The 72,089-nt window shown below is 35.6% G+C and overlaps 3 protein-coding genes across 5 annotated transcripts; 2 read left to right on the forward strand and 1 right to left on the reverse strand.

Moving 5' to 3' along the window:
• Positions 1-461: 461 nt before the first annotated feature.
• LOC121428260 lies at positions 462-14,227 on the reverse strand. 3 transcript variants are annotated; one of them, XM_041624855.1, is made up of 5 exons: positions 13,274-14,227; positions 6,407-7,810; positions 5,849-5,947; positions 3,230-3,796; positions 462-1,141 (listed from the first exon to the last, which is right to left on the reverse strand). In XM_041624855.1, exons 2-5 carry the CDS (start codon positions 7,763-7,765, stop codon positions 761-763), a joined length of 2,406 nt encoding a protein of 801 aa, XP_041480789.1. In that variant the 5' UTR covers positions 7,766-7,810; positions 13,274-14,227; the 3' UTR covers positions 462-760. The 3 variants fall into 3 exon arrangements, with proteins under 3 accessions (XP_041480789.1, XP_041480788.1, XP_041480791.1); XM_041624854.1 differs by having other exon boundaries at positions 13,161-14,227; XM_041624857.1 differs by having other exon boundaries at positions 13,041-14,227.
• A 10,346-nt stretch (positions 14,228-24,573) lies between these two features.
• On the forward strand, positions 24,574-33,424 carry LOC121428296 (dnaJ homolog subfamily C member 27-like). The gene is made up of 7 exons (XM_041624858.1): positions 24,574-24,776; positions 28,335-28,417; positions 29,591-29,660; positions 30,277-30,441; positions 31,063-31,185; positions 32,047-32,207; positions 32,772-33,424. The coding sequence occupies exons 1-7, from the start codon at positions 24,705-24,707 to the stop codon at positions 32,899-32,901; spliced, it is 804 nt and encodes a 267-aa protein (XP_041480792.1). The 5' UTR covers positions 24,574-24,704; the 3' UTR covers positions 32,902-33,424.
• A 4,084-nt stretch (positions 33,425-37,508) lies between these two features.
• LOC121406586 lies at positions 37,509-43,403 on the forward strand. The gene is made up of 6 exons (XM_041597598.1): positions 37,509-37,656; positions 38,920-39,003; positions 40,686-40,769; positions 41,329-41,475; positions 42,029-42,082; positions 42,603-43,403. The coding sequence occupies exons 1-6, from the start codon at positions 37,555-37,557 to the stop codon at positions 42,783-42,785; spliced, it is 654 nt and encodes a 217-aa protein (XP_041453532.1). The 5' UTR covers positions 37,509-37,554; the 3' UTR covers positions 42,786-43,403.
• The last annotated feature ends 28,686 nt before the right edge of the window (positions 43,404-72,089 follow it).

Raw genomic sequence — 72,089 nt, forward strand, 5'->3', positions numbered from 1 at the left:
CATAGATGGTTTTCGCCTTTTCATCTTTTCAGAAAAACCTAAGGAGACATGAATGAATTTCAAAACACCAGGTTGGCTTTTTTGTATTATGAAAAGAAAAGTATCATGAGAACTTTAAAATCATTCCTTCTTACATTATGGACAGTCTGAGATATTCAACTACATTTTCTATTATCTCCACAACCCACTTCGGAAATCTATATTTGGGAGTATGTTATGAAGGGGTTCGTCATAGAATTTCACTTGACAAGCTGATATACCATACCAAAATCCTTGTATAATTGGCTGAAAGCTGATAAGTCAGTGAACAACACTAACTATATGCTAAAATGAAAGGCTGCCCAGGTGGGTGTTCATAAAGCTGTTCATATTACATGTAAGTTAAGAGCGACTTTAAGAATGACTGGTGATCCTTTTTTGTGGTAAATGGTATATTGAATTTGCAAAGGGTTAGCGCGTAAGAAAGGTTCACCAGTTCACCAGTCATTCTTAAAGTCGCTCTTAACTTACGAACAGCTTTATGAAACGGCCCCCAGGAGGTACAGAATCACTCTGTAAACAAACTCTAGACAATGAAACATATCTTTCATTTTCAAGATAAATGACAAGTACCTACCTTTTCACAATCACATAAAAGCAATGCTCAGGCACAGACATTCTAAGTTAAAAACATATCCAAGGTTTACCAGGAAATAATTTTAACTATGGTACTCATGAGAAGGGGGGGGGGCTTATGTGTTCTACAAATAGTTAAGAATCATTACCTTCCTCTACACTTGGTAACTTTGATTTCCATATCTACATGTTCAGCAGCATCGTGCCTCTCGATCAGTTTCAGAATTTTCGACAGCTCCTCCAGTGCCTTTAATTTCCCCTCCATCCCATTTTTCAAGAAGAAAACCTCCAAAAGAAACCTTGTTTTCCCTCTCTGATTCTTCTCCAATAAACTCATTTGAGAGGAGTTCACATCCAGGATCTCAGCCAGGAATCTCCAGTCATTTCCCCGGACGTCGGTGTCATCCAGGAGCTCACATATCTTACCAAATCGAGTCGATGAGAGCATATGGGTAGCGGCTTGTCCAGGTTTTAACTCTGGGATCAGTGAACGCAATATATCTTCACCTGTCATGTTGGCATAATCCTACAAAGTTAAAAAGTAAAAAGAGTAGAGAACCATCTAAATGACTGGCCTTTGGTAAAGCACAAAATTTTGCTAAACATAATTTGCATAAATTTATTAAGGGTTTGAGAATGACTACGCTCTTAAAGCTGAGAGAAGCTGATATAAAAATTGCATGTGTACATTACTCACTCAGCCAACAATATGAAAATGCTCAATTCACTTATTATGCAATTTATGTTCAAATAACTTAAATCATTACCAAAATCATATTTTTCACTACACAACATAAAACTTTCTTTTTCTTTATAATCATTTAGTGAATATATTTTTTATGGAAATTACTTTGTCAGCTCTCTATGATAATTAAAGGGAAATCAAACTTGGTAATAACATACGGTAAAAGAGAGGAGAAACAAAATAAACAGAATAGTTAGTATCAAAGAAATCAGAAAATGAATAAGTTAAAAATGATATAAGTAAGACCATGTAAATTTCAAATTGGTTATTTGTTATTATCAAGACAAGTGGTAGTTGATAAGGGCCACTGTTTGAACCCAATACTTGATAATTAATTGATTTAAATAGCATGCACAGGTAGATCATACAAGCTAGGTTTGAAGTAGCCATGTCAAAGGCAAATGAGGAAATATAAATGTGTGCAATTGAACTGTATACATCAATGTATAAGTTACCGTCTACTATCTATTGCTCAATGATATGACTACAGATCCATGTCATTAATGATTAACGGACATCATTGTGAGGATATCTATACTTATCTCGACCTAATCAATTTAAAAAAAAGATGTATGGCATTGTAAATTCATAATACCCAACTATCTTTGGATTGCATAGAAACATTATTCCATAAAAGATGTTTGCAGAATTTGAATACAGGTCTGATGCAATATCACAAAATATGAGTCTTTACACAACTGAACACAGCATTTTAATAGCACTAGTATACAGATGGGGAACTGGGGGCCATGGACCCCCAATAATTTCAAGACCAAGAAAAGTATTTAAAAAAACAGAAAGATAAGGAAAATGGGCAAAATATAATTTCACTTTCTCAATATCATGTCAAATAGATCACAAAGTCAGATTTATGTATTAAAAAGGTAGAAATTTTTGCTCACTTGTTTTGCTCCCTTGCAGTATTTTTTTAGGATTGCTTAATACTCAATATCTGGTCCCCTCATTTTTTTTTCCTCATTACATCACTGCATAATAGCAATTTAGAATAAATGTGTCACTAGACTGACATAATGAATTGAAAAAGTGCAAGATCCCATCTGTGCTAAATGTACAGTATCATTCCACAGATCAATCCTCAAAGACAAAATTTCATTTAAAAAATGAGCCTGTTGCACACTACACCGTCAGACGATAGCACAAGTTGGAATAAAATCATATTTTGCATCTTTATGAATGTTTGAAGAAATCTTATTTTATTTGAAGTTTGGCATAATGCTAGAAATACTAAAATCAGATTCCCACTTTGTTTTTCCCCTTCGGTCTTGGTAAGAAGACATCAGTTAAAAAATAAATCAGCTTCAAGTTGCAGCCAATTATGAGTCACTACCATTTGAAATTGAATTATTTGCTTTTCTTCCGAAGGGACGCTTGAAAATTTGGTAAGAATATACCAGTTCATACGTGTAGTAACCTCAGGGGCAAATTTGGTCAAATGACTTTTCATTTCTTTCATTATGATAGACAAATTTCAAAGCAAGATATATTGTATTCATGCCTTACATAGCACGATGCAGAAATTGCATAGACCAGGGGCCTGTTGCATAAAACTTTTTACCTGAGAAAACTACATGTAGAATAGCACACCAATGAACATTCTAAGAAGGTATTTGTTACATTTCTACTTTGAATGTATTAGCATGCTGTTATTTGGCCAACTGTGATTTTGTTTTCTCTAAATTTGATCACAAAGGATTGTTTAGTGTGCCCCACGCTTTACATACTCATTGAGATAGGTTCTTGCACATGACTCTACTATGATTTAGAATGTCAGAATATCAAATACAGTTCTTTATACACTTCATTCTGAATGAATATCGAATGGGAGCTCAGGTATCTGAGTTTAATTACCTGTGAAGGATGGGAGATTGTACGATGCAGTTGAGATTGGACAACTGGAGATGTTGATGTGACTGAATGTGGAGATCCATCTGACTCAGGAAAATGAGGATGTTGATACTGCACAGGAACGTGTTGATGATAGGTTGATTGTGGTTGGTATGCTGCAGGATATAGATTGGTCAGTGGCTGATGTGGTGGTTGGGGTTGCAGGATCTGAGAGGTGACTTGTGCCACTGCACCACTGCCACCCTGAGATATACTAGCAACCGGTCCAGGATGCTGTAATGGTTGATACTGCCTTTCTGCTGCATTCACTGGTTGCTGGAATGTTGATTGTGGTTGGCAGGGTATGGTGGCAAGAGATTGATGTTGTGGCATGTTGCTATGATCAAACCTATGAGGGACTATAGTGTGCTGGTTGGCAGCTAGTTGTGCCTGACCTCCAGTGGTTGCTGCATTTCCTGGCTGAAGTCCTTGCTTGGCAACCACATCGGATGTTGTGTTAACAGGAATGGGTGGCAAGATTGGTGATTCAACATCAGTAGGCATCAAACATGCTTCTTGTTCTTTTACTCTCTGTTTAAATAAACAAACATCTTTTGATATTAAGTACATAAATGATATTAAAGGGGGAATCAAACCTTTAGTGGGCTTGTGTGGAAATAGAAAAATCAAAGAATAATATCAAAGAAATTTTGAGAAAAATGGGACAAATAGTGAGAATATTGCAATCACTAGCTATGGAGATCCTCCCATTGGCATTGCAGCAAAGGTGTGTGATGTCACATGTGAACAACTTTCCCTTTAATGGACTATAAAACACCCCCCAAATTTTTCTTTTGCTCTTTCCTATGGTGATACAAGCTCTTTACCCATAATGTTTCCTTTGAAAATCTTTATATCATGCCCTCCTATAGAAAGAATAGATGATCTACTGATAGATGTGATAAAAGAGGCAGCTTAGGTGAAATATATACAAAAGTAATGAGAAAGTTGTTTACATGTGACATCACACATCTTTGTCACATTGCCAATAGGGGGATCTACATTACAATAATTATAATGATCTAAACTTCAAATCCTCCTAACTTTCTTATTAACTTTTTTTATTCAATTTTTCTCACACTTTTGTTGATCTGTTTCTTTGATTTTCCCATTTTTGCAAAGCTCTCTTGTTCCAAAGGTTTAATTTTCCTTTACAGTGGCACATAAAAAAGAAGGATAAGAGGGAGGTCAGAAAACAGGCAGAAAAATAGCAGAGCGAATATTAAAGATTAAGAAGTGTCACATTATGCATATTCTAAATACTTCATACATTCATTGAGTGACTACATACATGAAGGAAAATTTTGTTCCAGAAGATACTGCACCAAACTCTTTTTTGGTAAAACATTTTTAAAATGTTTTTATTTTCTATTAATTCCAAAGGCATTTACAGAAAACATTTTTATCAGAAATTAAATTAGCTCTTAATCAAAGTAAATGTATGATTCAAAGTGTAGACGCTATGGTGTTATAAAAAAACACTTTACATCAGCATTGGAATTAGTATCTTATGAAATCAAAATCTTCATATTATTATGACTATTTAATATAGACTACATGTAGGTGCATATTCTCTTGTCACATCCACCGTATTTGTGTTATTACATGTAAGAGAGGGAACTAAGTTTTCAAACTGGGTATTAGGTGTTTATTAATTAGAACTGTGTCAGAACATATTTAAGCATTTTATGAATGTGATCAAGACTAGTGAGCTCAATATCTTTTAAATATTGATGGAGATCTATGCCAAATTTAAAGAATAGCAATGCTTGAGATTGATGAAATGAAACAGCTCCCAGGTAATTATCATTGATATTTGTTTGGCATCACCTGTGCCAGGGAGGTGAAAAACAAACTGAATCACTATGATCCATAGGTCTCTCCTCCCGATATAACTGATTGGGGGAGTGCAGGTGGACCACTACACCGGGGTTTCCCCCAACTCTTATACGAATAGTGCAGTGGGCTCAATAACATGCAAAGTTGATGACTCTCCTCTACACGTGGCCTCCATTTAACATTATATCAGAGTGTTTTCCTATAAACATAGCCTACATCTATGGACAGGGAGGGACACATTAACACACTTTGTAGGCTTCAGTCACCTGCCCGGGGTGAACTTGAATAAATGATAGGGTGTGATATGGCTCAAGAGCTAAATATTTGTATTTTGGATGCAGTCCATTATCTTCAAAAATTTGGGAGCAAGCAAAGTTAGGGAGCCAAAGATCAATAATACAGTGTATCAATATTAATATAAAGATTTTTTTTAATAAACTTTCAACGGGTAGAAAAGGTCAGTGGTGAAATATTACATGTATGAAAGCAGTTTGAAGAAATGGTTAACAATGTGACTTCTAAAACAAATACAAACCACTAAAATAGCAAAATAAGTGGGAGGAGCAAGAACCTAATGTATAAATGCAGGAATCTCAAGCCTAATGTATGAGACTTGGCATGTGAATGAACAATACATTGGAAAGGAATCAGATTACAGAAGGAATACAAGTAGTCCTATCATTTATACTTTCTTCCTCATAGTACCATAATTGTATAATATCTGAATTATGTAATATATTCTACCTGTTGTGCAGCTGTATTTCCTTGAGGTGACTCAGTCCCAGGAACTGGTATTTTTGCAGGAACTGTGTGAAGGGTTGGTGGGGTTGAGGCCATCTGGTACTGTATTACATACAAATCAATTAACTTCTTCAATATTTAATTGATCAAAGCTACTTTTATAAATCAGATAGGAATTGCGAGGTAGAGTTACTTTAAATCACTTACATTCAATTATATTACCTATAGATTAGAAACCAATCAACAAATATTTTCAATCTTATTACAATTGTTTTTATTTTATTTTTTTTTTACAATATTCCTCCCTTTCTGTTAACCCTTTTCACTTAAACATTAAACTTACTGCATGTACGTGTATAGTATCTTATCCATATACATGTATTCCTAAATTTATTTCCATAAGGTGACCTCATATCACTGAAATTCTGAAAATAAGCAATACTTTCTCTCAGTGGTGTTTACCCATGAACTTAGGACTCTATTGGCCCCTACCTTCCCCATGGCCCATATCTTGCATTCCAAAGTTAATACACAATCCTCCATACATACATGTACACATACCTGAAAGGAACTTGTGGTGGGTAAGCTGGCATCTACTGAGATAGCTCTGCTATGGGTTAATGATGTGCATGTAGCTGCTGCAGCTTCCTGCAACTCTCGCTCCAGGCGCTTCTCAACATCAATTGACTTTGTCATGACATTGTCAAAGTAATGATGATCCCATGTGACATGCTGAATAGCATCTAATTCAGGAGGAAGTTCAGCACTATCAAAGAGGATTGGAAGAACACAATCAGTGAACTCTGGGTGTTTATCTCCATACTGGATGGCAATGTTGTAGTGTCGTTCACAGGCCCTGTCCGAGATGAAATGAGAGGATATTAACAGCACAACGTACGAGCAACACTCCATGGCTTTGCGAAAGTTTTTAAGTGATAGGGGACCGATAGGAAGCTCAGCTGTGGAGGTAACCTTCCAGTCTTTACTGGCAGCATATTCTCTGAAAGGGATTGCACATGTGCGTTCATCTTCTTTGGTGTAGATCAGCAGTATGTCATAATGGTCGTTTTTGCGGCTGACCTGGAGGGATTGACTACGAGAGTATTTGGAGGAGGATGTCGGAGAAGACTGGGATGTAGTCATGCTGGGTTCGCTATGAGATGAATGCAAACTGTGGGAACTGTCCAATGATTGTTTGTTAGAATCTTGATAGAATGTTTCTTGACCATTGTCACTTGATCGTATTGGTAACAATGAGGCTTCCAGTTCCTGTTCAGAATGTCCTACTTGCCTCTTTCTCGCTGCTTCTATTCCCTTTTCTCCTGTAGCATCTCCTATTCTTGTTTTTTCACCAGGTAGAACTGCTTTATCTAGTTTATGTCCACTCGTTACAGATAGATTTTGAGTGTCTGTACCTTTGACACTTTCACAATGTCTTTCTTGATTATGATCTTCTTCCCTAGTAACCTTTTCACCAGCTATACGCAAGTCTTGGAGTTTCTTTTGGACCTGTTCTTCTTTGTATCTTTCCTTGCAAATGGCAGCAGTCCCCACATTTCTATCAAAATTATCAGATCGCAAGCTGCCACTCATGCTGACATCAGCATCTCCATGACATTCTAGTCCAAGGTCACCTCTTAAAGATCCAACATCTCTTTCTTGGCACCATCCATCTGCTCTCACATCTTGAGAGAGCAAAGAACCTCTTATGCTCATTTCTCCTTCCTCCGCTTGTTCTTCTGCAACCAAGTTTTCTTTTCCCTGATACTGACACTCCATGTTCTTACCCTCATTAGATTGCAAATTCTGGAAGTGTTTGTCCTGAGAAACCATCTCTAGTGATGGTCTCTTTTCTTCAATACTTGAAATCGTTGAAGCCAAAGTGTTGTGCTGACTAAGGGCAGGGTTATTTTGAGACATCTTCTAACCTCAGGTGAAGCCAGTGCATTGTAGGATCTGGTGTCTCTAAAAGATAATATTGAAAAGTTAATTACACACAGTTATAGCAATGTGATGAATCAGTGATGACTTGATATTTAAACACAATAACATGTACCAACTGACATTACATAACTATCAATTCTACAGCTACATGTAGCCTCATACAATGGCCTAAGGGGAGGAGGGGTGGGGCACTTGACCTAAAAACTGGAAGCTATGTTATCTTGTGAAGGCAAATTGAAAGAAAAAAAATGAGGGCTTTGGAAAACGACAGACTTACATGTAAGTGACTTTTCAGAATACAAAAATTGACCGCTAATTGAGCTTCCAGAATACCGCCCCTGATAATTAAAGGTAAATGCCAGTTGTGGTAATACCAAAATGAGTTCGTACAGAATCCAATTAAATGACCACCAAACCAAAGTGTCTGTTTGTATAAATGAAATATATGTGCCAAAGGATTCTGGAAGAAACTGTGTAATTGCTCAGAGATTAGCAAATAAGCACAGGATTCACGTCAAGCGTCGAGTCGACATTCAAAGCAACAATCATAATGTAGGGACAGCGATTTTCTGCGATCGCGGAAAACGGACGGAATTCACGGAATCAGCTGTTTGAAACAGAAAGTGACTTTTCAAACGGAAAATCACGGAAAACACGTTTTTTCTCAAAATGCACAAAAAAGCAACAGAAATTAATCCCAAATCCTCAACAAAATATTAATATCAACTGAAAAAACACGATCTCACTTTGCAACAACAATCATGACAATCAACACATCGTAACTACACTCGAGCACTCCTAGTACCAATGAGGTCCAAACATCACATGTATGGACCTCATAGGCGACATTACCCAAATTATGGGTTAGACAATTCAGTTCTGATTTCAAACCCAAGACTTTGGTAAATGTACGCCTTAATACAAATTGGAGTTATGCGATATGACTTTCATTTGGTGGGAAGACATTTAATTCTTAAAAAATGAGTTGAAATTAAAATGAATTACTATTAAACTTACATTTCAGGCCCTTTTTGTTGATTTTCGGTGAGCGTTCCACACAGCTGCGACGAGTGATCAACTCCGAAGTGATACGCGAACTAGTCAGCTGATCGGTCAGGTGATCGGTAGATTATCTTTTTGTCAGACGTTCATAATTTATGTAAAGCGTATCACTCTTCAGTATCTTGATTTCAAAGTATCAGTATTGCAGATAAATGTCATTATTGATTGGAATCAGTGGCGGATGGGGGGGGTGAGCATTTCTGCCCGATCCCCCTATTGAGATTTATAGTAAATATTTTGGAATTAAATACGTTGTTCATACTAGTTATGTGACCCCTCCCTTATGATGATCACAACATTATTTGTAATGGGGATATTTCGTTCATATTCTTGTCTCTTCTTTCTCTTTTTAGCCTTTTTTTGCTTGTTAAAACCTTTTTTTCTTTTTTTTTTTTGGGGGGGGGCTCGCCAAATTTTACGTGGGTCAAAATTACCTTCATTTTTTTAGTGACAATCTTTTTTTTCATTTGTCCAGTTCTACGCGAGACAAAATTACCTTCGATCATTATTATAGTTAAACACTTTTTTTTATTTTTTATTTATTTTTTTTGGGGGGGGTTGCCAAATATCACGTGGACAAAAAGACTTTCCCTTTTCTAGTTATTTTTTTTGGGGGGAGGGGGCTTGCCGAATATCACGCGAACGTTTTTCAGCTTTTACTGTTTTATTCGACTTATAATCAAATATTAAATGGGGCTTACCACAGTTTTTTTAAAGTCAATTCATAAAAATATTCCTCCTCGGGATTTGAGCTTTCTTTCATAAAATATCAATCTTTTTCATGATTACCAAAAATACTTAAAATGTCCAATTTTTTTATCGGTGTAGGCCTATAAAGCTTTAGCTCATGCGTTGCGCCTGCCATATTTTAATGTTGATCAACTTTATGCTTTTAATGAATTCCTAAAAACACTAAATTCTCAGATCATCAATTTTGTCGCAATCGAATAATTCGATTGCGTCTCTCTATCAGTTTTGAATATTTATAAAAAAATATCAGCTCGTGCTTTTTGCTCGTAATATTTTGATTAGTAAATTCTTCTCTTATATAATCGAGTCGGATAGATAACTAGAGAGAGAGAGAGTTGGGGGGCCGGGGGGGTCCCTCAGCTACTTGTCCTCGCTTATTCCCAATTTGTTATTATGCTCATGTTGTGAGAGCTTTGTGTTTTCATATTTTTTTCTTTTTCAACCTTTTTATTGTCTCGGAGCTTCCCTCTATTTCTTTACACTATGATGTAGTCCTTTTTACCTCATTGTTTCAATCATTGGCGGCGGAAGCCCCAAATTTTAGAAGGGGACAACCCAAAAAATTTTCACAAGCAAAAAAAAAAAGGCTCTCAACCCAAACATTTTAGGGGGGACGTAGGAAAATAAGTTGACAAGCAAAAAAAAAATGTCATCAACAACAAATTTAGGGGGGGGACCGTCCCCCCTCCTCAAATTTAGGGGGGGATCCCGTCCCCCCCGCTTCCGCCGCCTATGGTTTCAATTTTTTTTTGTTCTCATTTCAATGAAAACATCATTATTAAACTGACGTAGAAGACTTTATTACGAAATTTTGACATTGTTTTGTCTCATTTGTTTGGCTTTCTTTTTTCTTCTTACTTTTTCCCTTTCCTTATTTTCTCTTTTATTTCATTTTATGAGGTATCCGCCAATTTATACAACACCAAGCATATAGAGGCGGATAATCAGTGAGGGAGCATGACGGTGTGCCGCTCTAAAAAAAAGGAGGAATATTGGAAGAAAAAAAAGAAGAAGGGATGGGGAAAAAATAAAGGAAAAAAAAAGAAAGATGATGATGGCAATGATGATGATGAAAATTATCTTGGTGATGATGATGGTTGTGGTGACGGTTGTGGTGATGATGGTGATGATAATGATAGTGGTGATGATGATGATGACGAGATGTAATTTTGTTATTTTGTCTTTGAAAAAATTAAGTAGTGCAAAGTTGAATTCATTTAAAGTTTATTATGAAAATAGCAGAAAAAAATAAAAAATTGGTATGCGTTCGAGGAAAATCCATCCCCACCAATTTTTTTTAAAAGGTAAGATTTTTTTGTGACGGCGTAGGCCTTTGCAAGCAGCTATTATTATGGTAAAAAAGTAAATGAAATGTCAAGAATTACATGATAATGATTTTATGGTACATTTAGTATATCAATAGATAACTTCATACTTGTTATCAAAAAGAAAAAAAGTGGGTCGTTACGGACCATTAAAAATGGGAAATTTGAGCATTTTATATTTAGGATAGAGCAACTGCTCGTTATAGACGTCACAATAAATCAAGCATTCTAAATTCTATCAACTCCATTTTTTGTCAAATAACACCTTCATCGATATTTTGAAATGATTTTTCTCATATTTTCATCATCTTTTTATCAGGGTGAAATTCCCCTTTAATTTACAAAACAGATTCGCAAACAATATCAAGAGTAGTGGGAGGCAAGGGCGGAAATCTAAGGTAGGGGACCAGGGGCTGGAAAACAGGCAAAAAAAACAACAAAAACAAACTAACAAAAAAAAAGAAGGTTTATCACCCCCAAAAGAAGGTCGTCTCGTCCAAAATACATGTTTTACTTCGATTTAAATGATGTAGGCCTATTTCTTTCCATCATATATAAAAGAACAAAAATAGTAGGGGGACATTTGATAATGTGCCCCCTACTATTTTGGGTTAGGGGGAAGTGTCCCCCTGGGATTTGCGCCCATGTGGGTGGGGGGTGTTGCACCTCCTTTCGGAATCATTATGGAACAGTGTGAATAGTCGCTGTGATTTCGATCTCATACCTATAAAAAAAAATAGAACAGAAGAACGCCTTGACCACAGGCCAAAATGCCTAACAATTTTTCTGCGGCATTAGCGACTCTCGTAAGGGGCGCTCCATTTATAAATAAAGTTGCATGTGTAGCTGTCTATGGCGACAGAATTTATCGCAGAATTGCAGCCAGAAGCGTGGGAAATTTCCAGAAAATTCAAGAAAAGAACCGGTGAGTACCGATTTAACAGTACTAATGTAATTAGTAACATTTATTGAATTATAAGAATATTCAATTTTTCGTGAAACAAAGCTTAGTTCTAAGCTAGGGCGGCCCAAATGCGCGTGAGTGGAGTCCCAGTTTCTTAACACGGGTAAGTATTGCGGTGTCGCCTAGAGTGCACTCGAGCCTCTCCATCACTCGATCGTATCCAAATTAGTTTACACTTACGTCCGCATAGAAGGCAGAATCCGGCCGTGTGTTGCTGCCTTCTGCGTTCGGTCATAATATAATGATCACGGTGATTCATCAAATCCAAAATGGCGGATATTCGGAAGTCGTCGACTGCTCAAAACGATGTCCGAAAAGTCCCCAAATCAGCGATAAAATCCCATTTAACAATAAAATAATGCTAATAATATGAAAGGTGAGAATATATTAATGTTGATTATGTTTCCCTAATTTCTTTTTAGCTCAAATCTCTTCGATTAAAATGGATTTTAAAGCGATGTTAGTACATTGGTAGATGCAAATTTTGAGCAGCGCTAGCATTTTGACATCGCTACTTGTTGCGCATTGGTTTTCTACGTAAACGGAATTGTCAATTTTTCTTGTACACAAAGTCTATGGGGAAACGGAATTTCCGTTTCCAGACATGCTGAAATGGAATTTGAGATTTTCTGAAACGGAAAAGGCAATTTTTAGAAACGGAAAATCACTGCCCCTAATAAAGTGTCCCACGTGCGCTTATCTGTGTAGGTGATCTTCAGCATGAACATTTTTCAGCACTGATTTCCCAGATTTCACAAAGTTCAGTTTATGTAACTGTACCAAATCTAGATCCTCGATATGCTGACAATTTAGCCTGGTTTTACAGACTTTCTCATGAAATCAGTGTTTACTGCACTACTGGCATTTCTCTTTACATGGAATATATTGTAATTTAAATTTTTGTTTTGTTTTTCCTTCTTAAATGTGCATTTTGTAATATTTGTGGGGCCAGGCTCAATTAGCACTTGTGCTATTTTCTGGTCCCATTTACCATACATGTAGTATTCTTATACATGTGTAACTGTTACGCAATTTGTTTTATACAGGTCAGCCTGTAAACATGTGAATATTGGTGGTAAATAAATCAATCAAATCTTTAAGACATGGCCTGTTTGAAAGTTGTCTTTGCCCCTTGTCATAATTTACTTACCCATTTGCCAATTTGAAATCTACATTATCTTGGGGATCTCAATATTTATACAGGCATAACCCTCTTCTCTTACTGCCCCATGCCATGCACTCACATTCACAACATCAGTGTCTAGTCTACCTTGTTCATTGAATGAGTGCGTCTTATCACACTGCCGTGTCCTTGGAATACGGTACGATAGATTATGATCCCATGAAGATGAATTAATGGTTGACTCTTGAGTCTATACTCACAACAAAAGCGACCTTGAAAATATTGTGCAGCTTCCTATGGCAAAGTCACTCACGATTTCCACGAAAAAGGAGTAAATATCAGCGGTCAAAACCACGAGAAATTTTCGGGTCATCCAGACATTTCATGATCTTGTACACGCACGAACGTACGGTACGGTACGTACCGGGTACGTACGGCCTCCTTTGATTGACCGCGCCGTCCTGCGCTGGTCCTGCATCCGCCTGCATCACGCAGGCATACAGGCAGTAAAAGATTCCAAACAAGAGCGAAAGGGGGAAATCCGGGATGGCGCAATAAGTCTATTTTTAGAACAAATACCCCTCTAAGAAATGCAAATGCCCGCAAATGCTCGTCTATTTAAAACCAGGGAAGTCCCGATTGCAAAGTCATAATGGGTCATAATACTCTGTCCGCATTCGCCCAACCTGCTGCTGTTGATAATCGCACATCCATAAACATGAGAGATACAAGGCGTTTCTCGAATATAATGTGTATCTCTAGCTCTAGGCATAATAATTTAGCATTCATTCAACTCTATACGCGCCTATATCATTGTGTTTCGGGCAAATTTCCGGGGGCCAGAAACAACTTAACTGGCTTTCTAACCATTTTAATAATGAGCAAAACGTCAAGAAGGTAATAGTAGACGGAGTATTTAATTTTCATTGAAGTAGTGTAGAATGAAAATGATGTACTGTATGGCTTGCACGAAAAAGGCCTATATAGGCATTAAGCAGGAAAGGGTTTGCGTCGTCTATCTCTCCTACTTTATAATTCAGGATTGTTTATTCTAACTGTATATCATAACAATGGTCTTTCGAAGTTCCATAGAGACTGGCCCTTGCCCCGCGGCCCTTACAAACCATTCAAACCATGCATACATTAACAGGGCTAAACATGGAAGAAGTTGGAATCGCTCAATAATGAGGTGGATATGAGATCGGAATGTATACGTCATATTATTTTAAAGGTATCAAATAGATTCACAAATTGGAAGCCATATTTGATTTCCCAATATTATTACTTTGAATTGATTATTACTGCCACTTCACCCTTTATCCATTGTCAAGAAATCCTGTTTTCAGAAATGTACAGAGATCTCTGTCGCAATTAATAGACTGCATGGCTGCATCATTTTTCAAAAGGAAACCCCAATCCCCTTACTTTCGTCCGCATATAAAACTGTCGAGTGAAAAGACTTCTATACTACTATTACCACTACTAAACTTATATTCGACATTTGGGGTGCCAATTTTGATTTATTACCTGGTGGAGGCGCCAAATTGACGTTCGACCTTGGGGAGGCCAAATTGATGTTTGACCTGCATGGGAGTGCCAAACTTCATGTTTCACTTGGGGCGGGGGGGGGGCAAATTCACATGGGGGCGCCAAACTCATGTGTAATTAGATGTCCATCATGTTCATGATTACCAGAAGTGCTTAGAATGTCTAAATTTTAGGTCAGATTATCAAAATTTTCGTCTCGCTCTTCGCACACTCATTGTTAAATTAGGCTGTTCATTAGAAAAAGTGCTTAGAATGTCAAGCTTTGGGTCGGAATATAAAAAATCAAATATTAGAAGAAAAGGAAAACGAAAACAAAGAGCAAATATGTATGAAACAGTCCATATTTTGTTCGATGGAAACTAATTTGCTCACTAGTTAAAAATAAGAATGAAAATAAATGGGATCATTTCATCTTGAATAAGGGTAGGCCTATATATACATGAAATCAGTATAGGCCATCACGGGAAAAAATATATAAACTTCCAAAAACCTGAAAATATCACATAATGCAAATTCAAGGAAAAGTATTGAAGAAGGAAAGATTTTGAATGATCTTTAATATCATATTGGGAGATGCAACGTTCAAAATTTTGAACGAAATTCATATTTGAAAGTATTCATTAGATTTTCATGGAATTAATGTGATTTGAATTCTGCAATAAACGGAAGAAATTGTAAAGTTTGTGGATAATGTTGCCGTGATAACTTGCCTCTGATGTTTCATTAACGGGATAATGTCATCAGTGCACTGAACTTGAAATAACAAAATTATAGTGTATGCCTCTGTGATGTAGCAAAGTTTATGGGGATTTGTCACGACAAAAATCTTGAGTTAGAGAGCCGAAGCAGAGCGACCGCGCGATATATTTTGCAATTTTAGAAAATGGGCAATTCCCGCATTTAAAAATGAACCCGCATTATACCATGGTCACATTTGCTCTACGGCGGCCGTACGGCGAGTCGAAAACAGCCGTTTTATTCATTTTTATTCAAACTACCTATATTTAGCTGGCACAAAAATGTTAAAACGGCTGTTTTTGACTCGCCGTACGGCCGCCGTAGAACAAATGTGACCATGGTACTACCAGTATAGTATTAACAATTTGATGATTAAGAATATCGTATCTGCCTTAAAAAGTGTGAATGTGTGTGGGGGTTGTGATTATACATTCCATCCCCACTTTCCAAAAAGTGGAGTTTTCCCATTCTAGCAAATTAACATGTAGTAATATTGTAGTAGTCTAGTAGTAGTAGTAATAGTAGTAGTAGTAGTAGTAGTAGTAGTAGTAGTAGTAGCAGTAGCAGCAGTACACTCTTAAAAATGCGTGGTCGGATTTTGCGTGGTTTTACGTGGTCAAAATGATTTAACCACGTTTCGTGGTTGTTTGATCGACGAAACAGGTTCTTTGGTCAGAACCACTGCTAGAATTAACCACGATGATTAGTTATACTGACCACGCAGAACGTGGTCAGATGAAAGAGCATAATTTGACCACGTTTCGTGGTCACGGTTTGATCGACGATAATTATACTAGTCACAAAAATTGGGTCATTTTTGTCAGCATCAAGTAGAACTAACCACGATGATTATATTGCGACCACGTATACACGCAGAACATTTCAAATGGAAAATAATCATTCATGCTTAATGGTCATTTTGGGTGACCCCGCACAGTGGCCAAAATGACCACGTATATAGCGCGGTTAAACATTTGACCTAAACTTTGACGTGTCAATTTGTAACCACACTTTGTGGTCATTTTGGATAGAGCGAGGGTTTCGGACTCCGGTGACCCGCGGATTCGATTCCCAAGTGCCGGTGCGCTAGTGCCCTTTGGTAAGGCATTTATCCTCATTACAAGTTTCTTCGGAGAGGACCTTAAGCCCTCGGTCCCCTGGTTGCTTGCTCACAGGCATTCGTGCTCTCTAGCAGTCTGGTAAAAAGCTCGATATAACATTATATAACATAACCCCCACACCGTAAGCCAAAATGACCATATAGTGTGGTTATTTGTCTCACCCAGTCGTGGTCAAATTTTAGCCATGCTTATAAATGGTCATTTTAATTTGGTGACCCCGCACAGTGGGGTTAGACAAAAAGACCACGTAGCGTGGTTCATGTTATGAATATCATATGTTTATGCACATGCGCGTGGTTGCTAAGTGGTTGCTACGGGTTGCTTGGCTACGCGACATGAAATCAAGATGTAAGAACTACGTGCTCGAGTCGTTGTTAAATAAACTTGAAAAAGTGCCGTAGTAGTAATAAACAAAAAAACATCAACCAGTGTAAGTTCAATCGAGTGGAAAATGGGAGGAATGACGATCAAGGAAAGCAGAGAGCACCCACACCTTGGCATAATAAAAAGCAATTGTAATATTGATCACACCAATGACATCATATCAAAGGGATATAACACCTTCTTCTCGCTTACTGGAACAAAGCAAGGAACTCTACGCCTGCTGCCACCAATATGTACTCATCTTTGGAAAATGTTCTGCATACCAAGAATGCTATATGGGATTCAGATTATCCAACTTACCAACTACATGCTGTCCCGTCTGAACAAGGCTCAATCTTTTCTTTTTAAAAGAGTGCTTGGTTTGCCAAGGAGTGCGGCTGACGAAATTGTTTATTTATTGCTAGATATCCTTCCAATGGATAAGCGAATCGACTATGAAATTCTTCTCTTACTTGGGCAATATGCAAGCCTTTCAGACGAGCGCACTGAAAGAAGAATCCTATTGAATGGTATAGCAAACAATACACCATTGGTAAGACGCTGGATAAAAATTCTCAATAGTTATGAGCTTCCAAGTCTCACTAACATCCTTAGAGAGCGCATTCCATATAAAGTATGGAAGAAGCTAGCAATGGGAAAAATTTATAAACAACACTATGCAGCCCTTGAAATTGCAGTTGCTAAAAAATCTTCTCTAAGTCTATGGTCGGGCATGACCCAACGTAATAAAAAGAATTATTACCCAAAGCAAGTCTCCAGCCCTCTCTTGAGGGAAGCTATATCCATCAGAGCTCAATTATCCTGCAGTACATACCCAACGAATAGAAGATTATTCTCTCTGAATCAAAGTACCACAACGTCCTGCAAGTTCTGCCTCTCCGAAGTGGAAAGCGTTGTACATTTTGTTGGAGAATGCCCAGCGTTTAGCACACACAGGAAAACACTTCTACACTTAATAAAAGAAGACGAGGAACTGCAGTATTTTTCTGTGTATTTCAATGATCAAGAACCTCAACAATTTACCGCTTCCGTCCTGTTTCTACCTGACGTCGAATTAGCAGATTCCTCCAGAAACGACCTTAACCTACTTGTCTTAAATTTCTTGCATAAGATTCACCTCTCTCGATCTACCTTACTCTCACGTCAAAATATGTAACGCTACCATTAATGCAGTATCAAACTGCGGATCTCCGATACAGCGGAGGAAGGATACAGAAGAAGAAGAAGAAGATAATGGAGAGTTCAAACATTCATGTGTCCATCTCAGTGATATACAGTGTTCCACCAACGTAATATTACATGGTGGCAGCGAGCAGAACTGAACTCATGTCAGAAATGTGAAATACTGGACATTTCACGGGGTTACCGGAAGCGTTGGACTTGGAGGAATGGACCGTCTGCTGGACTGGAATGCGTGTGTGTATTGTGTAGCTGGACCAAAGAGCTGGACCGAACGTGGGATCGGGCTAGCTAGGCTGTACGGGCATTGGATCGCTGATCGATTTGAGGTCACACGATCGGACTCGGAAGGGAACTCTCACAGTTTTGTTTAGGCTTCTGATGGAAGTAGGACTGTGCCTGTGGTTTGCTGAAGTGAAACCTGGACTAGTGTAGACTGTAGTCTGGACTGAGTTGCCGGATCTTCCGCTGTTTCGACGTCGGATGATTGAGGACCGTGATTCGTGAGCACTTGTACTAGGCCTATTTGTAGTTTGGACTGAGCTGAGGATGAACGTTCGTTATCTCGTCCTGGGGGAGCCGACGCGTAACGTTAGACCTGATTATTGGCTGAAAAAGTGATGGCATGTGTTCGATACCGTGCGTTTGGACGAATTTTGCAGTTAGAATAACAGTCAGTAACTTACCGGACTGGGATCTTGGTTGGGGAGATCTATCGCTTTGGAGCTAGGCCTGGCTAAAGACGAGAGCTGAAGCCTGAACATGTTCTAGTGAGTGCAAACTGGTTCAATATTATTGATATTTGGACGCTTTGCTGTGCTATAGTCTTGTTTTCTTTTCAAGCAATTGTTATTTGGACCAGTCTAAAATTGTTTGTGGATCTAGCCTATATTGATGGAAACTGTAGACTACATTTCTGGACCATTTGTCTTGGACCTGGTCTAGACCTAGATGAGTGGAGTTTTCATCATTTCCTGTGCTGGTTTTGGAATATGTTGAGCTGCTGAGACAGATTGATATCCATTTCGTGATGCCCAAACCCTGGACCTGGTCATGCTGGTTAGACTGATGGTGATGTCGAGGACTAGGACTAGGAGTCAAGCTGTGAATTTTTGGACCTGGTGAGTTGGACTCAGTTGTGGATCACAAAAGGACTCAGTTGTAAATTTCAAATTGCTATGTCTATGATGAGATACAATTGTTGTTTACAATTTGTGTATAATGTATGCTATGTTGAACATGTTTACATTCTATTTCTGGATTGAGAATTAGCTCTTACAGCTGACAGGTCATTGCTGGTTATTTTCTATATTGTAATGTTCACTTTTTAATATTTATAGAAGTCTGTTAGGCCTATACTTATTAGACACAGTAAACCTCGGATGTGTCGAAGTCGGTAAAGTCGAAAACCTCGCAAAAGAAAAGTCCCGATTTTACTTATGTAATTGGATTTGCCGAAGTAAGGAGTTGAGTTTCAGCTGTGTTGATGCATTTTTCTCAGTCCCGAGGACTTCGACGTGTGCGAGGTTTCTTTGTACTCATTTGTTTTGTCAAAGAAATCAATAATTGTAAATTCTTCGCATTTATGTTTGGAAATGAATTGCAATGAAAATAGTGTACCGGTATGTTAGGAAATCACAATAGGGCTATGGCTAGGCAATCGCATAGGAGAAGGTACAACATAAAATTGCAAATTGGAAGTAAAGATGGAATCTATATGACATTGATTTATTTCAAGGGGTAGTACAGCTGTTGTGTGGCCAAGTTTTAGTAATCAAAACCTGCAAAATAACATTACAAACTTAGTATTATGCTGCAAAAGTATGGAAAATTACAAAAGATTATGTTACCAGCATGTTATCATTTAAAAGAACCATTAAAATACAAGAGAGCGCTATACATTTGATTTTTTCTTCAATAATGATTAAATATAGTAATCAAAAACTTTTAAAACCTCTTAGAAAATATTCAAATAGTTCAAGAATTTGTTCTTATTTTTTTAAAAGCCTAATAAATCTTATAGCCCAGATTTATTACGATTGGGGATACATTTATCAATATTTCAGCTATTTATGAACTGTTCTGACAAAATAAATTTTGTTCTGTCATTAAAATTGAATTTTCCTTGAAATTTGCAACTCAGTTTTTTGTTGCCTCGCTAAAGATGTGAGTTGTCCAGAGCCTTATCTACCAAAGTTGAACTACCCCTTTAACGTTGTTTTGGTTAATACATAAATCAAATGTTAATAAAATGTTTTTAATGGAATGTTTTACAAATATTCACAATATATGTTGGAATACTGTTTTTATAATGTATTGTGAGAATCTCGGGGTAGGTCCTAGCCACTCTGGGCTCTTGTTTTTTGTATGCAGTCGTTTCATTCGATTTGATATAGTTTATCAATTTGCTGAAAATGTATTTATATTAATTGATTTATGCATTGAAGCTTTGTTCTATTTTATAATGGGAATATTGGATCGACATAATTTGTTTCTATACTTGTACATGTGATTTGAATTGTGAAGGATATGGGGATGCACGATTGGGTAAAACAGATATCATCATTGATTCCTGCCTTAATCATTGAAATTATTTCATTGTCATCCCAACTTGCCCCATAATAATGCAAGCTTAAGACACCATTTGTTAATTGTTTCGCCATTATTTATAAGAATATATGCAAATTGTTGAATTTCACTTGATTTCGTGTGCATGTATGTCATTTGTTATTCACATTGTCATAAATAACCATGTTTTCGTGGCTATAGCAGGGCTGCGGAATGGCCACGTTACGACCACGTTTCGTGGTTAGGAATAATAACCACGTCCGAAGTGGTTAGGACAGAACCACGTTTGGAGTTATTAAAATGATAACCACGTTACGTGGTCATTTTCGGTAACCACTCGAGGCGTGGTCAATTTGACCACGTGCGTGACGTGTGCATAGTTGACGACGCGTGCGTGGTCATGCGTGGTCACAAAAACGTATAACCACGCTTCGTGGTCATTTTCGGTAACCACTCGAGGCGTGGTCAATTTGACCACGTGCGTGACGTGTGCATAGTTGACGACGCGTGCGTGGTCATGCGCGGTCACAAAAATGTATAACCACGCTTCGTGGTCATTTTCGGTAACCACTCGAGGCGTGGTCAATTTGACCACGTGCGTGACGTGTATGCATAGTTGACGACGCGTGCGTGGTCATGCGTGGTCACGAAAATGTGACCACGCAACGTGGTTACGAAAATGTGACCACGCATCGTGGTTAGGACAGAACCACGTTTGGGGTTAAAGTTATAACCACGCTTCGTGGTCATTTTGGGCAACCACTTGCTGCGTGGTCAATTCAACCACGTGCGTGACGTGTGCATAGTTGACGACGCGTGCGTGGTCAAAAACGACCACGTTTTGGTCGTTTTTTAACCACGCATGTTTAAGAGTGTAGTAGTATTGTAGTAGTAGTAGTAGTAGTAATAGTAGTAGTAGTAGTAGTAGTAGTAGTAGTAGTAGTATAGTACAAGTAGTAGTGTAAGAGCAGTATACTAGGCCATTAAGCGAGAGCAGAAATTTTTACAAGGCTTTCAGGCCTTATCAAAAAGGAACATGTTAGGGACGTTTTGCTGTATTTCAATGATTAAATAATGCGAGCGCAAAGCGCGAGCTGAATTTTTTTGACGTTCTGGCCTAAGAAAATTAACTTTTTATGCACTTTTGTAATGCATGAACGGTAAAGTATATACCAACAGATTGATGCGAGTGCGAAGCGCGAGCGGAAAAAAAAATGAGATTTCAAACCTGAAAGCGGGACATCTCTTCATAATTTGTAAATGATGAACAAAATTTGGGTATAATTTAGTATCTTCCTACATTTATAATGCGAGTGCAAAGCGTGAGCAGAAAATGTTTGATATTTTGATCTGACACTGGTTAATCTGACACTGATTTAACCAATGGCGTACCGTGGGTCATGGCATGGGGGGGCACCAGCAAAAAATTTGAGTCACTAAGTGAGCGCGCGAAGCGCGCCCAGTTGCTGGGTATACTGACCTATTAGAGACATTTTAAGGACAGTGCCATCAAACGGAAATGTCTCTCACTGGTCAAATAATTTTAAATTTTTTTTATATTCAGACCTAAAAAAAGGACATTGTAATCAATCTTTTGTAATCATGATACGTACTTGTCTCGCTAAATAATGCGAGCGCGAAGCGCGAGCTGAATTTTTGTAAATATTGACCCCCAAATAGGAAGATTTTAAGCCTATATTTTAGGAATCCATTAAGATTATACACATCTCACCGTAGTAATCTAATGCGAGTGCCAATAAGCGCTTGCTTATTTTGTTAGGATTGCATCTAAACATGCACATAAAGCACTTGTAATCATGATTAACATACCCATCTCACTAATCAAATCTTGCGAGCGCGAAGCGCGAGCTGAAAATTTAGGAAATTCAGAATTGCAGAGGGGCATTTTAAGGCTTGTTTGTAGGAATCCACGAAGACCATACATATTTTACTAACCAAATGATGCGAGCGCGAAGCTCGAGCTGAAAATTTTTGATATTCAGATTAGAAAAAGGAATATTTTAAGGACTGATTCTAGGAATTCATATTTCACCAATCCACTACTGCGAACGTGAGCACGGACAGGAAATGTTTTATATTAAGACCTTAAAATGGGGCAATCACTATAAATAGTCATGAAAAATAAGCATACTATTGTACTTAAAACAATAATATTAAACTCGAAGTGCGAGGAAATGTATTTGGCAGTTTGGTGTATGTTGACTTGCAAACGGGAGGTTTTAGTATAGCATGATTATATTTCTCGGTAAACAGACAATGCGAGCACTAGGAACAATGAAGACATAGGCCCTGAGCAAATTATGTCTCATAAAGTTATGAAAAAAAAATGTTTCTTATGTAATATAACATAACATAATTATGATATAATATAACATAACATTATAATGAACAATAATGTCTTCTTTCCCACTAACGTTTCTCTTTCTTTCTCCCTCTTTTTCTATTTTCCCCCTTTTTTTGGTCAGCCGATGGGGGGGGCACGTGCCCCCCATGCCCCCCGTAGTTACGCCACTGGATTTAACTACAGAACAAGCTACGTATCTGAATATACATGCGTGCGCGTGTTTCAGATTTCGACCTAGAATCTGGGCATTCTGAACACACTTTTTCATTTTGAAAATCAATAAAGCGAGCACGAAGCGCGAGCTTATTATTTGATATTCCGATCTGAAAAAAGGGTCAATTTAAGCTCTGTCAGTTTCCTACTTTGTTACAAAATTGTGAGATGGATATGAATCACAGTTTAAAAAAATATCTCAGTGGTAGAGCGTTCGCCTCATGAACGGGAGGTCGTGGGTTCGATCCTCGGCCGAGTCATACCAAAGACTTATAAAAATGGGACCTTCTGACTTCTTGCTTGGCGCTCAGAATTTAGATTGGAGAAGAGTAATAATAACATATAATGTTATGCAGGGCCCGCTGGTAGCAGATTCCTAACTGTAGTGGCTACCCTGGGTAAATAAAACGTTATTATTATTATTTATAATTACTTTGAGATTTGAATTAGGACAGGGGCATTTTAAGAAAATTATGTCATGATATAAAATTGATACATAGAGAACGCCTAATTAGTATACATCTCTATTGATATGACTATCTTCCTATTTTTCCTCCTAAGCGCGAGATGAAACTTGTCGATATTCCATTCTGAAAAAAAGGATAATTTGATTATTGAATAAATATCTTATTTATTAATCTAAAAATAGACCTAATGAGAGCGCAAAATATCTGTTAATGTATGGTATAATGTCATGAAAACTGGCATTTAAAGCACTTTTATATAGTTCATAATTTATATTTTCAACAATCAATGCGGGCGCAAATCGTGAGCCGAAATTTTTGATAAATTCTCATGAAATGGGGACAGAATTAGTATTGAGATATACATATCAAAATGCGAGCGTGCAGCGCTAGCTGATACGTTTTGATAATTTGACATGAATCAGGGATATTTGAGAACTTTATATGGAATACAAGAAAACAATAGCTACCTGACAAATCAAAGTTTGCGAGCGCGCAGCGCGAGCAGAAAAAGTTAATATTTAGAAGATAAAATATACATTTTTACACTGAGCATTTATGAAAATCAATTTGTAAATCAATCAAAATCATGAAAGTTCGATTTCCGAGCTGATCAATATGTTGTGTATATTGACTTCAAAATTTGATATTTAAGCTCGATACTGAGCAACATACATATAAATCATCTAAAAGGCATTGTGAGCACGAAACGCGAGCAAAAATTTTATAGGCCTACTATTTATATGGTGATTATCAAAGTTATGTTTATCTTCCTCCTCTTATGTTTCCCCTTCTTTTTTTCTCTTCTCTTTTTCCTTCTCTTTCTTCCTTTTTCCTATTTTACTCTTTTTATCCGCCAAGATGGGGGGGGGGCGGGCCCCTCGCCCCCCCCCCCCTTGGATCCGCCCATATGGAGCGCGAGCTCGACGTCATTGCCAATGGCAATGGGACGCCAATTTTGCCAAAACGGACCGCACCGCTAGTACGTACCGGTACACCGGCGGCCTACAGTATCTCGCGATTTGATGGAGTTTTTCTACGGTACTAGTTATAGGTGTTCCATATTGTTGGGGTTTTTTTACAAAGAAAGAGGACAATTGCTTTCGCTGACATGGAAAAGAAGGGTTCTAAACGCGCCATTAGAGTAAAAATCATCAGCATGGGGAATGCAGAAACGGGAAAGGTTTGTAATTGTAGCAATAACAACAATCATTGTAGTCATTGTGTCCCACCCATAACGATCCGTGTGGTGGGGAATAGGCTGCCACTCTTAACTTTTTTTTACATGTATATGAATGTGTTAATCGAGAATAGGCTCGAATCCTTGATCAGCTAGGCTTGGGATTGACACTCATTGATCATATTTTTTATGATTTTGATATTATTTGATCACGGAGCCTTGAACCCCTCCCATATATGATGGGGTGACCATAAATTGTGCACTATTAGTATTATTTAATCATGAAGTTGATTTTCAATCAAAAATTCTCACACACGGCTCACTCAAAATTAATCAAAATCATGAATACCAAATGGAAAGAAAGATCCTAAATTCAATTTGGGTGACGGAATTATAAATTAGGTCAAGGGTTTTGCTGGTAGTGGTATCGCGATCTAAACATTCCATGGTGATTGATTAGTGTGCGCTTGGCTGTAAAAGTGTCATAAAAAAGTGTGACCATAATTTGCGCACAATCATTTTGCAAGGCTTTAGAAAAGAAATGAAGCAGACAAAGGTAAAATAATTGTATCAGATACAGTAATTATGAAGCGGTTCATCTGACAGATGAACCGCTTCCAGAGCTACCAAGTCTCACGCATTATGCGTGAGACTCGAGCATTTTGGACTCTTGTTCATCCCCTCAAATCTCTGTCTCACGCAACTATCACAGCCTATTCCCATATACATTGTACACAATGTCTGTGATCTCACTCAGATTCACAGAAAATATCACGCATAGATGGTCTTTGAACTTAGCATCTCTGTGCTTCATAATTACGTACATGTACTAGGCCCGTTTCGGGTACACGTGTACATGTGTACACGCACGGTCAAGTCAGTGCACGTGTACTAAATTCCATCACCGTGTACACGGTAGCATCTGCACAAAGCTTGCGTGGGACTGTAAAGTCAGTGAACAAGCTCACAGCCTCACATTAATTCTTAGTTCTAAGGCACTGCACATGTTTTAATCACTAATATGTCAATATATTTCAATTAATCTAGAGTGAGTTTACTTCCAAAATCGCCGATTTAATCCACATGTATTCTGGAGACTCAAGTTTTTGTACCACACGAAATGGGTATGCTCCGGTCAACGCAGGGCCCTAGTTAGCGCCGATGTTCGTTGGATGCGCAATTTGCATACTGTACCGTATATACATGCACAGATCGCTGCAGAAGTGAGTGTAACTGAAGTTATCGATTGATTTTCATTATTTTAATGCCAATTTGAGGAGCGTGTGTTTGTAGGCTTGTAGCACATGTGTATGAGCGTGTAACACGTAACGAGACTCTCGAAAGCGTTCTTCAATCACTTTTAGAGCCAATTTGAGAATCACCAATTGCGACAGCGATCATTGCTCCAGTTACGTGTTATACGCTCATAAACATGCTACAAGCCTCCAAACACACGCTCCTCAAATTGGCAATAAAATAATAAAAAAATCAATAGATAACTTCAGTTACACTTAATTCTGCAGCGATCTGTGCATGCATGTACGGTACAGTATGCAAAATGCGCATCCAACGAACGTCGGCGCTAACAAGGGCCCTGCACTGATTTACTTTTGCATTCTTTATTAATTTAATGCGCTGCTAAGCTGAGTAAACTTTTTAATTGCACCAATTTTTGTGGATTGATACTTCTAACTTCTCAGGTAAGCTTTAAAACCGTGACTTAGGCTACATGTGGGAACATACTGTAACTCACTCTCACTCAGTGTTTACAATGTGTACACGACCGAAAAACACGCCGTGTACACGTGCATCAAAAATGGACTTTCAAACCGGGCCTAACATGTACGTAACTTCGATAAGCAATGTTACAAAATTCCGTTTTGAAGAACGATTTATGAATAAAAATGATTATTTAACAAATAGTGAAATTTAAAACTTTTTATAGATATTATGAATAATTATTACAATAATGATTATTTATGATTAAGTTTTAAAGTTTACATGTGTCTCTTATATGTATGATATAGGAAGGTTTTAAGGCTCCCTGATCAAATGACAATATCAGAATCATAAAAAATATGATCATGGAGTCCTCAAAAGCTAGGACTGACTTTTGGCCTTGCCACAATTTTTTGAGTGTGGCTGCTGAAAACTGAAGTAAATTTTACAAGCAAAAAAAAAGGGGGGGGGTTTCAACACATAATGTTGGTAATTTTCCATACATTTTACACACCTACCAGAATTCCAGTCCAAGGGGTGCTGCCCATACATGTAGCATCCCTGGGAAAATTTTGGGGGGCTTCAGCACCACTGATTCCTAGGGCCATGGACTAAATCTTGAGGACTCCGTGATGATATTTTTAAATAAAAAAATATATATATATTAATCAGAAATGGAAAAATTCCACATTTTCTTACCAGAAGGATCACTTGCTTGCAATTCTCACACTGTCTATCACAATGAAATGACCTTTTACTCCATTATCGATGACTTACGTTTGCAGGTAAATATGGAAAGAATTGGTGCGCAAGTGTAGCTACATGTAATCATGCTAGTACAAGATTCCACGCTGATGTACTGTTATAGGTTTAGACATTCTAGTGTCCATGACAAGTTTAGAGTGCTCATTGGTGTTAATGTAGTTTCACACCAGCCGACCTTGTAAAGCTAGGATACTAATTTCACCTCAGATTTTGTCAGAATTTTAAAAAAAGAATCCCAAAATTATTTGTCTACTATGTCCTTTTGTATTAGGCAGAGCGAAATGAAAATTTAGGCAATTGAAGACAATCAAAGATATACACTGAATACTGGCAATGATAATCATAGGAAATCTGTGTGTAATTCACTCAAAAGTCACTCACACCAATCAAGCAAAGTTATTAAGTTGAATTAATGTTTTCACTAAACTTTAGATTAAATCTACAGTTTTAAGGTCACTTTTTGAGCATACAATATTACAGCCTACAGGCACTGAGGCTGGTAAATGGCTCAGGTCCCCTATTGGCCTTTGATTATGGCAGTAATTTCAAAGGGGTAATCAGAAAGAGAAAATGTTTGATATTTCATTATCACACAGTTGAACACTCCTGCTACATTGACTTGCATAATGCAGGCGGCACTACCCAAGACATATCACTTAATATAGTCTTTTATTAAAAATGTATACTGCATGTACATGTAACTTGCCTGGTTGCATTGTTATTATTATTTATTTGGCATGAACTACATCATGTAGAGAAATCAAATTTTCCAGCTCAAGGAAAGATGTCCATTAGCATTCTGTGTGGTGAATCTGTATGATACATAAAATACATGTTTGTAGTCTTATAAAGCATTACATATACACGTTGTCTTGCTTCAGAGTTTTGTTTAGGTGATCCAATTTAATACGGTAGTCATTTTATATAGTGCGTTTTGCTACTGGTTACAATGCGCTGTGCACACACTATAAATGAGGATATTTCATGCTGAACTGAATTGTTTTAAATAAGTACCCACAAAGTTAATAGTATGCCTTATTAATTATCTACCTGTTTCATGCTTCTTTATGTGACCAGAGTTGCATCATCAAAAGATACTGTGAGAAAAGGTTTGTGAGCAAGTACTTGGCCACTATTGGAATAGATTACGGTGTCACAAAGTGAGTAGACCTTGATTTCTAACAACTGAAAATGTTAACCCTTATTTTCAGTTCAAAGTAACAAAGGTACATGAAAAAAGTATTGATTTGTAGGAAACTCATAATTGCACTGGTCTAATGATAATATCATTTGATGATTGTCCATTTTGTTGTCATAAATTTGTTTTGTGATAAAATGGAAAGTTATAATCATATGCGAGGTGACAGTCGGGTTATTGACCAAGATTTTAGTGAGAAAAAAAGGAGAATATCCACGCCAAATTATTCTGCATGTTGTATCGCATAAAGCTACAGGATGCACAAATGGTGTTGTGTGCAGACTGGTCAGCATAATCTGTGGTCAGGTCATGTGATGTACTTTCTTATTCCAATAAATTAAAATGGTTGATTTGGCAATACATGGAGTTGCTTAACATGGCTAGGATTCACAAAATTTGTTGACAAGCAAAACAAAAAAAGGTTATCAACAAAAAGGTTAGGGGGTAACCGTCCCCCCACCTCAAATTTAGGGGGTACAGGACCCCCGTCCCTCTGCTTCCGCCGCCTATGGTTTCAAGCCTATTCATATGATTCAATAAATCATTTCACTCATTTGTAAAGTTATTTAGCTATATAAACTAGAAATATAACTATCATGTGCCCATTACTTTAACTATATATACTGTATATACTCAATCTACTATCAATTTAATTCTGATGCAATATAATTTGTTTATCAAGGATGGTTGTCATGACAATCCTATTTTGGTTTTTATGACTACCCAATTTCTCTTTTTATTTATCTTGTATCTTGTACTATTTCATATCATACTTATTTGAATCTTATATGTTAAATTTGAATTGTTAATTTGCTCAAATTTTCAAAAGTTCTGAAACAATTACATAGTATTTGCATTTTTATTGGAATTAAATAGATAATGATATTCAGATGAGATCATGAGAGTGAATTTAAATGTAATTTTTGCAATATAAAGTCAACAAATATTAACTTCAAGAGTAAGTACATTGTGTCAATATTAACAATGTAGTACTGAGTTCGGATGACTCTGCAGTGTAGATATGCCATTGAGCCTTGTTGCTGAGCTTTGGCTTGCCTTATCTGAATGAGGCTTTAAGGTTAGACTTTAAATGATTTGTGTAATCTTTCAACTCACTTTAAAATTTTCCACTCAGGGTGACTGTAAAAGAGAGAGATCTGAAAGTGAATATCTTTGACATGGCTGGACATCCTATATTTTACGAGGTATGTTGGTCAGTCAACATCATTCTTTCCAATTTCCATGTCTTCTTCTCTTTGATACAACACAACAGGAACAATGTGGATGTCAATGACATCCAATAGAGAGAGAGATGCACACATACACACAGGCACCAAAAAATATATATATACATGTATATAAAAATCCTACGAAAGGGCAAAGTCTATGAATGGGTTTATTCCGTCATAATACACATATAGATGTAAAGACGAAGGTAGAGGGTGTTAAGGCGCATTACAAGCAACAGAAAAAGAGGAAAAAAAATTGCCTTAAACACAGATGTAGATATATATATATAGAGAGAGAGATACAGAGAACCAAAGAGAGATGGTGGGTAGAGAAGTAAAGAGATCGACTCACTGCTTTAAATATAGAATGGATTTTTTTTTTTTGGGGGGGGGTAAGTAAAGGAAAGATTCAACTCCTGAATAATTCACTATGTGGATATAGATGCTTCAAATAATGATAGTGATTTATTAATGACCCCAAGTCTACAACAATCGTTCATGGGTAATTGAATCTTTTGTATTTTTTATAAGTGGCAAAATAAAATATGTTAATGCATTAGCTCAGATATTTGATGTTTTTTGTCTTTATTAGGTTAGAAATGAGTTTTATAAGGACACACAGGGTGCTCTGCTGGTTTATGATGTTGCTTCCAGGTCAAGTTTTGAAGCTTTAGATTCCTGGCTGGCTGAGATGAAGAGAGAGATGGCTGACTTGACCGAGATGGAAAGGGTTGTCTTCTGTGTCTGTGCAAACAAGGTATTTATTTCTTAACCCTTCTGGCCCCAAAACATTTAACCAACAATTGTGCTCTGAATGATACACGAACACGACCTAACAAAATATCAGAAACAGAAATTCTTTCATTGCAATTTTTTTTTATTTGAGTTAATATTAGTATTAGAAAAAGCTGGATTTATGTATTGCTTTTTGCCAGATACAAAGTGCAACTATTATAACCCAGACTTTAGCGTGAGCTTCTACTGTGTCAGCAGCACTCACAGGCAGGGATGACGCCAGATTATGCCGGCCTTAGCCTCTGCCTGAGTCACATGTACAAAGTCTATGGAGAAGGTTTTCGTAAGCGGTCTCGTAATAGGAATTACCAGCCTTGACTACATCCCTGGCACTGATTTCAGTCAAGGGATTAATCCTATTGGGTACCCATTCACATTAAAATGCTCATACTAAACATGTCTGGGGGTTTTCTAGAGCAAAAAAAAGTTATAGAAAGTCATGAAATTTGTTCATTTTGTAAACAGTGGACCGTATAGAGGATGGTCAAGATGATGACAATGAATGCTGGGATATCTAGATTGTTGGCTTTATATTAAGTCAGCTGGAGGATGAATATTATATTTTTGTTTTCTTTTTTGGCAGACTGATAAGAGTATGCAACGTGTTGTTGATGAGACTGAAGGAAGACTATGGGCAGACAGTAAAGGTTTCCGTTACTTTGAGACATCAGCACTCACAGGGGATGGAGTCTCAGAGATGTTCACTGTAAGTTGTCTCAATATTTACTAGATATGTTGGATTTTTATATTTCTGCATTCTGATATTTTTATCTTAAAAGTTCACAAAAATTTATAGCTATGAAAAGCTCAGTTCATTTTTTTAAAGTTTGCTTTATTTCCTTCATACATACGATACGGTATTTAGATATATAGATAGATTTTTTAAAAGGAATATCAAATTACTAAATCCCCAAAGAGGATTTGGTGCTCTTTATTTGTTGTGATCTTACGTAAGTAGTTGGCTTTGTTTATTTAAAATCAGTTTTTGTTTTTAATTGTTGCTTTTTTATTACTCTACATTTAAAGATGAATTGATTAATTCACTGCTTTTGAGTTCAGATGAAGATATTCAGAGAAACAGTTTATTCTCTGTCTAATTAATATGTGTTACAGGGAAATAGTGACAAGCATTAGTTTATTCTATTACCCTTTACTCAGTATTAATTTTTTCTGCTCTTGAGTAGTATGTCGTACTTGGCATTCACCTGGCAATCGCAAAAATTAAGAAGTAGGCTGAGAAGTTTTATTAAGTTAACTCTATAATTAGATTTACAAGAATCATTGCTGCATCATGATATTGCTGAAGCATGATAATCGATTGCATGCGTTGATCACAATATTTTAGTCTTACCCAAGTGAATGATTGTACAGAAGTCATTATTGTAATTTGTAACAATTTTTTCCTAGAAATCCCCTATTATTTGAGGAATGCAACACTCAGAAGAAAAGCAAAATGGAAAAAAAATTAACTTGATGAAAGTAAATGGGTCAAATAAGGCTTCTGTGTATAACAATAACAGTTGATTAGTGACATTATTAAGAATATGTTTTGTGCTTGCTATACTAGGCTCTTTACCAGGGGCTCCTGACAGCATTTGAGAATGGAGGTCGAGCAGAACGTATCACGACCACTTTAGGTTACACCAAAGAGCAAGTTGAGGCAATACAGAGGCTGAAGACAAGCAAAAATAATTTTGAGAGGCTGGGATTGCCCCATAATGCATCAAAGTAAGAACTATTGACTACTGATTATCAACACATTGTTTAAGCCAAGTCCTCCCCAATGTAAAAATGGTTTGAATAAAAAGAGAAAAATCAAAACGAGCATAAAGCTGAAAATATATTGAAACATAACTGTTTCGACTAATTCAGCAAAAATTTAAAATGTCATTTCTTCTAGATCCAATTTATGGCAAAATTTACATCATTAAACTTGTTTGATTTGACCTTGATTTATTCAAATCAACTTTAATGTAGGGGCAGACTTCCCCTTTAAAGGCTAAGTCCACGCCAACCTTAAGTTAATGAAAATAAAGAGTAAAAGAAAATTGTGTTATTTCAAAGTTTTGCTTGATTTTATAAAATGGAATATATGCTCATCACAGATAACAGGGAGAGAGACAATAACACCAAACCAACTATTCCTTTTACACTGTGTGTGTCGTAATATAAAATTCCAAATTATATATTGATAGTTGAATACTTGTGGTAAGCTTTGGTTGTTAATACTTCATTAATGCCCTGATCAGATTGGTTCTTTTATTAATAAATATATTAATTTATTTCTTTCAGGGATGATGTGAACAGAGCTTACAGGAGATTGGCTATACTGCTTCACCCTGATAAGAATGTAGCACCAGGAAGTGAGGAAGCTTTCAAGATCCTAGTAGCTGCCAGAACAGATCTTCTCAAACACAGATAGTCATTACTTAACCAAAAAAGACTCAGATTACTTATTGCGGTTTCATGAACATGGTGTAAGCTTTACCAGGAAACTTACACGTTGACTTGAGGAAACTATTTATGTGACAACGATGTTTTGTGGATATGTGATGTGCACACTCATATGGAACAGTGACGAGTATTATGAAATAGTGTGGGCCTTTGGATGGCCTTGAAGTCATTTTCAACCTAAAGTTGAAGCTAACAGCTTGAGAAACTTCACCCTTAAACTTTGTCAGTGTCTTGGGCACTGAAGGTTCCAGAACTATTCACAAATCAAAGATCTTTCTGAAGTAAAATCTTGTTGACAGCACATTTATCTACACTTTTTTTAAACTTAATTATTAAGAAAGCTTGTGGAATATGGATCATTTGGAAGTGACTTTAACTGTAAAACAAGCTTGAACATACTGTATAACTTGTGGCACTTCCTTTTGCAGTATTCAAAATTTTCCTGATCAGAACAACTCTTTGAAATCTTAAGAGGAAAATAGAAATGAGAATGAAAACTTAAGAGAAAAATAGAAATGAGAATGAAAATGGGATGAATAATAAAAGATTTAAAGTAATTGATGCACAAATAAAGTACAAATTGAATTAAAGAAACAAATATGTTCTATTTGTTGGCAGAGGGTTGACTTTTTATAAATTCTTGAATTTCAATGTTATGTACTAGTTTTCATGAAGATTATTCATTGGAGGTCAGGATTATAAAAGATATGATACTCTGGACATTTTGACAATTAGGATATTAAGGCTCTCATGTCTTAGAAAAGGTGTGGGGTTGGGGTTGGAGTCCAATCTAATCTTTCTGGTCTCAAGTGATTTTTGTTTTCAGATTTTGTATGCAAGACATAATAATTTTACATTTTGGATTGTACTTTTGTAGGGCTTTGTCTTTTCAACATGCAATTATATTATGTTGGGCCCTGTTCTTTAAAGTATTTGAATACTAGTACTCCATTGTTTTTACAATGAATGGTCTTATCAGCAGAAGAAAAGCTGCCCTGTAGATGAGGTGTTCCTGGGTTTCCTGAAGGCATGGTTTATCATTTGCTCCGACAACAGTTGCTATGTCTACAGGCTTTTTAATCTAAGTACTAAGTTTTAGGATCGCAGGTACATCTGCTTAGGAAAAAGACGTGTCAAGAAAGTTTTGTCCTAGGAAGGATGTTTTATATTTTGTTCATTTTAAGAAATGTGATGCACAATTTTTAAAGTTATAGAATGCCTTGTGTGTATTGAATAGTAAGCAGTGGGGTTTAGTGGATGGGGGTGTACACTCTATTTTTCTTATATGAGCAAAGAAAAGCTAAAGGTTTGATGAATTGAAAAATATTTTTAAATCATTTTGTCCTGATGGTGACATACAGGAAATCAAGAAAGATGGAGAAGGACACCCTCCATCTTGTACTTTTTTCTAAGCATACATGCAGAATGCACAGAACATCATTATGTGTCATTGATCAAAAGCTTTGGGGGAAAAGAACATTCATCATGAAGATGTTGGGCAGTAGCTTGGCACCTCATTAAAAATAATACCGTCAATTCATCCAAATTGAAGTGTCCATATACTGTCAAATAATTATAACTTTAAGAATTTTCAATCAGGATTTATTTAAACCTTTACATGTTTGCTTCAAGAATTCCCATGCCCGCCCCTCTCCCCCTCTCTCTTACACACACACAATATCCCCTTTTCATTCCTGCTGTATTTTGATATAATTTATTTATTTCTATACCTTGAATGTAGGCATTTACATTGTAAAATTGTAAATTTATTTGCCTCTTTTTGACGTGTAATGACATGTTCTGTCTGGAACATTTTTTTATTTGGATGCTGTTCTGCATAAAGTATTCAATCCTGATATGTATTCTTTAATATCCATGAATTCATAGTCATAAAAGATACTTGTTAAATATATTGAAAAATAAAATGTGTGTGACTGTACTATTGAACTTGAAGATATTTCAAAGCATTCCGTCCTAGTTACCAATGCCTTATTGATGTGATAACATCTCCGTCCTGTGAAGCAGCTGAGAAGGAATAAAGGCTATGTTACATTAAACTAGAAACAACTTATTTTCTGTGACCAATCTACTTTCAACCAATCAAATCTATCGAGGTCAGAAGCTTTTAACATTAGTCATTCATAGTATTGATATACATGTAAAGTTTTTTGAGACAAGGCGCATGGTGCTTTGATTTTAATATGCAATGTGTAAATAATACATTTGTGTATATTTTGCAATAGTGTGATGTATGCATTGATCAGTAGAAATGCATCTAGGTTTTTTTTTTCGTGTGTATCAAAGCATGATGTTTTAATTCTTAAAGTGAATTTTATCAACTTCAAGTGATATTTTGTAAAGTTCAATGTTAGAAGCTGGCTGTAAAATATTGAAATTTTACCCGCAAAATTTATTTCCACTTAGAAGTCATTCAAGGCTTGCTGGAGGTTGTATTTCATACTGCATTGAATTCAGGAATGCAACTTAATTAATACATTTATTTTTGTGTTCCTGTGCTGTGAAATTTGGTTCTTTCCCTTTAATAGGAATATTATCATAAGCAGCATAATCAGGAACCTACACGATATGCTATTTAATGTTATTACAACAATGTTTTGTAACAAAGTAGTTGATTGACTATAACAGATGGAAATTAAACTGTTAAAGGAGAAATAGTATATGCTCGATAAGTGAATTAATCTTGTTTAATTGACACTTGAAAACTTGTGGTCATATATGTGTATACCAATATCGTGGGTCAAGTCTCCCTACCCTTGTCAAAAATTGTGTGTTTAAATACATTTTTAACAATAATTGAATTCATATTTATTTATTCCTTTTCTTTGGAATGGTATCATTCCATGTAAGGTATTGATAGTAGTTAGTAAAAAATATATTGATTTTATTTAGAGTACTTATGTATTATTTTAAAACTTCAGTTGCAGAGTATTTTATAGTTAGCATTTTTGTAATTGAATTTTCCACTGTGTAGAATTTGTTGTCTCCTGAATGAAATATGAATTTACAATATTGTTGAATATTCAACAGAATTATTATCATACTACCGTCCGTCCCATACTTTCAGATCAAGCTCAAAAGCATTGTTCATTGTGTCTTTCATCTCAACTAAGTCATACGGTGAACATTCTTTTTCACATGCCTCTGCTACTTTGTGGAATGCACTTCCCAATTCCATGAGATACCAAAGTAACTTAGATAAGTTCAAAGTTTCTCTTTTAAGAGATACTTATTCAACACTTAAAGCATATTTTCCAGTAAACTCAGTGTCCAATATTGAATTGTATGTACATGTCCGTTTCATGTCTCCTAGCTATTTTTCCATAATTTATACTTTTAATATACTTTTAGCGTGTATGGACATGCAATCTGCTATGTGTAATGCGCTATTAACGAACCAAGTATTATTATTATTATTATTTACATGTATTGATATATGTTTATAAATAAATTGAAATAAAGGTACATGTATTTAAACAAATAACTGTAACTTATGTTGTCTTTTAATATCCTTGTGCAACAGGGGATGAAATAATAGTTATGTTTTAGGGGCTATCCTTTTTTTTCCACATTTGGGCGATTGCAGATTTTTTGCTAGTTCTTCCATTTTATGGGCAACTTTTTAGGGGAAATAAGCAATTATGCAGTAAAAGCAAATGTAATTATTCTGCCATAGTTAGAATATTGATTTCGCCGATAGTCTTGAATATTATTTGTGACTGATCTTGGGGCAACTCTTGGTAGAATGGTTGCCCCAAGCATGCATTTTTGGTGAAATTTTAAAGGCAATATGGGCTGCCATGAGGGTGAAATTGACATCATGTATTTTCAAAGCTGTTGTGCAATATTTATGGAGTAATTAATTGAAAGCTATTTTCCATGATGAATTTCCATTTGGTCTACTATCTGTTTGGTCTTTTCCCACATGATCTAATCCTAGTTCATCTACAATTGATTCTAATTGCTATTTAACAAACTCATCATTTAGCATATTTATCAATGTCTAATATCCAGACTATGTCCATTTCATACATTTTGTCTCATATCATTTTAGTCTATGTGATATGATTAATTATTAAATTGTCTTTTAACAAAGTGTTAAAAGGTTAATAGACAAGTGGAAATAAGACCATCTGGGCATCAGACTAAACTAGAATTAGTCTTCAGCTGATATTACTCAAAGTGGGGATGGGGCAACTGCTTTCATTGAAGAGTGGACAGCATCAACCAGAAAAAAATGGAATATGTCTTTCTGGGTTAGGCAGGCGCTGAACAAAAATAGTGTCAAATAAGTTCCCTAAATAACAATTATGTTACACTAAAAAAAACATATGTATGCAATTTGCACCAACTGAGGGACCAACTTTAACAAGACTTGTTAATGGAAAAGGTGTATTTGTGGTGCCCTAGCGGCCTGCCCTTCATTCTTGTTCAGGGTGCATTTTACAAGAAAATTCTTGCAGATGACAACTCTTCAATGGAAGTGACGACTCCCCCCTCCCACCCCTGGCCGGCCCCACACACCGTCACCCACCGCATGCACCATAGACTTGCCATAGATCAAATTGCATTGATTGTAAACCGAATGGGTTGTTAAGCCATAATGTCGATGACTTGGGAAATATTACGTTATGCTAGATTTCTGGCGTTAGAAGATTCAAAAGCTAGCGTGACATCAGTTTCAAGGAATGAACAGAAATGGAAGGTAAAACCTTTAATGTACCGATAGACCGTTAGACGAGATACTTTTGAGACCGCTGTCGTCTCATGTCAGCAGCCATGATCCATGGGCATGGACACATGTGATGCGATGCCGGCCAAGCGCAGCTAGGCTGGCGCCCGCCGCGCTAGCTCGAGCCGCGCCGCCGATCATCAGCGCTGCCATTCCGGCTGGGCGGGGCCTGGCCCTGGGCAAAAAGACAGACAAGAGCGGGGATGAAGCCCCGTGAAGCAAAGTGGAGGTTGTAAATTATGCAAATAAAACAAGATTGAAGATAGAAAAGAACTCAATTGCAATTCCTCTTTGCAATGAGTTGGTTTTGAAACACTTTTTATTTGGAATTAGTGATGGACGGAAGCAGTGCACACTGCAGTTAGTGGTCAGAAAGTGCCGCTGGGCATGTCACGGCGCTCTACCGTAACCCTGATGATTGATAAGTTCACATCTTATGATGATATGATAAGGATGAATAAGTCTACAATGTAAGTCCTGTGCATTGTCGATAAGTAATTGTTACCTTGGAATTGTTACAATCTAGTTGAAATTTATGTTTGCGTTTGTATTTAACAAAGACAAGCCTCCCCTGGCGGACTAGAAGCTTCAGTCTCTGTTTTTGTGCCACTAGATGACGACTACATCTTGCTTTATCCATGGATCGAAGCCATTCTTCTACTAACTCTAAGTAACGGAACTTTTCCAAAGTGATTACTTTTGCATTATTACATTTTTTTCTCAAAATATAAAGGTCTATGAATGATTGAAGTTTTTGAAATCATAAAACAGTATTCAACAATCACATCACCTTCGGTTTGGTGCAATCTCGTATAACAAAATTCAGGATCAAGTAAAATCATCTTTGATTTTAGGGGAAATGTATGAAGCCAATAGGGTATCAGTCCCTCGCAGTGTTTGCAAAATTGTACATTTTGCTACATACAACTAAATGTACATTTTTCATTTCAGAAATCAGAAGAGATCAGTAATTTTTTTTGTACCACAAATAGGAGTCTTGAATAATCCAATTTACGACACAGATTGAAGTATTTGGTGCAGAAGACTACTTTCAAGAGTTAATTCATCTTAATGCTATACTTGAATTAGCTATCACAATTTTTAACCTATTTCATGTTCTTATCAACATTTCAGTGCCAACAAATTAGGTATTTACTTTTCTTGGCCATCCAGATTTTGATGGGAGTCTCCTGCCATGATCCGCTATTACATGTAAATTCTCTGTCTCTTTTACAGTACATAGCTCCAGGTCCAAAAGAAGGCTTAAAATTATGTATCAGCATAGACCATTTGCTTCTCACAAATGATGATGTAATCTTAGTAAGTAGAAACTTTGTTACCGTACACTGTTAGAAAATTTATCCTTAAAATAAAGAAGATGCTGCAGCAGAGTCTTGAGAACACCTGTAATCTTACCAGATTGTGTAATCTTACATTATATCATGTAAAATTACAGGAAATTGGTATTTGGTGTATGGAACCTTACAAATCTCCTTAATAAAACACCCTTTCCCTTTTTAAACCAACCTGTTCTGTTAAATTGTAAAAAAATTCCTGTTTTATGAATTTACAGAATGATTCAGTTATTACTTTCTGCAAAATCTTTTTTTCTGTAAAATCAGGGTTTTTTTTACAGTGTATCTGACAAATATTATTTTACAAAGGTAAACAAGAAAAGGGAAACCATTTTTTTCAATTGATTAATGCCAATTCATCCAATTACCAACTCGTCTGCTATCAATTGGTCTGTCATCAGTTTGTCCACTGTCCTCGGGGTCTAATTCCCATTTCATCCACTCACTATGCCGTCTAATAACCAGTTGGTCATATAACCATGTAGTCTATTTACCATTTTGTCTAATTGGACTAAGTGTTAATTGGGCATAATGAATGAAAATAGCATGTGTATTAGACCAACTGGTTATGAAACGAAGTGGTCAAAGATGAAGTGATAAGACAAAGTGATTATTGGACCAAATGGTTTTAGATGAAATGTTGATGGACAGAATGGCTTTAGACTAAATGAAGGTAGAGCATTTGATGAGTGGACAAGTTGGCAATAGACTAATACCTTGGTCACATTTGCTCTCCGGTGGCCATACGGCGAGTCGAAAACAGCCGTCTTAACATTTTTTGTCCAACCACATATAGGTGTTTGAATTAAAATTGATATAACGGCTGTTTTCGACTCGCCGTACGGCCACGGTAAAGCAAATGTGACCAAGGTATTATTGGCAATATACCTCCAAAATGGAGCAAATGTCTCCCTTGTAATTCTATTCAATTTACTATTAAACATCTATAAACATATACTTGCACATTACACACAGAATAGTTCCCATAAATGCAAATACTTTTAGTGTGTCATAAACCTATTATTAACATCTCATTCTGTAAATATGGAAATATATGTATATATAGTAATTTTTGTTAGGGGTCTAGATCTATATCCTTGAAAATTCTACTCTATAATTGTATCACCTTTCTACTATTATTTCAATACTCTCAAATCTTTGTATTACCTAAATGCTCCACTTTTCCCACCTATTGATTATGCTTAATTTTCCTTGAGCACCTAGTAAGGTGAGTATGTGTGCTATATAAATGCCAACATTATTATTATTATTATCATTACTATTATTATTATTATCATTATTGTACAATTTTCATTCTATTTTCTTTATGATTAAAGAAATATGATCTCAACATATTTTTACATTATAAATACTCATATGTTATGATTTCTACAATACCGGTATATAAATTGCACAATGTGGTATTCAATCTGCCTCAAAGTTGAACATAATACAACAAATCTCATCTTGTTTTAAAGTTTAAAACTTGCTCAGAGAAATTTTCCAGATTACTCACATTAACCTGGAGGATAATAAAGTGTTGAGGTATTTAGTATTATATTTAGACTTTTAAAAGTAGTTTCTGTGGAATTATGATTTTAGTTTTGGGGATTTCATATTACAATAGTTTATTTTGTTTCCATACAGGAGAATTACTTTCTACGTGATATGAGGAGTACAATGCGAGGATTTGTGAGAGGAGATAGTTTATTGTTTGTCATCAAAGTTAAGGTGAGATAATGAGTTTCAGTTCTTAAATTGAATCCTACTGAAAAAAAGTGATAGTAAATCCACTCTGTTTAATCATAAAGAAAGTAGAATATAAAACATATGTATTTTGGATGAATACTATATATATATATTGTTTTATTGTCCAACTTAATGGAAATTCATTTTGTTTACATGCAAACATACAAATTACAAATATACATAATCAAGGAGAGACAAAATTAATACAAAATACTGGCATGCACGTAATACATTCGTTCTTATACATAAGTCGATTAAAAGAGTATAACGAGATCATTGTTAAAATAAGAACAAGTAGGAATATTCAGTGTAATTATCATTATCATCATTTTATTAAATTCTGATGAGTAAAAGTATCAGGTCATTTTATTTTATTAATTTATTTATTACTTGAAGAACAATTCACTCTACATTGACCATTTACCAAGTTGTTGATACTATGGTGCTTTTGGGGAAAATTCTTATTCACAAGTTAATTTCTTCAAAACTTTAAACAAAGTTTAGAATAATTACTCAAATAATCTATCTTTTACTGTAACAGAATGAAGCTAGAAAATTTAGAGTGCGCTTTGCTAAAGGACCTCATCCTACTGCTGTTGCAACCTGTGAAGAATGTGCAGCCAAACTCTCCTACTTTTTTCCTGTAAGACCATTTGAACCAGTGGAAAAACCTAAATCTCCTGTCCAGGTAAGACACAACGATAACAAATAAACAAATGTATAGATTGATAAGTTTATAAGATATTATTGGTAACACTAAAAGTATTAACAGAACAGGCATTAAATCCAAAATTGGTTCATGGAATTATTTTAGCGTTATTGAAGATGCATTACAATTTTTTCTCTTTAAAATATTCAACAGCATATTCACTTGAATTTAAAGATCACTAGAATGGATAATTCTCATATAAATTGCCTTCTGTATTGGAGATTTTTATTGTTGTTATCTTATGGAGGGGGTTTTCATTACTGATATCTATATCTTTAAATATCAATGTACTTTTCTGTTTGATATCTCTGAAAATTACCTTGAATGGAGAACTTCACCCACCATCTGCCTCTTTTCTCTTTCAGTCCATCTATCGGTCTATGTACATATACTGTATTTATCATCCCCTTCTCTCTCTTTTCTCTCTCCCAAGTTCTTGCTAATTTTTTTTTTTCTTTTCACCACTTTTTTTTCTCTTCAGTTCCCCTTTTTTAAGTTCATTTATCTCTTTTGTATTGTTTTGCTTACCTAGATTCTCAAGAAAAATGTGTTGGAAGGTGAAGTACTGGCGCAGGATGTATCTCAGGTTTGTAGCATATCTTGGAATTCAATCTCTTTGGCAATTCTAGTAATCATTACAGATACAAAGAGATTGAATTAATTTTCAGATCACACAAAATTATTATGTTATAGTATGAATAGTAGAATATCTTGAAACAGTGTTCTCCAGTAAATGCCACAATATGGGATACTTTTGGCCCAGCAGCTCAATAGACATTCAATAGGGGAAAATGCTACTAATACACATGAAGCCCATTGAGGTTAAATTCTTGTTTACTATCATCATTATTATTATCATTTATTTTGCTAAAGAAAAGTATAATTAGTACAATACAACACAGGAGTGAATATAGGTTATGCACCCACTGGACTGCCAGGGTCAAATAAAGTTAACTCAGTAACTGTGGTCAATAAAGATTATTTTGCCCTGTCCAGTAGGTATGAACAAAAAAAAATTGGTGAATGATATACAGAAGAATAGCATGCTTAATATAGCTTTCACTTGAAACCTTATTAACACTGTGCTTCACCTTTATTTCATGAAGGTATTGAAAGGTGAAAGGAATGATGTGGAGTTACCAATTGCTTACACTGCATCAGCAGCCAACATGGAACCTGAAGATCTAGATAAACTCATTCGCATATTCATCCTCGAGAGTTCTTTTCCATCCTTAGTTGATGCTGTAGAGAAACAACTGGACTCCATTGCTCGTGATGATGATGAGTAGAAATCTACTAATATAACCAATGACCTCTGACTTTTCTCAAATAAAAAGATATATGATAATAATTATGTAACAATAATGTAACCATTTACCATTTCTGAATCATATTAATATTATGTTAATGACACACATTTGATACCTCTCTTTAATTCATTCATTTTTCAATGTTATATTTTTATGTTGAATCACTTTATGTTTATTAATATAATGCTTACAAAATTTTTATTTGAATTGAATAAATATAATGTAATTGTCTGGCTTTGTAAGTGAATTGAGAGATTCTGGTTTACTGATTGATTGATTTTATTCACTAGGAATAAGACAAGTATAAGACAAACTGTATCAAAATATATTAACAGGATAGCCAATGAAATTAAGACAAAATGGTTTCTTTCCAATGGGGTCCTTGTGCACTTCTTTATTATTTTCATTATTATTATTATTAATAGTATATTAAGTATTATCATCAAGTTGGTAAGCTTCAGATTTATTCCACCATGCATATTCTTCCAATTGAAGAAGCTTCTTGGATATAGAGGTATTATATATCGCATACATTGGTAATTCCGAAGCTTCGTTATTCCAAAGGTTCGTTATTCCGAAGGTTCGTATTTCCGAAGGTTCGTAAGTAAAACGAAATGAGGTTCGTAACTCCAAAGGTTCGTTAGTCCGAAAACAAAGTGAGGTTCGTAATTCCGAAGGTTCATTAATCCTAAAACGAAATGAGGTTCGTAATTCCGAAGGTTCGTTATTCCGAAAACGTAATGATTAACCAACCTTATTTCGTTTTCGGACTAACGAACCTTCGGAACAACGAACCTTATTTCATTTTCGGATTAACGAACCCTCGGAACAACAAACCCTATTTCGTTTTTGGATTAACGAACATTCGGAACATCGAACCTTATTTCGTTTTCGGATTATCAAACCTTCGGAATAACGCCACAAATGTTCGGATTAAAAAACCCTTTTACGTTTTCGGATAAACGAACATCGAGGTATAGGCAATTTACGTGTTTCGGAATTACGAAGTGTAACCTTATATATTACATGCATTTGTACAGGCTATAACTGATTGACCATTATCCCAAACATGATTGTTTCCAATTGTTGTTTTATGCCATAACTTACTAGAATCTGTATGGCTATCAGCATGGAATATGAAGATATTGATAAAGTGCTAATTTTCTTCCCCTTTAGTTCAGATAGTTTAAATTTTAGTTTGTCTTTTAAAAGCTTTGGAAAATAAGCATGGAGTTTTAAAATTGTCAAACCCTCGTTTATAAAACTAAAGGATGGGAACACAATTGACTATATTTGGAATAGAATAGGGAACATGATTTTGAAAAAATGATCCAGAGTCCTTCAAAATTGCAACAGAATGATGTTGGCTTTTAATTGATATTACATAATCTAGTTCCTGTCCTTTCTCTTTTACCTCAGTTTTTTTAATCATTTTTATTCTGTATATTTTGTAAGACTTTGTTCCTGATGTTTTCTTTTGTACACTTATTGATTTGCTAAATTATAGAATAGTAATCATATCTTGTGTCATGATCACACTGACATATAATAATCACCTTTACAGTTTTAGTTATTTTCTATCTCTAATTTCAACTGTTTATCATGCATATTTATATCGATTGGATATATTATTTTCGAGGAAGGGTAGATATTATGTGCTCCAAATGTATTAATTCTGGTTCACTGGGGGAAAAAAATGCTACAAATATTGAATTTTTTTAAAAGAGGAGCACAAAATAGAAAAAAATAGATCGAAGGGGGTGAGAAAGATAGAGACAGACGGGGTAGATAAAAGACATGGGTTCGAGGAATAAAGGTAGTCATTAATGACAAAGACGTTGATATAAATGTCGCCATCTTTTGATTGCTTAGCTTCGAGTTCCGATATGTTAATGTTTCCTCTTTTTTTGGAGGGGGGTCAATACAAAGGGGAAAATTGAGTAGTTTCTAACGAAAGCACTGAACGGAGAAGATATGGACACCCCCCCCAAAAAAAAAATAATAATAATAAAAAATAAATAAAAGGAAGAAAAGAAAGAAACGGAAGGAACAAAATCCTTTTCTGAATTATGTCGGAATGTTTCATATAATCAGGGGTATCGAAGATGTAAAAAAAAAAATGAAATTTCCTAAACGCTATTCCTGCTCCCCTCATTTATTTATTTGTTAATTTATTTATATTGTTCATTACATCACTCACCGTAGGTAGTGAGTCTTCGCTGGGTCGATGCATAAAAAGGGATTAATTTTTTTTTTAAATGCCTCGCTCCCTCTGTCGTGCGGTCCATTGCTAACGCGACGATTGGCCTTTCGTAACTTTTTTTTTCTACGATCCAGTACGGTTGCCACGACTGATCTGATTTGACCTCACGCGATCACTACGATTATGCCACGATTAATCGCACAGTTTTAAGCGATGTGCGAATCATAAAAGTGGGAATTAAGTATTGCCATAACTTTGGCCTGTAGCATTTGGGCGCCGCACACCTTACGACTGGTCCACAATCCATTTTCGGAACAAATCGCACATTGCTCATTTTCTAAAAACATAATACAATTTTATCATTATTATTTGAGGCCCAAATTATCTGAAAGAATACTATAAGTATAACATTTTGGATGATTGCAAGTCTTTGGAGTAAAGGCTAAATGTGAAAGCGCTGTGGTATAGCGGTTCTGACTCTCGCCTTGTAATCAGAGGGTCGTGTATTCGAATCCCACTATGGCCTAGCGTCCTTTGGCAAGGTATCAATCCACAGTTTGCCACTCTCCACCCAGGTGATGAATGGATACCCCATAGGATGCGAAAGCCTATGTAGTATGCCTAGCAATCGAGTCTTGAAACTCTTGTCGGAATGCTCCCCATGGAGTGGAGAACGTGCATACATTGTATGCGGGCACGCAAGGATCCGATGACCGGGGTAATAATATCTGTAAAGCGCTTAGAGACGTTGTTCCGATGTGTTAATAAATGCGGAATATTATTATATAAATTAGTTTCAAATCGTAGCCAATCGTACGATTGTAAGACGTAATTACGACTTGGTATCAAATCGCTTTTATTTCGAAAAGGATGATAGTATAGTCCCAGATTTGAACATAATATTCATACGATGATTGAGAACATTAAACCGTAAGATGTTCCATGTCTCAATATTAGCATTAAATTCTATCGTACGTTTTATTCCAAAATCGGGTCGCAGATCAATCGTAAAGTGTGCGGTGGCCTCTAGTTTCTTTGACACTTGAATAACATGTATTTGCAGGCACGAATCCCCTGCCCCCAACTCACCCCCCCCCCACAAAAAAAAACAGAGAAAAGGAAAAATGAGGGAATTCAAAGATTGATTGTATTTATTCTTTTTCATTCCAAAATTCAACATAAGTTACAATATAAGGTAAAACACAAAAATATAATATACAGAAATGAAAAAAGGGAACCCACACGAAAGCAAAGCTTGTTAGTATGGGTTCCCTGCAATAAATAAAGTATATCTTTGATCAATGAAATTCAAAACGTAAATAAAAAGTTTGTTGGAAAAGAATACTAATGATAAAGAATACTATAAGATAAAAAAAAGGAAAAGAGAATGAAAATAAGAATAAAGGGGCATTAAGAAGCCATGCCGAAACGACCCTGCACCTCCTTCCTCATGATAAAGAACAAAATAGTGAAGGGGAAATATATATATTGAAAGAGGCATGGGCCAAACGCTGTTGGCTCACTCTTGGCATTAAAAGTAATGGAAATGGAGAAAGAAAAGAAGAGAACGAGAAGAAAAAAAGAATTAAGAGGACAATTAAAAGAAAAATTATGTCGAAAGAGAGACAAAATTATGAATCTAGGAACTTCCTAGTATACCAAATAAATATATCAAGAAGAGAAATTAAAAGACTGGCGGATCCTGATGGAGCCGGAGCGCGCTCGATCGGTCGCGGCCCCTGTAGTATGGGCGAGGCAAAAAAGGGGGCGGGAGACGAGGACATAAGAATTAAGAAGAAAGGGATTAAAATAGAAGAGGAAGACATAGAAAAAGAGGAAAGATAGTTAAGGAAATGAGAGGAATAGGAAGATCTGTAAATTGCAAACCATCAGATTACCATACAGGCTAATATAAAAAATGCAATTATCCCCTATATAGCTCTATAGCTCGCATTGCCCGTTTAAATGAGATGCATATTACGATAAGGATTACATGGCGCCTATTTTTTTTCTAGTCAATATAGAAATACAATAATAAAGATATCAAATCGCACGTTTAGAGCTGGTTTCATGATATATGCATAATATTCATTATTTTAAAAAATGCATGGAATGACCCATTATCAGGTCTTTTAGCTCGGCCTTTGCTATTGATTTTTTTTAATAGTTCATAAATTCGAACAAAAAGTATTTGTTTCATATCCTTGCGTATACGTTTATAATATAAAAATTCAGCTCGCTTTTAGCTTGCACTCCACGTCTGCATCATTAATGAGATTTCGTTATCATACTTGCAATATAGGCCTATATGTCCTTTCCGATGCAAAGTTTCAGCTCACGCTCATATAGCGCTCGTGCATTAAACAAGACATTCATCCTGATGATCCTGTATACACGATGATGAAATAAGCTTTTAATATTTAAAAAAATATATATTTTGCTTTTTTAATTTTCGTGTAATCATTCGAAACATTTCGGTCTGGTAGTCTACCAGAAAGAAAAAAGCTGTGAAAATTGAAACATGTCAAATGCTCTATATGATAGCTGTGTCAATCAGATGATAGATATTTTAATTTCAAGGTTTTAAGACTTCGTTCTCATTTCAGTATATCATATTAAGAAAAATAAACCCCTGCGGACATAACATGTAGTTTGCAATATGACTACAAGCTGAGATAAACTGTTAAACACAATCATGTCCATATTCTTTTGTTTGGTGGAAAGATGGCAACAAACAAACAATCAGTAATATCAAGAAATAACTTTTATGAAAAAAGACACGTGTAAGCCTATACAGCTGTGAACACTATGCCAGATCTATAACAGTATTAGGCTATAGGGCCAATATGTATTTAGTTAAAAACATGTTTGATAAAATCTTTGTGTCTTGTTCATTGCTCTACAATCTCTGGAAACCAAAATTTCACAGTACACCATGAATACTTAATCAGATTTTGATTCTCTTTGACTTTCCAGACTGAATGTCAAATCATCTTGAAGCTTTAATACCAAAAGACTTAGGCCTATAGGCCTAATATAATCAAGTGTGGCTATCATTGGTAATGAATCTTTATGATAAAAAGCGATATGTTTTACTAAACTGGTGGATTAAACGCTTTCTAAAATCTAATTAAAAAGGGCAAATATCGTGCGGCTTATATATAAGAAGGGGGCTTATCATGCACAATGTTGAGATGTTCCTTTTGTTATCAACCGCCTCCAAGTAAGTAGCGCCGTATATCGGTGGTCTCTGTTGGTATCCCCGACAATACGGCGAGGTGTATCTTTGGTTTTCCGTCTTTGTTGAGCCGCTGCTGTATATGCGAATAAATTTGTTTTAAGCGGGAAGCGCAAGCAGCAAATCCACTTCGCCAATATCATAATGAAGACATTAATGAATTAAAAAGGGGAAGAATTAGCAACCAAAATATCAATGGAAATCTAATAAACAACGTGTCTCATTCAATAGCATTGGAGTTATAGTTTTAGTCATGAAATTCCTGTAGGGTCTTGGTGATTTTTTTTAAAGATATGCTCAAGTTTCTTGATATAGAAAACGAAAACCACTGTCAAAGGAGTGAAATATAATATAGGCCTATTTTGTGGCATCAATGATTGTCATTTCTGTGGGACGCATGAGGCAATGGTGCCAAATTATATATTTCAAACAGTTTGTATGCCGGATTGTTGTATACCCCCCCCCCAAAAAAAAAGAATAATAATAATAATAGTACAGTATCAAAGACAAGATTATTCTACTTGCCACTGCATTTATTTTTCTAATATTCACATAGAAATATAAGTATAAACATGCACTAATGTTTAAGGATGTGATTTAATAAAGTCGACTTCATGAAAGCAAATCTCGGTGTGAGTAAGATAATAAAGATATTTCATCGGGTTCAAGTTTTGTATGTAATTCATTATTACATTATTACAATGATCGGGAGGGATAATTATGATTCGTGCATGTTTACCCTTCCTGATGTTCGTCTTTTTTATAAAGGGGTCTAGTAAAGAAAGCAAATGAAGTGCGATTTTCCTTGAGTGTAGTAAGGTCTGTGTTTTTTCCGCACGCATAATATTTAAATTATCACCATTATCATCATAATAGGCCTAAATTTCTTATAAGTGAGTATCAGATTGTAAATGATTTTCTGTTTTCTGTAAGATGCTGACTTATTTATATTTTTCTTCTGATTAAAAATTGTAGTGTAAATAGGCCTTCGTGAAAACAAACGCAGTTTTGTCATCATATTCCGATGTCAGCATCCAAAAGTATTTTTTTATATAGACTAAAAAAGGCTTAAATGGCGGCGGGGAAATGTAAGATTAAAACTTAAAGAATAGTTATTTGTGTGCATGTTTGTGTTTGAATGGCTACCCGTGAATAAAGCTGAGATTGGCGGTTCGTGTTATAGGTGTATATCTCTCTATCGTTCTTTTCATTGGTGGCACAAAGGGAACAAAAGTTTAGTGGAGAGTGGTTTGTTGAATCAAGGCGTTTGATGTGTAAATCTGGCGGTACTTTGAAGCTGACACCGGCCCACACGCCGTCTCCGTCTACTATTTTGCTCACACTAACCCTGTATTTTTAGAACTACAATGTTTTCTCTTTTGATAACTCTCATTCCATTTTCACCCATTTCGTTCTTAATCCAGTCGTCATAATACATCTTGTTTGAAAATGGGCCCGATCGCCGGAAATCGGTAGTGCGGGTTGATGTTAGAGAGTTACCGGGAGACCGTCGGTCTAGTTTGTCATGTAAAGATGTTTGAAGCTCATACAGCTACTTCACTCACAGCCATTAGTCAAAAACGCAAATCATCAGAGGCACTGCTTGATTTGACCTTTGTCTATAAGACAGTGTTCCTTTTAGTAAAACCATGCATGGCATAAGGATTGTGCACAGAATGGAATTTCAAATGTAACGATAAATGGCCCTGCTTCAAACAATGATGCCGAAAATTTTTGTTAATGGGTCCGCTTAGTAATTATGATGTACTACACGATGAGGGGAATTTAAAAGAACACAACTTTGTGAACACTTAGATAAAAAAAAAATCAGGATCAAATCAGTTGTCTATATAATAATCATATATATTTATTGTTAAGACTACCAGGGAACGGATTATTGCAGCCGATCCTTGAGCCCAAATACTTAAAGGGTGGGGCACAGAAAATCGGTCAATGCTCCATGTTGAACATTCAACGAATAGAGCCCCCCCCCCCCCCCTCCACAAAAATCATGTCTATAAGTCGGAACAAATAAAAATGTTCGCAAAAGAACAAAAATTTATTACCAAGCCCCTACACGGAAGCAAAATATATATGCATCGATTCCTTTCTTCGTTCGTTATCTTGGTTTAACTGGAGATACAATAGAAAACATCAAACTGTTTAAAAAAAAACGAGCGTGAAACAGGAAAGAAAAGAAGTAAACAACGAAATGAAAGGATAGATGTGTTATGGAAGGGAGTAGAGGGACAAGTGAACGTTCGGACCGCTAACCACACAAATCCATAATCGGCTTACGTTTTCTAAAGAGCGTGTGGGTTAATGATTAATGATGCCGCACAGTAGCGTTGTGTTCATTGCCCCGCCCTGATCCTATTGGTCAATATGAGCTCCCTTGTGATTGGTCAAAAGCTCAGTGGAAACTTTTGGTACGACGGGGTAGAGTTGGTGACGCATGCAAGACCTCCAAGTTGTTTCGTTTGATGAGCATAATGATGATGGTGATAAAGATGATGACGATAATGATGATGAGCATAATCATAAATAATGATATTATCATTGTAATCATTGGTATCAATGTTGTTTTTATAGTAATACATAAAAAACATATTCTCATTTCATAAAGGTGTAATGATATATCGCAAGAACTATTTCTCAATCTGATTCTAAACTATTAAATCGTTGATAAAAACAATAGCAAAATAAGATATATAGTTGATGGGATTCCTATAGCTTTGGAAGCAATCATCATTATAGGTGAATATAGAAGAGCAGTGTGCCAGCATTTGGGGTGATCTGGGATCAGTGGTGTTAATAAGCCAAATGCGGGGCACAACATCGCGTCTGTGACAAGATTCCAGAGCGATCGAAGCGAGTGAGCAAAAATTTTGGATCTTTCAAAAATAAAAATCAAATTGTATGATACATGTAGATTGAAATTCAGAAACGAAATCACCTCTAACAGTTGTTTCTTTTCCTTTGATTTTCTTTTCTTGGTCATTGATTTATTTTTTTTTGGGGGGGGGTAGTAATGGTCGCATCTGTATCTCGGTGACCAGTACGTAAGTAGGAGTCAATTATAAAAAAAAAATGTAGACTTACATAATTTGGCGGGATAGTTTTATAATGTAACTGATTTTGTATTTTGACTTTTGAAATATGATAATAGAACTTCTTTACAAGGTCATATCTGAAATTGTATTGTGAAAATTTGTGAAACTTTGAATTATCACACTTTCTCATTTTGCACCTGCATGGTTTGATTTAAACATTTGCTTATTTGATTCCCAATTTATTACAATCAACAGCGCGAAGTGAAAAAAAAAATATATACTCACTTCGGGGGGGGGGGGGAGGAGGGAAAATTGTTCCAACTCATACCTGAAAGATACAAGAAACATAATATGCAAGCAACTGGTTTGTGTTTACAAAACTTCCCTTATATATTGAGTTATAGGTTCATACTAAACCGAATGAAAGATATTTAGAACATAAATAAGCTTATACTGTATCAATAATTGATAACAAAATTTGTTTGAAATTTTGTATCATTAAAATAAATCAAAACAATTCAATTAAGCAACATAACAACAGAGCTGCAGATATACAATAATTCCATTTGTGGTAAACATAAAGACATTTAAGAAATTAAGGTTCCAACAAAACAAAGGTTATGTTTTTGTCTCACCTGCATAGCAGAGTGAGACTATAGGCGCCGCTTTTCCGGCGGCGACGGCGGCGGCGTCAACATCAAATCTTAACCTAAGGTTAAGTTTTTGAAATGACATCATAACTAAGAAAGTATATGGACCTAGTTCATGAAACTTGTCCATAAGGTTAATCAAGTATTCCTGAACATCCTAATAGAGTTTCATGTCACATGACCAAGGTCAAAGGTCATTTAGGGTCAATGAACTTAGACCATGTTGGAGGAATCAACATCAAAATCTTAACCTGAGGTTAAGTTTTTGAAATGTCATCATAACTTAGAAAATATATGGACCTAGTTCATGAAACTTGGACATAAGGTTAATCAAGTATCACTGAACATCCTGCATGAGTTTTATGTCACATGACCAAGGTCAAAGGTCATTTAGGGTCAATGAACTTTGGCCGAATTGGGGGTATCTGTTGAAATCCCATCATAACTTTGAAAGTTTATGGATCTGATTCATGAAACTTGGACATAATAGTAATCAAGCATCACTGAACATTTTGTGCAAGTTTCAGGTCTCATGATTAAGGTCAAAGGTCATTTAGGGTCAATGAACTTTGGCCGAATTGGGGGTATCTGTTGAATTACCATCATAACTTTGAAAGTTTATTGGTCTAGTTCGTTAAACTTGGACATTACAGTAATCAAGTATCACTGAACATCCTGTGCGCATTTCAGGTCACATGACCAAGGTCAAAGGTCAATGAGCTTTGGCCGAATTGGGTGTATCTGTTAAATTACCATCATATCTCTGTAAGTTTATTGGTCGAGTTCATAAAAAGTGGACATAAGAGTAACCATGTATCACTGAACATTTTGTGCGAGTTAGAGTAGTTTTCAAAGTCAGCACTGCTGCTATATTGAACCGCGCGATGCAGGTGAGACGGCCAGAGGCATTCCACTTGTTAGGATGTGTAACCCAATGAACCCCACTCACGTAGTCCTGATGAACATTGATAACATGTTACTAAAAAATGACTGATGTGTAACCAGAATTGATCAGTTAAACAGTTGAATCGTCCTCTTACAGACCTGACACATCCATCCCCATGCACACCCCACAAAAAACCCAAGAAATTAAGAAGAAAATTTGAAAGCAAGGTGGAGTCAATAAATACTCGGCAACTTTCAACATTTAGATCGTCGTTGTTATGCTTGATATTTTCTAGTTGTTATAGCAACGGGATGACGCCCGTTCTTCCAATCTGTAACACGCTACCACTCGTTTCACTTTCTTCTTTACTCGTTTTTGTTTGTTTCCAGAGTTACACATCGGAAACGGGTTTTGTTAGCAAACGCCCTCCTTAAAAACAACACCTATTCGTCGTCAACAATTAAAAAATATATTTTAAGATCATGCACTTTCACATCTCATGTGTGAATCAAATGTCAAGCCATAAATTATATAGCGACACATTCTTGTATGAAGTAAGTTAGGTTACCAAAATATCAAAAGGTTGATGGGATGATGTTTGCAAATTAAAAGTGAAACGAGAAAAGTTTAAGCTTTATTATAATACTATTTAAGATTTGAAACAAAGTTCGTTAATATTCATTGTTAGCGCCTGTTGTGCGAATGTATATATTGGCCTAGGACTATATGGTTATTGAGAGTTACTAAATTGATAAACTCAATGCTGACGTAATAGTTTTTTTCTTCAATTTATGCAGCCGGGCCCTGGAGGTTGAATGTCTTCTATTAGCGTACAGATAGGGCGGGGGTTGAGAGCCACGTACCACCGACATTTTCACGACCAAGGGGGAAAAGGGGGAGGAAAAATAACAGGAAAGGAAATTCATGAAATATATAATTTTCTGAATTTTATGTTAAAATATTTCACATAATAAGAGTATTATTCTACAAAAGTGTAAACTTTTGTACCTTTGTGAAAACTTTTGTAGCTCGCTTACTTCTCTCGCTGGCTGCTTTTTCAAATTTTTTGTCCCATATGCTATCTGGCTCCCTCAATTTTTTTTTTAAACACATTACTCCACTGGTGTCTGCTGTCTCATTATGCATTGGCTATGAATTTAAATACTGAAAAGTGCATCTCAGTGATATTAAAAGAATTCCTAATTCAAATTCGACACCAACAAATTGTCCTACTGCTATCAATATTTTTGTACCTGCGACAGTTATGACGTCAACCGTGTAACCAAGGACAACAAGCAGATGAGAGGGGACCGATTATTAAACGTGTTGATTGTTTTGGTATGAATTAAGGAGCTCCCGGGCGACCCAAAAGGTGTTGTGGAATTTTTATGGGGTAAAAATTGCGGTGATTACACGGGTGTATGAGGTTGAGGTATATAGGCGGCATGTATTGAAGATCTCTTTACAGATTCATAATGATATATGGTGAAACTGATCTTTAATATCATGAATATTGTTGGCCAGATGATACTTTGTTATTTATATATAGACAATTATATACTATTCATAGTTGTATAATGGTGCAAAATATATTATCAGTACCAATGATGACGTAGGTTTTATGATAAATCAGCACCCTTTTCTACATCAAACCGAAAATATTTAGGGCATAGATTGTAATATGAGGAAGGGATGGGGCAGCAGAGTGCCCCCTCTAACAAATTTTTTAAGAAAAGTAACGGTGACTTGTTTTTCCTTTTTCTTTATTTGTCTTTTTTTCTTTTGTTTTGCCATCGAAAGTGTTGATGACCGTTTGATATTTTTAGTTTCTTTTAAGAAAATTTTCGCCTCTTCTGACGAGGTTTGCCGGATAGACGCATTGGCGGCGGAAGCATACAAATTTAGCGGGGGAGGGGGCAGAAAAAATATTTTCACCAAAATTTTCCAAGTCGGCTGGTCAAAGCTGTTGTTTATATTTTTGTTTACGAGAAAGTCTACACTAAAGTCTGTAGTAAGTACATCTTAGTTTTTCTTACAAACATTTTTTAATAACTTGACAGCAGCCTTATTCATTCAATTCATTAATTTCATAATATTTAATGTAAATTCTTGCCAAACTATTTAATTTCATGATTTTTTCTTATAACGACATATATCATGTCACTTTTGTTATTCTGTTTGATCTACCGTATATATGCTCTTTCATTATGTGTTTTCTTTTTACTTTGTATTGTATATGGACCCCATGCAAGAACAGTATAGTCATGTTGACTAAACTGAAAATGGGCAATCCATCCGTTTTGCTTTTTTGCTGTTTTTTTTTAATATGGAAAATAAATACTATACTATACTATACAAGGCAGGCGCATTTACAGGATTTTGCACCACGTGCTGGGCCCATGAATATAAATGATGAACAGGAGAGTATCTGAATAAACCTTTAATGCGAGCGCAAAGCGAAATTTTTTGATAACCTGACATAAATTTGGCCATTCTAAGCGCTTTGGGTTATCAAGCAGAATGGGTATCGATCTAAAAAATTGATGTGAACATTTTTTATATTCTGACCTAAAATTTAGACGTTTTAAGCACTTTTGATAATCATGAACAGAATCTAAACTAAACATTTTATGCGAGGGTAAAGCACTTTTTGTTACCATGAATTGGTATCTATCTATTGATGCAAGCGCGAAGCCCTATCTGATTTTCTGACCTAAAATTTTGACATTCTAAGCAATTTTGGTCATCATGAGTAGGATTGCAAGCTAACTAAACAGTTTATGCGAGCGCGTAGCGCAAGCTCAAAATCTTTGTTATTCCAACCATAAACTGGACATTCTAAGCACTTTGTGACCACGAACAGGATGGATGTCTATCTAAACAATTGATGCGAGCGCGAAGCGCGAGCTGAAATTTTTTGGATATTCTGAGCACTTGGTAATCATAAACAGAATAGCTATTTAACTAAATGTTCAATGCGAGAGCGAAGGGCGAGATTAACATTTTTGATATTCCGACCCAAACCTTAAAATCCTAATACACTTATTGTGACCATGAACTGGATGGGCATCTATCTAAACAATTGATGCGAGCGCAAAGCGCGAGCTGAACAAAATTCATATTCTGACCTGAAACCTCGGATTCTAAACACTTTTTGAAACGATGAATAGGATGGTCATGTTACTAAACAATAATGTGAGGAACGAGATGAAAATAAGTGATATACTGACTTACTGATATTACTGATATACTGAAACGCTAACACTTGAATTACTGTTTCTTGTAATACATGAAGAGAAATCATATCTCACTAGCTGATTTTTTTTCTGATATTCAGTACTTTTTGCAAGCATGAATAGAATGCAATGGAAACTCTAATCGCAAGCAAAATAATTTGTGCATATTGACTTGAATATTGGATAGGCCTATTATAAGCTCTATTGTGTCCTAAAGAGCAGATTACTGTACCTCACTTAACATGAGGGAATGCGAGCGCGAAGTGTGGTAACACGATATTTTGTTTCATTTTCCAATTTTTCCCTCCCCTTATTTTTATTCACATTTCTTGTTCTTCTTATCTTGCTTTCTTCTCTCTCTCTCTCTACATATTTTTTTCTTCGTGGTGCGAAAAAAAAAACTTTTTTGTTGGTTGTCAACTTTTTGTGAACAAAATCGTATTGGGAGCAAGTTTAAAATTTGTGTATTTCCCATAGTAAAAACTGTCTTTTTTTAACTATTTTATTTATTGGTTTTAATATTTCTTTGTTTCAGCTGTTCAGTTTCCTTGTTATCTTTTTCCTCTTCCTTTCTTTCTTTTATTACCCCGGCCAAAGGGGAGCGTAAAAGGCAAATATGGTGGCGTGAGACATTGACCTATCCACGTAACCCCAGTATATTAATCATCCAAAGATAGGTCCATGCCTCCATGGGGTGAGAGACAAAAGAGACAGAAAAAACGAATAATTCTGTGAAAGTCCATCTCACAATCAACCGAGGCAGCTGACGGTGGCAAAGTTATATAAAGGCGTGATTTTAGTTCTTGCTTATGGGTGTATCATGGGTAAAACTTATCAAATTGGAATTAATATTCGTATGTCATATCGGGTCACAGGAAAATTGACTTTATAAATTTCAAGTTAAATTTTAAAGAGTGGAGAAGTGCGGCACAGATAAATTTGAAAGCAATTGTTCTGAAATATGAGTATCTAATTGAATTGTCAGCATTGTGACGTAGATGTCGTCTGAAATTTGTCCTACGGGATATGCCCATGGTCTTATAAAAAATTACAGGAGCCAAAACCTCAAAAATTTTGCTTATATTGTATACATCTTATATTTACAATTTTGTTTTCCTTTGCTCTCATAATGTAGAAAATATTTCAGCTATCATTCTGAGACAGTATAAATGATATGAGTGTCATAAGAGTTAATGAATAAATGTTAATTGAACATGTAATAACTAAGATTTGTGCCCCATTGGCTGTCCATAGTTAAACCGTAACTTTAAACCAGGGTTTGAATTAAACCCGATTTCAGAATATGAAATAAAATGTGTAAGATTTTGCCTTTGAAATGTCATGAAATGAACCATTTTGTTTGAAATGTACATGCTCTATCACGGACAGGGGTAAATTTTCCCAATTAATATTGAACGGTACACGTCTTTAAAGGGGAAGTTCACCCCGACAAAAAGTTTATTGTAAAAATAGCAGAAAAAATAATAAAAAATATTGCCGAAGGTTTGAGAAAAATTCGTCAAATAATTAAAAAGTTATTAGAATTTCAATTATATGATTTGTGACGTCACATGCGAGCAGCATTTCTACATATTTTTACATGGTAAAATATCAATGAAATGTCATTTTCTCTGAAAATTGAAAATTGTTTTCACTGTACCTTTTGTATATCAATAGACAAACCATTTCAGACCCGATCATGAATAGAAAACAAACTTAAGTCTTCTGGAACCATACAAAATTTGACATTCATGCATTTTATATTACATAACACATGGGGCAGCTGCTCGTTTATGACGTCACAAATCCAAAACTTTGAACTCTAATAACTTTCTTACTCTTTAACGGATTTTCCTCAAACCTTCACCAATATTTTTTATTATTTTTTCTGCTATTTTTAAAACAAAGTTTTCTTCAGGGTGAACTTCCCCTTTAAATCTATGCACTGCACCAACACGATCCCCTGGGAACCCTTAAATGTGAATGAAGATGACTGTGAGTGAGGAGGATAAAATAAGCTATTTGTCATAGGCTCTACATGTATTTCTATCTGGAAACATGTCAAAAGGGAAGTTCAACTTGAAGGATAATTTGTTGTAAAATTAGCAGAAAAAATATTTGTGAAGGTTTGAGGAAAATCCATTACAGGTTGAAAAAAAATATTAGAATTTTAAGTTTTGGATTTGTGACGTCATAAACGAGCAGCTGCCCGATATGTTAAGTAATATAAAATTCACAAATTTCAATTTTTAATGGTTCATGATGACTTATTTTTCTCTTTTTAGAAACATGTGAAATTATTTGTCCATTGATAAACTGAAGGTACAGTAAAAAACATTTTCAAATTTCTAAGAAAATGACATTTCATTGATTTCTTTACCTGTTTACAATATGTTGGAAAGCTGCTCGCATAATATGATGTCACACATCAAACAATTAAAATTCTAATAACTTTTTATTCTTTGACGGATTTTCTCAAAATTTCGGCAATATATTTTGACGTAATATTCAGAAAATGATATCATAATTCACCCTTATCCATTTCCTTTTCTCTATGATTTTCTTGGTCGTGAAAATTTTCGGGGAGCAAGACCCCCCCCCCCCCCCCCATCTGTATGTCAGTGGAAAGACACAGCAATTCGAGTGATACAATATGAAAAATGACCAAAAAAATATTGTAAGAGAAGATGTTAAAAATAGAGAGAATGAGAGATTTAGGCCCGGTTCGAGCTGAGGAAGTTGGAAAAGGTCGCTGTCACCATTCAAAACGCAGAATACAGAGTAGGGGAAATCCCTAAATCTTTATTCGTACTGTTTTTAGTTGTGACGTCATTCACTTGGACATGTGCTTGATTTGATGCCGAGAATGCCTGAACTGAACAGAAAACGATACCAGCCAGCATATTGGCCCCACATTGGCCTAGAATGTTTAACCTGAGAGTTGACTGTTGTACATAGGGCAAATTCATCAGGTCAGGCATGTTGAGGAGAAAAGGAGAATGTGACATGAAAATGTTAGGTACGTAAAATGAAATTATCACGTAGGCTTATCTGATCTAAGTTGAATTGTGAATCGATTGGAGGGCTAGTTTAGACAGTCGACACCCAACTGGTCTCGCTGCCACAGCGCAGCGTCGGCTACCGTATGACGAGCTCTCGCCTGGTCCATCTTTCGTTTGGGGTCTGGCCCCTGCCTGCTATCCTACTTACTTGCCGAACTAGTATTTGTAACTCTAAGTTGTATTAAAATTTTAGTTGAACTTGATATTTGTCGATCTTGATTAGTATTCATCTACGTTGATTTCCATTATTTACCTTGCTTCCTTTTTTTCTAAATTCTTGCTTTTCACTGTTTATTGATTGTACTGTCACTTGTAATGTTGGCCATTTCATTATATATACGTAAGGTCTACTATTCGGTGAGAATAACCCCTTTTCTGGGGACTTTCACAATTTTCTGACATATATTAAAAGCGGTAAGTGGGGACATTGTAGTTCAGTGGCACAGCTGATGGTACACTAAAGATGGAGATTGAACATTTTGGTGTTCAGTTATATTACATCTAATTAAAAAAAAATTGACTTAGATCTAGCTCTGTGCTTGTAGGCCCATTTAAAATTTTATTCAATTTTATTAATAATTTTCCAATGAGGTAGACTCTACTCTAGGCCTACAACACACTTGCCATGATGTTACCGAGTAATTTCTCAGTCTAGAATTGGTTTAGACCATTAGCGTCCCTGGGGGAGGGGCAGAGGGGGCAGACAGTCTGCCCCTTCTGATGAGTCACAACACATGCAAGGGACGTATCCCTGCCCCCCCCCCCCCCCCCCCCCCCCCGACGAGTCACAACTGATCCCTGATGAGCCACAAGGCCCGCTCCTTTGAACTTGAAGACCTTTTTTTTCTTCTTTTTTTTTGCTTGTCAAATTTTTTGGCGGATGAATTTGCCCCCCCCCCCCCTCTTGAAAATCCTAGGTATGCCACTGGTTTAGACTTCAGTTTTTCAACCTCTTTGAAGCTCTACACTTACGACAGTTCTTTAAAAAATATAAGCCTAGATTTTTCTAGGTCCTGTTTGGCAGGTGACAAGAAATAAGCTGACATTGACTAAAAGTAAAACCATTCGTACACAGTAATGACTACTTCTCTTCAAAATAGAGCTGCTACTGAGCACTTAAATGTATTTTGTGGAGACGGTCCACTTTTCATGCAGCCTTGGCCACCCCAAATATTTGTCTTTTTTCTCACATTTTCAGAGAATCTCTATTTTTATTAGTTCATCCCTCAGTTAATTTATTGCCCTTAGTTCAGACCTTCTGCTCTGATGAATTCGGTCAATCCCTCATGCTGGTTTTTGTTCCAGCTCATTGAAGCATGTGTCTGTGTTCATAATAATCACAGTGTCAGATTTCACTTGCACTTTTTTTGTCAGGAGCTAAAAGTTAGTGATGTTGTATGCATAGTCTTTAAATTAATTATTTTAAATAAAAAAATTCAGGTCCTTTAATATCATAAAAATCTTAGAACTTTTTTTTTCGGAGGATGCATGTTTCTATATTGGAAGCATGACCATCGAATATTGGTGTAGAGCAGATATCACTGTAATGTTTGATACTAATTTCTATTATCACAGTAATATATTTAACAGCAGTATAAGCTTTCACTATTATAAACTCTGAATGTGTCAGATGAATAGCAGCTCCCAGAATTGTTTTTCATTTGATGCCAGTTGATTATTGCAACATGTTCATGATGTTCTTCTCTCATATCCATCCACACAAATCAGTGTCATATATTTTGCAAGAACTTGGCTCATTGCACAGGCTTCTTATTTGCAACCATTATATCTCCTGGCTAAATACATAACCCAATGCTCATTGAGGTAAGTGCTTCGGGGGAGGTGTGATACAATTTGTGGCATTGATGCTATCATCATCCACAAATTCAAAATTTATAAACAATTATTTCAGAATGATAGAGTGTTTAAAATCAAATTTTATTTTCACCATATCACTACAGCTCTAGATCTTGGGGGTGTTTCACAAAGATTTAAGTATGACTGAAAGTGGCATTTAAATGCCTGGTTGTGTACGGTATACAGTAAAAGGCATGAGTGCATTGGTGAGATGACACTACTGCGTATTGATCAATAAGGTTACATGTTGCAAATTATGTACGCGTTGGCATTTAAGTGCGACTCTAAGTCATACTTAAATCTTTGTGAAACACCTCCCAGAAGTGTTTCAAACTATAGATCTAGATCTTGTTCATTCACATTAACTTGAAGCTAAAAAGTAATCACACTAAAGATCATCACCAACACAGGAATACAAATGTGTGAGAGTGTATTGTATTTTTTAGAAAAAGACCTGCCATGCTTATATTGTCCATTTCTCGGGAATTACATATATCTATACTTACAAACACTTGGATAGTCTTTTCATTGGATTTTTTTTTTTAACTAATTTTTATATTGTCACCTCTTCTGGCATTTATGTTTAAGAGTTAAACTACTATATCTTGGGTGTTAAACAAAAAAATATGAGGGCTCCCTCTTCTCCAATCCATCATGACTTTATTATGAGATAGAAAGAGTGAAGGATGGGGGGGGGGATATTCAGTATCTAATTATTAAAGGACAAGTCCACCCCAACAAAAACTTGATTTGAATAAAAAGAGAAAAATTCAACAAGCATAACACTGAAAATTTCATCAAATCGGATGTAAAATAAAGTTTCGCTTCATTTCACAAAGCAGTTATATGCACATCTCGGTCGGTATGTAAATGAGGAACTGATGACATCATTCACTCACTATTTTTTTTCTATTTTGTTATATGAAATATGAAATATTTTTATTTTTTCGTCATTGTCATGTAAAATGAAGTTTCATTGCTCCCTGAACACGTGGAATTCCATTATTTTGACATTTTGTGCTTCAGGCAAGGAGGTCCTAATCGTCAAATTCGTAAAAATTGAAATAATGTATAATTCAAGCAATAAAAAAACAAAAGGAATAGTGAGTGAGTGAGTGACATCATCGACTCTCTCATTTGGATGTAACTGGCTCATTCATATAACTATTTCTTTGAAAATAAGCGAATCTTCAAAATGTCATAACTTTTTTTATTTTACATCCGATTTTGATGAAATTTTCAGCATTGCGCTTGTCTGATTTTTCTCTATTGATTCAAATCAACATTTTTCTGAGGTGGACTTGACCTTTAAATTAATATAGTACTGATCAGTGCTCACACAATAGAAAACAATTTTTTTTTTGCTGTGTTTTGAAGCCTTCACTATTTTAATCCTTTTGCAAGAAGTAATTTTGTGCCACACTATCTACATGATAGACTTCCTGCAAAACAAACATTGTACTAGAGCTCTACTCTTTTACTTGTGTCAAGAGTTGTCTAGCATTTTCTAGTTGTTAGACTTGTTGATCAAAGCTAAATTTCATTTTTCTCATGAATGGGCTTTTGATATTGCAAAATGCGATTTGAGTTTAAATAGAATACCTATAGAATTAGGCAATATGCCACAATAGGCAGATAAGTATATTCAATTGTTATTTTTTTATGTTTGTACCCTACCTGGTGGTATTGATTTTCAAGACCGGAATTGACAGTTCCCCTATAAAACCTTTTATTTGATTCACAAATAGCTGTCAGTACTCACTGGTATTAGTCCTTTTTACGATTACCATGAGAAAATCTGTAAACAGTGATTTGGCTGTGATGTTACTTTGAAAAAGAAGCCACTAAGAACTATTTTCTGTGGAAAGGTGTGGTGGCTTCACTAAATCCACATTAACAATCCAAATAGATACGGTACTGCTTCTTTGATTAAAATGTGGAATTGGTGGTGGTGCACTCTTAAAACAAATCAGTCATATGAATAGACAAGTAGTCAGCTCATCATTCTACTTTCAAAGCTTGTGCAATTATCTGATTATTTCATTGATAAGCTGTGTACCAGGGAGAATGTAAGTTCTTGTGTTACAAGAAAATTTAGGATGAGCAAGTGTAATTTATGAATTATTTGGGGCATCAAAAGTAATCTACTTTGTAATATGATATGGAATAAAAGTATGGTTTCAGCCACAGATCAAAAAGATAAATACCCACCAAATCTGGTATGAAATGCCGAAAGTGTAACTTGTGGGATTTCCCCAAGCTTGCCCAATACTAAACTAAGGGTTTCCTGTGAGAGACCTTGATTCCTCTACAAACAGAAGCCAAAGATAACAGTTTATCATCTTTTCCTTTCCAAACTTTGGGCACAAAAGAAAAGGAATGATAATGAAAGCAATAATTGAAAGGAAAAGTAGATCTAATACAAGATTTACATTATCTGTACATTAAGATAAAATATATTAATGTCTGGCTGTATCTCACACAATCAATTATGAGCACACTGAAACGAAGGCTCTGTTCTATGTAACAACCAAAACTTATCAATTCAATTTTATTGATCAACCCATACTGAATATTACTTTTGAATTGATCATATATTATGGGTTTTGATTGATTAATGTATAACATGTTTGAATTTTCACCTGGGCTTAATAAGAGTTTTTCGATAAATTCATCCTTTACTTTTAATTTAATTGATTGCATGAGTATTACCTTCTCAAATGCAATATTGTCAATTTGACATGCATTATTACTTCTAACTGCACATTATTGCCTGTTAACTTGTTTTTATGTTACTTTATTGCTTTCGATTGTGACTCTAATCGGTGATAACAATTTGTAAGTTCTTCAGTATAGTTCCTACATGTTTCTTATCTTATCAAAGTGATGATGTTTGTTTAAAAGAGCAAAGTAATTTTAGAAATGAGGCTTGCATGTAGATAATCAAAACTACTCACTTTGTTTTATTGGCATTAAACAATTACAGTATCAAAATGTTTTTAAAATGCGACATAAAACCCAACTTCTCAGTAAATAGTTTAATGTTTGATCAGGTTTTTTTCCTTCTTCCCCTATTGTTTTTATAGTAATTATCGTTAATATATATGTATATATTTTTGTCATTGTTTTCCAATTTGTATCACCCCTTTTATGCTGGATGTTTATATCTTGTATTTAGTATTTATTACATCATATATTTCACAATATCATATATTCAGTTTCCAGTTTTTGTTAAGGTGGCAGCGGTAATAAGGCCTTGCCTTTCTAGTTGCCTCTTCATTCGTTCATATGTATACCCTTATTTTCAAATGTTTTTCAGATTTTATCATTGCATTATTTTATAATTTTCCCATGAAATGTACCTTGTTTTGTTCTGTTTTTACGATGAATGGAATAATTGCCATCAAATATCATATCAGAACCTAGATCAAGTTTGGGAGAGTATGGATAATGATACAAATTGCTAGCATTCCACCACATGCATTAAAAGGAACTGTTTCAATGAAATGAAAATAATATCAAACCTTTTTTCACTCTATTCCTTATTAATAGCAACATATACACACACAAAAAAAATCTTTAAAAATCATTACGGTAATAATAATAATATAGGGTATCTATATTGCGCACATATCCACCTTGTTAGGTGCTCAAGGCGCTCCTATATTACCCGGCTAAGCTAGGTGTTCATAGCGCACACAGCTTTTTAAGGAATTACTTCCTACTGGTACCCATTTACCTCACCTGGGTTGAGCGCAGCACATTGTGGATCAGTTTCTTGCTGAAGGAAATTACGCCATGGCTGGGATTAGAACCCAGAACCCTCTGTTTCAAAGTCCGAAGACTAATCCACTGGGCCACAACGCTCCACACTAGTAACTAATAAAGATAAATGATATGAGCAAACATGGGAATTTGGCTGCTGTATGATATCACAGTGAAAATTGTTCTGCCATTTGTGCTAAATTCTCTTTGGTATTGTTGAGTTGTAATGTGGAATTATTTCCTTTACTGAAGTGTTTACTTTGCTCTAATGATACTGATGATATCAGTTTTTTGGGGTGTGGTGCTTGAGGTGGCTAAGAGATGGTATCTTTTGATTGATTGACAGCTCAGAGATATATCGACAACGTCAGTGGAAGATTCTCACTTACTGACTAATTTGCCCTCAGCCAATCATATGCAAAGATTGCAGTAGCTTATAACAATAAGTTGAATACTTACCTCATGAAGCACTCCCCAAGTCTGCTAAACATGCCGAAAAGGTCAAGATTCTGGCAATGAACTAATCTGTGACCAAATTTTACTAAAAAAATCAATAGAGCAGTGTTTTTATCAAAAGTGAGTGGTCAAAGTAATTGATATATAAGAATGATTAATACACCAGTTCATTTCAAGATGATGAATTCCAACTCAGGAATAATAATTTTCATTTTTGTACCTAAACATATACATCTAATATTTTCTCTTGTCTGCTCTTTTCAGTGATGAAGCAGGAGTAGAAACCTGAACTTTTAGCCCTGTTTCAGTCCACAACATTGTTGATAGCCAATGCTACCAAAGGGGTTTTTAAACAATCCACCCTAATCTATTCTTAGTTCTTTGAATAATATATATTTTTAGAGGGTAAGTTTAGGGGCTGAATTTTCATGAGGGAAATGAAAATAAGAGTAGTTTTTATATTTTATTGATAAACTTCAAAGCTTTGTCTGGGCCTATAACTTTCCTATGTTTTATAATGTTATATAGTATCAGTATCATAATTAGATTAATTTAATGTAGCAATGGTGAATATTTTATGAGATGGTAGAACATAACTGGTTATAGCTGGTTTCTCATATACTTTCAAATATGCAAGCCCTAGTGATTGCCCACTCAGTTGTTTTTATGATTTTGTAACCAAAAAAAAATATTTTTTTTTAGCTTGAATTTGAAATGGAGCAAAGGTCTTCAGTTCTTACTTTTACATGTAGGTCCTATAAACTTAGAAACCAGGAACCTGTTTTTACTTGTGTAAAAAAATGTATTTAAAATTATAAAATATATGATGGTTAGCAGAAAGTGTTCTGTCAATGAACAAAAGGATTTTTTTAAAGTGTTTTGTACCCATTTTGTGCAAAATGAGTCATTAAGTTGCTGAAAATGTAAAGAGAATCAAATTCTTGGTTGCAAAATGGCATGGTTGTATATTTGAATATAGAGTGACAACCTTGGGGGGAAACTTATCCACAGCCCATGTTTGATGTTAGAAAAATGATGGTGATCTAATTTTTCTGGTAAAATTTGTCATATTCATATTTATATTCATTCACTTTTAAAGCTGATATCATCTCAATTTATAATATGGCTTCCCATATTAAAATTGAAAGTTATGAGTAATTTTGTGCACCCTGCTGCTTTACTTAAAAACACAGTTGAATAAGAATATATTTCTATTCTGAACAGGCTTATGACACCCACACCCCACCCCCTCTGGTATATCCTTTGGCTACCATATTTTACCGTGTTTACACATTGACTCGGCTCGGGTGTTGAATCCGCGAGCCGGGTTGAACACTGCGAAGAAGGGATCAGAGATCGCGTTTATACGTACATATAAAAAGGCGAGTTCAACACGGCTCGCAGATCTCGAACGGAAGAAGAATTATGACGTCGCAAATTAAACGCGGGAAATTCACCGCTGGAATCGAATCTTGTCCGTGCGAACAACAACAATGCCAAAAGTGAAAGCGCGCGCAGTGACCTGGTCAAGAGAGTTCGACACGGCTTTCTGTTTACACACGAAAAAATTGCCGAGTCTGACTCGGCTCGCGGGTTGAAACCTACAATTTTGGCGGATTAAAAAAGCCGTGTTCGACACGGCTCGCGGATCACACTGATCGCGTTTACACAGCATAAAATTGCCGTGTTGAGCACGGCTCGCGTGTCGAACCCCCGAGCCGTGTCACTGTGTAAACACGGTATTTGTGAACTTACAATCAGTAGCCATGCTATCAATGAAGAGTAAGATAAAGTAATGGGCAAACTTCCGGAACAGTTACTAGCCCTGTTCACATTTGAATTCTCATTTCTATCTGGGAATGCCAGATATGATAGCTCAAACGTGTGTACTAATAACATGGTAGGTCCATGCTAATATAGACCTACATGTACTGTACTCGACGGTTCTGATCTACAGAAAAGAATGGCACGTGGATTGACAAAATATGAAAGTGACTTTGAAAAAAAAATAATTGATTTTGGAATGCTGCCTTTGTCACTTTGTGCACCATGGACACCACAAAATAAAAAAAAAGTAAATTAGACTCATGGCATTGACATTTCTCTTGCTCAGAAAGCTGGGCTGGGCTGAAATTTAGAGTTGATATGGGTTACATTGTGAATGGGCACTATTACTGAATGAATTGCACTCCCGTTTGGAAGAGGCTATAAAACCTGGTTAATATCTATCTTATTCCCAGTCAATGTGGAACCCTAGACCATAAACTTGTCATTTTAACCTAATTAGGCAATTCTAAGCTTTATTTTCAATTAAGACTGGAGGAGTGTGTGTTTCTTCTCCTTCTGGACCTATATAAGCAATAAATTTGTCTTAAAAACAAATAACTCAGATGTTCTCTTGTTTCTTAATACGCATCCAAACATGCATTTTAGCAATTAGATTGGAGAGTGTTTTGATCACAGAGCAACTGAAATTTGTTATTGGTATCTTTAGATGTTTGTTCCTTGATGGTTCATTATCCAGTCCAGGAGATGTTTTATATTACTCCAAATATATTGCTGTACACACGCGTGACAAAAAAACATGTTTAAAGGTTTTTTTTCAGTTTTGGATGCAGTATGCGCGTGGACTCGTTAAGGGTATCAAAAACACAAGTTTTCAAGAAAAAGCGTGGTTTTGAAAGACTGGTCAATGGTCAATCGCGGGGTAAAACGTATTTCGAGTATTTTTTTCCCCCAAAAAGCTGTTTTTTGAAATACTAGCCAAACGTGTTTAGGGTATGTTTTTTTCCCCAAGCTTTTTCCCCGAGGTCATATTTTGGCGACAACTTGTTCAGGAGTCAAAATGTGTAAATAAAGCCTGCAAAAAACTTGTTTAGGGGGTGTTTGGAAATTTGGTCACGCGTGTGTACAGCAATATATTTGATTGGCGCACCCCCCCCCCCCCGGATATTACTTTTTCTTTTTGGCAACAAAGTGCTGTAAACCGCATTCCCTATGTATGGGCCACTTAAAACATTTGTACGGCAAAATGTATTTTCAGATCCTCAGTATGAGCAACTTTTTTTTTTCTAGTTTATACTAAAAGTTGTAATAATGCTCTCAATTACATTGGCTTGAGGGGTTCATAGAGTGGATTGTAAATGGAGAAAAATTAATTTTTTAAACTCGCTTGTATTTGCACAAATTATTTTGAATATACAATCAGAATCTGCTTGCTGTTTTGCATTATGTTATCATGTCACATTTCTTCTTATATATCATGTTTTCATTTATTTATTTATTTGTTTTGTATTTATATATTTTTATTTTTGTTTTAAAGGAGGGGTCACTCAACATGCTTCGAAAATTCTTACACTTTATGATAATTTGATAGTGTTTTTTTTTATTTCTCTCACTCTCTTCACCTGTGCACCTTGCGCATTTAGCTTTAGATGGATTTGGCACCTTAGAAATCACTTTTATTATTATAAAATATGTTTACTGTTGTTAATTGCTCATCTTATAATATGTTATGGTTCTTTAAAGAAATTGATATTTTAATTTCCTCATGGTTTGCATATCCAATAAAGATAGCATGCTATCAAGAAGGAAGTCTCCTAACAAGAATGAATCATAAAACACTACATTTATCTTTTTATATTATGTGGCCCAGCTTTTGAATAGATGCTACATTCCAGTACTAGGTCAATAAGTCCATGTAGATTTGACAAGTTAGGAATAATCATATTCCAATCAATTTCAATATGATGGTCATTTGATATAATAATTGGCATTTTTGTAGCGCTTTATCAATCTACGACTGTTCAAAGCGCTTCACAATTATTATTACCCGGTCACTGGATTCATAAGCATTCCAAGCAGCCTGTAAGGTGCAAACTTGCTAAACCAACCACAATGACGGTTGTTTCCTACGGATACCCAATTAGCACCTGGGTGAGAGTGGCCAAAGGGCGCTTGGCCATGGTGGGATTAGAACACACGACCCTCTGATTACAATGCGAGAGTCAGAACCACTACACCACGGTGCTTCACACGCAACTCCATGTTTTGGTCACTAATTCCACACTTCAGAAAGATCATCTTATTATCATTTATTATTATAAGTACAATCTTGTTCATAATATGTTGTTTAATATAATTCTTAAAATAGATAATGGGAATATGAAGACTCCTGTGTTCCCCATTTAACACTGGAGTGTTTACTCCCAAGTTCCCAAGTTCCCAACATGTGGGGGTTGTGTGTGTGTGTGTCTTCTCAACTCAGATTTTACAAGAAATGTGTTCAAGTATTAAAGTCTTTTTCTCTCTCTCTCTTTGTGTTACCAAAAATAAGAGCAATACTAGGTTATGAAGGGCAATACTAGGTTATGAAACCAAAGCTGTGCGATTATCTGGAGAAATAACGCATCACTTAAGTGACTTCCTCAATATGTGGATTGCAATACCATCCAGTATAGAAATCATTGTGTTTTCCCCTCTCAAAAAATTGACAGTTTGTTTACTCTAATAATAAATTTTATGGGTTGCTTTTGTACCCCTTTAGAATACCATATCCAAGGTTATTTGACTTTTTAGCTCTCTTTCCTGTTAATAAGTGGAAGTATTAAAGTAGATATGTTATATCAAAGATGACCATTGTTATGATGGCTGAAATGTTAGTACTTTCATTGTTGATATGATATATATTCCTATATTTACTTTGTCCTAGATATGCATGTTAACAGTAAATGATTTTAAAGAATTATGGTAATGAGTTTAAAGGATCATCAATGATTTGATTGCAAAGTTAACAAGTTATTAATCTCTGGCATTTTTTAAAAACTTCGTTTGGATAAATCTATGCAAAATCCACACGACTGCTACATCGATTAAAATTTTTTCTCTTACATATTATATATGTGAATATTTTATAAGCCATTTCACCCTCTTCAAAGATGGTTGATTCATGGTTTAAATTTTGAAATGAAAGTTGATATTGGCTTCTTTTATTATGAATTTGCATTCTCACAGACCAAAACATTAATAACAATATATTTGGGAATTAATAAAGATGATAAACTCACTCTCACATCTAAAAATCATTGTTGATGCACAGGTAATCTAGTCCCAGAATTTCTCCAAAAAAAAATCAACGTGTAACGTGACCCATGTGTAGACCAAGGACTCTTGAGCAGTTAGTCATAAACTTTTAAAGTTTACAGATCTCTTCCTTTTGTTTTAGTTTCATATCATATTTACGTTATGCTTCGGTCATGATTTAGGGGAAGATTTTTTTATAATGAATCGATCAGATTAGTCCATTATTTGATAATGTGTTAAAAACTGTTAATGTGGTTTAGAATAACATGATAGGAAAACAAAAACAGATGATATTCAGATACATAGTTTTGTGAAGCAACAATCAATGAAGATAAGATTCATGTGTGAAACATGAGGTCTGTTCATCTATTAATGTTAAGTTGTGTATATTATTCTGTTGCTATTTTAATTATGTTTTAATTGTTGTTGAATAATTTGTTCTCATTAGATATGTTAGAGTGAGAGGGAGATATGTGGAGTAAGGTAGTAGGTGAAAGAGTTAGAGGGGGAAGAAGAAGAAGAAGAAGAAGAGGAGGAGGAGGAGAAGAAGAAAGAGGAGGGGGAGGAGGAGAAGAAGATTTATTCCTTTTTAAAAATATCATTATACACATTAATGATCAATAACAATTTACTAGTAAATGTTAAAGAAAGATATTACAACACATTTCATCAAATTGAAAAAAAAATTTAAATGAAAACAGAAACCAGCACAGAATCTGAGCTTCTTAAAATGCTGGTCTCTGTGGCCAAAGGTAGATGATAAATACAGGTGAGTTAATACTAATAAATATATTTAAAGGTGACTGCAAACCTTACAATTGGTCTGTGATTTTGGGATAAAACGTAGTAGAATTTGATGCTATTTTTGAAACATGGAATATCTTACTGTGTATTCTAAATCATCGCACAAATTCCTATGTTCAAATCTGTGACAATGCTATCATCCTTCTTAGAATAGAAGCGAATTTAATATCTAGCCGTAATGACGTCATAGCAGTCGTACGATTGGCTACTATTTGAAACTAATTTGGCCTTTACTCCAAAATAAAGGTTTGCAATCTTTCATAATGGTTATATTAGTATTCTTTCAATTAATTTTAACCTCAAATAAAATGATATTTTCCATTCACATTTTCAAAAAATGAGCAAAATGCGGTCTGTTCCAAAATCGGATCGCAAACAGTCATAAGGTGTGCGGTGGCCTTAAAACATACAGAATAAAGTAAAATGGATATCGGATTATGAGAAAGGGAAGTAGGCCCAGTGTGATCCATGCTATCAGATGGAATTTCAGCTGAAGTTACTTAGCATAATTTTTATCCTTTGTTTGAAGTCTGAAAATATAATAACATTTGTGCTCTTCATATTCCAATAATTTGTAAAGTTGTTCATGAACAGCATAAAAAAACTGTCCCTCAGCAGAGCTGATAATTGGGGTACTCATTATATCATCTGTCATTTTATTAGAGATTTATTCATCCATACCCTCATCGTCAACAAGTTCTACAAAAAGATTTTCCAGCAAAATTCCGAAAAGGTGTAAAATCCTTTTAAAGTTAGGTTCAGAATCAGACTTTGAGGTAAAATTACTCAGCCAGAAAATGAGTCAGTTTGCAGCACTTATCCGCTAACTGGTAGTGGATATAAACAATCTATTGAATCGCTTTGACTATTCAAATACAGGGATTGCAAGTAGATGAGGAAAAATAGAGAAAAGCAAAGAAAAATTGTGGGACCGGAAATTTGATTTAATCAGTTTGAAAGTTATGAGGATGATACTCTTTGATAAGCTGGG

Source organism: Lytechinus variegatus, chromosome 1 (assembly GCF_018143015.1).
Source record: "Lytechinus variegatus isolate NC3 chromosome 1, Lvar_3.0, whole genome shotgun sequence".
Classification (NCBI taxonomy): Eukaryota; Metazoa; Echinodermata; class Echinoidea; order Temnopleuroida; family Toxopneustidae; genus Lytechinus; species Lytechinus variegatus.

Coding starts and splice junctions, on each gene's coding strand:
- LOC121428260 (XM_041624855.1), bottom strand. CDS start 7,765: ATGTCTCAAAATAACCCTGCCCTTAGTCAGCACAACACTTTGGCTTCA. Junction 3,797..5,848: donor GAAATACAGCTGCACAACAG/GTAGAATATATT, acceptor TTATTTAAACAG/AGAGTAAAAGAACAAGAAGC. Junction 1,142..3,229: donor CAATCTCCCATCCTTCACAG/GTAATTAAACTC, acceptor TTAACTTTGTAG/GATTATGCCAACATGACAGG.
- LOC121428296 (XM_041624858.1), top strand. CDS start 24,705: ATGGAAAAGAAGGGTTCTAAACGCGCCATTAGAGTAAAAATCATCAGC. Junction 24,777..28,334: donor GGAATGCAGAAACGGGAAAG/GTTTGTAATTGT, acceptor TTATGTGACCAG/AGTTGCATCATCAAAAGATA. Junction 29,661..30,276: donor GACATCCTATATTTTACGAG/GTATGTTGGTCA, acceptor TGTCTTTATTAG/GTTAGAAATGAGTTTTATAA.
- LOC121406586 (XM_041597598.1), top strand. CDS start 37,555: ATGTCGATGACTTGGGAAATATTACGTTATGCTAGATTTCTGGCGTTA. Junction 40,770..41,328: donor TGTTTGTCATCAAAGTTAAG/GTGAGATAATGA, acceptor TTACTGTAACAG/AATGAAGCTAGAAAATTTAG. Junction 42,083..42,602: donor TGGCGCAGGATGTATCTCAG/GTTTGTAGCATA, acceptor TATTTCATGAAG/GTATTGAAAGGTGAAAGGAA.